The sequence below is a fragment of the Podarcis filfolensis genome, assembly GCF_964270895.1.
Source record: "Podarcis filfolensis genome assembly, chromosome: 2".
Classification (NCBI taxonomy): domain Eukaryota; kingdom Metazoa; phylum Chordata; class Lepidosauria; order Squamata; family Lacertidae; genus Podarcis; species Podarcis filfolensis.
The window spans coordinates 91,911,465-91,983,553 of NC_139605.1; the positions used below are offsets into that span (position 1 = coordinate 91,911,465).

Here is a 72,089-nt window from a genome sequence, read left to right on the forward strand (position 1 = left end):
TAGGGCCTGGGTGGTGGCACAGGGATCAATAGACGGTGAAACATCTGGGGACCCTGTGTGATTGCCACACATGCTTGGAACCTTGTGGGGGTGGGGAGGAGGTTAGGGGAGTGATATGAAGTGGAGAAGCCCACTTCGCCTGCTACTTCTCTGCTCCAAATTGCCCCTCACAAAGTGGATTTTCCTTAAACACTAGGTCGCTGGAGGACTGTTCCATGCATTTACATACAGCATGCAGATAGGCCCAACAGCAAATGGAAAAACAGACCAGAGTATAGCAGTCCAGACAGTAGAGTCCATGCAATTACTGTAATATACCCTGCTTATCAGTTGTTCTCTCCCCTGGAGTTTTTATTGCTAGGCACATTTATATTAAAAATAAACACAAGCCAAGATATCATCCTGGGTTCACCGAGGACCTTATCCCACTTCTCCCCCCTGGAAACAATTCACTGCTTGCAACTGGGACTGAAACATGGAAATATACTGCTTGAAGAATCATGCTCTCACATTGCCTGCACACGGGCCATTTCACCAGCTCTGAATTAACTACTATGCAAGGAACTACATGGAGTAAGGCCTCATATAGCCTGAGGTCCTTGGGCAGAAGGAAAACTTGGAATATTCATAGTTTGGCCAACATGGAGAAGCAAATGTTCCATGTATCAGAGAAGGTTCTTTGGGTAGAGGATGAAACAGGGTACTGGGTAGGACAGAATAATAATAATAATAATAATATATACCCCACCCATCTGGCTGGGCTTCCCCAGCCACTCTGGGCGGCTTCCAAGAAAAGTAATGCATCAAACATTAAACACTTCCCTAAACAAGGCTGCCTTCAGAGGTCTTCTAAAAGTCTGGTAGTTGTTGTTCTCTTTGACATCTGATGGGAGGGCATTCCACAGGGCGGGTGCCACTACCGAGAAGGCCCTCTGCCTGGTTCCCTGTAACTTGGCTTCTCGCAGTGAGGGAACCACCAGAAGGCCCTCGGTGCTGGACCTCAGTGTCCAAGTAGAACGATGGGGGTGGAGACGCTCCTTCAAGTATACTGGACCGAGGCCGTTTAGGGCTTTAAAGGTCAGCACCAACACTTTGAATTGTGCTCGGAAGCGTGCTGGGAGCCAATGTAGCATAGTGGTTGCTTCACATTTTCTGGCCCTGAGCAGAAATCCCAGCTTAGCTAGCGAGGCTGATGGGTTTTGTTCGTTAAGGTGGAATTATTTGGCCTTGGCACACCGGGATCATTTCATTAAATTGTTCTTGAACTGCATGGCCAAATTTAGCGTGGGGCACCTTATTAACTGTTCCATCTCTCGACTTGTCATGAGCGGATGACGGAGTAGATCCGGGAATGTGCGGTGGGTAAGATTGGATCATGGTCTTCAGGTCCGTTGCAGTCCTACGATTCCAACAGCAATGCCCGCCCCCCCTTCCAGGAATGCATTCTGCTGTTCTCTGCTGTTCTCTGGTGGCTGGGAGTGGGGAGGGTCATCATTGCTATCTGCCATTCACTCAAGGCAAGTGAAGAAAGGTGGGAAGCCCAGTTCTGTTGGAACATCATTGCAGCTGCCTATTATTTATGCAAACAGCACTAGTAGTCTGTGTTCACCAGTGACCATGCCATTGGTTTATGCCAGCTTTCCCCAGCTCGGTGCCCTCCAGATGTTGCTGAACTATAATCTCTTACCATTGTTCATACTGGCTAGAGCTGATGGGGTGCTGGGAAAGGATGGCTTGTGTAAGTAAGCCATCCTGGACAGCTGTGCATTTTCTGTGCAAACCAATTCCATCCACTGCTGCCCTTCCCTCCTCTACAGCATTGGTAGTAGCTAATAGGTATGGACCCCGCAGCTGTTGTGGTGAAGGGCAAGAACCAGGATATAAACCATTCCAGTGGGCAGAACGGAGTAAATGATTTCACAAACGCTTTATTAATTATATATGTATTTTCTGGTTGTTAGCTGCTTTCAGGGGATAAAAATGCAATAAAGGGTGGGGGGGCTACATTTTTCCACGCCCTTCACTGTATGTAGATGCTGATAAACTATAAAGCAGAGGCATAAGACCCCGGGGTGTAGCTGAGCAGAGGGACCCATATCCTTTAATCTGGCCCTGATCCAAACCATACCAGAAAAGAAATTATTCAGCTTCTCCGGAAAAAAAAAATATCCAGGGAAATATATATAAAATAACTCCCCGAGGCTGCTTGTTTCCTTGGCCAACTGTTCTTACAAAGTTGCAGCTTAAACCCGTTGATTTCTGTCCTTCCCTGAGGTATCCTCTATCTTCTTTATAGCAGCCTTTTAAACATGTGAAAACTGTTAATCCTTTTTTCCTCCAGGCTTAATGTACCCAGTTTCTTTCTGGTCCACGCTCATTTTTCTTGCATTCAAAACACTTCAACATCTTTGTTGCTCCCCTTTGAATCCTCTCCAATTTGTCCACATCCTCCTTAAAAATCTGGCAAAGGGAGCCGAACATAATACTTCTTCGGCTTAGCCTTAAGTGGTGCCAAGTGGAGCAATGCTATTCCTTCCTCTGTTCTGGATAGAATGCTTCTCCCACCTCCCCCCCCCCCTTTATTTTTTGGCTAATGCAGCTCAAAAGGGCATTTTGGTATTGTGGACGGATGGGAGGAGTGGGGGTAGGGGGAGCACATTATTGCTGATTCATGTTCGGCCTGTGATCTGCTATAACCACACACACACCCATCTGGCTATTTGTGCTTTGTTTTCTGAAATAAGAGATACCACGGCTCAGGCCTGCCCCTCCCTATTGGATTAATGTGGTGCCATTTATTATGACAGGAAGGTTCATTTGTGCCAAACCTTGGGGTCACTTTCCCTCCAGAGTCAGAGGCAGCCTGTCTCTGGTTACCAGCTGCTAGGCTTCCCATGGACATCTGGAGGACCACTGTGAGAAGAGGATCCTGGACTAGATAGGCCACACTGATCCAGCTGGGCTTTTCTTCTGTTCAAAACTCACCCACTCCTTGTTATTACAATGGGAAGTGGTGGGACATGAATTTAGTAAAAAATAAAAATAAAATTATTATTATTATTATTATTATTATTATTAGGCATATTTATATTCTGCACTTCTGTTGTAACATGAGAGCTCAGAGCAGCTGAGTTACAACACAGCACAAAAATGATTCACCGAAATGAGATCGACAAGTAAACCAATTTAATGAGCATTGAGGATTTTTGTTCATGGTACAGGAGTCCAACTCTATGAGAATGGTATTTAGAGTTCACAATGATACCTAACACCTGAAGCATGCGCTTCTTCCTTCAAAGCCTCCTGGAGGTATGATTTTTTTTTAAAAAAACACCTTAACACTTAGCATCCCCAGTTAACAACAGGAAGGTGAGCTGGGAAGGATCCACATCCAAGACTCTGAAATGCTACCAGTCAGTATAGATAATACCGGACATCTTCATGCAGAGTTTTCACCTGTGAGGATCATTTACAAGCTTCAGTGCCCTGGATAGATGATGTTTTGTTCCACCCTGTTCACTTTGACTGGGGTCCACTTAGACCTCAATGCTGTTTCAACAAATCAAAACACACATATGCACACGCCGTACGAAAGAGAAGCAATGGAATGCCATGGAATAATAGACTTCTTTGTTGTAGGAGAACACGCGGAATATGAAGTGGTAGAAGTTGGGCTTTGTATGTTACCTTATTTTATATTCTTTTGAGGTCAATTATAGACGATCAATCCCAGTATGAATTGCTTACTGTTGCCGTGCGCTATTCCCCTTTCATTTAACTGTAACACACGTTATGTGGCTAACACACATTTAAGGAGCCCTGGTTAACACTCCTTAGCTGCAAAGTGGTAAGGGACAATTTGTAGGTGTGCCATTCCCAGTCTTCTGGGCAGGACAGTAGTCTAGCTGAACTAGTGAGTGTAAATGCTGAGCAGCTGAACAATGACCAAGATGGGAGCTGTCCAGCAGTGTGTTAGCTGGGTTATCAAGCACCATTGTTCTCCAAAGCACTTTGAATGTTTTAAAGTCTAAAGCAGGGATGGGAGAACCGGTGGCCTTCAGGTGTTGTTAGACTACAAGTCTCAGCAATCGCAGCCAGCCTGTTTAATGCCCGTGGATTATGGGGGTTGTAGTCTAACAACATCTGGAGAGCCACAGGTTCCCCAGTCCTGCTGTAAAACACCATAGAAACAGTGGCAAAACCATAAAGCCAATGGTATTTCATTCCCAATGTCATGAAGTGAATAAGGCAGCCTTCTCTAACCTAGTGCCCTCCAGGTGTGGTGGGGGAAATGACTATCAGTGGCTACTAACCGCAGTCAGAGGCAGTATGGCTCTGATTGCTATTTGCTGGGAATGACAAACAGTCTTGTTGTGCTAAGGTTCTGCTTGCAGGTTTCCAACAGTCATCAGTATGGCCTCTGAGACAGTAGGATGCTGAACTAGAGAAATCTTGAACCTGATCTAGCAGGGCTGCTTTTATCTTCTAAGGTTGAGTCTCTCGGAAGAATCCATCTAATTCAACTGAACTCCCCCTCTCACAATCAGCTGGCTGCAGTCTCATCTAAACTGCACTTTAAACCAGTTTTCAATAGCCAGACTTTCTTCCAAAGGGACCTTGAGAACAGGACCTTTCGTGGAGATGCTGGAAACTCTGCTAGAAACCTGTAGCTATCTCACAGAGCGGCCATTCCCAGGGTTTCTTGAGGTAACCATTTATGCATTGCCAGAGAAGAGGAGACGCATCACCAAACCAAAGGACACAGATTTACATGAAATTTGCATGAGCTAATTTTATATGTATGTGTGTACAGTTAGAAATAATTACTGTAATGTAAAAAGAATAGAGGTTCAGCGGGCTGGATTCAATTAAAAAGCTGCACTAGTGGAAGGCAACACTAGATAGGCAGCACAATAGGGCTTTACCCCTCCCCTCCATGTTCCCCTACACCCCAAATCAAGTCAGTGAGGTGGGAGAACAACAGAACAGAGTGGTGGGAGAGGAGATGGTTCCATCTAGCTGGCAGAAATTCTTGCAAAGACAAAGCAATTGCATTAGCACTATGCTGGATTCCACTCAATGTATCTAACCAGGTAACCTGTGTGGCTGTTCACTCCTCTGTCCAGAAGTTGCCTTGGTTGGGCAACTTCATAGCCCCTCCTATCCTTTCTTGTGGTTCTTTATCTTTAAGCCAGGCTTAGATCTGTCAGCCTTTCAAACAGTGGGCTGTCCTCTGTACAGTAGGGCAGCTGGCCACTCTAGCAGAAACCCTAGCCATTCATCTGATTTATGTTTGTAACGTACACATGCCTGAACATCTATTGCTCCCTGTGCCACCATGTTCTCCTTCACTCTTGCTTTCATAGGTAAAGTGTCCTAGCTATTAACTGCTCCTGATTTCCATAGGTCATTATATAATCTAGGGCTGGGAAATGCCCCCCCCCCCGATATATCATCCTTGACCGTGAGCCATGCTGGCTGGGTCTGATGAGAGCTGGAGCTCAACATCTGGAGCTACAGAGGCTCCCTGTCCCTGGCATGGTCCCTCCATATATCTCATGGTCGAATATTGTTTTCATAATCTAGAGCCATTTGCCTTCTTCCTCGTACTGTGCTGTATCGTTGTCTTCACTGCAGGCAGCATTGCATCCTTAACTGTCCCAAGGGATTTTCATGAAGGTTTTTATTTCTAAAAGCTAATAAGTTGCAGCCTGATTACCTAAATGTGGAAAATGTTTTGCTGGGCCCAGAAAGGGGTTTCTGAGATGCTCATAGGCTTGAATTGCCCAGGATATGCTTTCAGGCTTGCCTATTTATAGAAACAATCATCATCTTAATGTCTTGGTTTGCTCCCATCTAGAGCTGGTGTCACAGTGCCAGCCTGTGAAAAGGAAACCCATCTTTTTTACCGTCCGCAAGAGACAACCTCTCTGGTCCTTCGTATCTGATACCCCAACTCTGGCTGTAGCCACAAAGCCACCCATTAGTCTTCTAACATTTGCTGTTGCAAGGGTTGCCACCTTTAAGCGAGCCTCTCACAGAAGCTCGGCACATAGAAATATGCCATTTCCATCTCCATTCCAGGAAAAGCTTCGCCTGCTTAATGTTTTGCATACCTAGCTGCTGTTAAAGCCACAGGAGGAGAAAGGTCAGTGGAAGAAGTGGCAACTCTCTCTGTGGCAAGGAAAATAGCGAGCACATTTGTGTGCTTAAATGGCTGGCAAACCAATGAGAAAGCACCCTTTAAAAAAAAAAAGGACATACCGTATTTTTCGCTCTATAAGACACACTTTTTCCCTCCTAAAAAGTAAGGGGAAATGTGTGTGCGTCTTATGGAGCGAATGCAGGCTGCGCAGCTATCCCAGAAGCCAGAACAGCGAGAGGGATCGCTGTGCAGCGCTCCCTCTCGTTCTTCTAGCTTCTGGCTTAGCCAGGCGCAGCCTCTTCAGGGCAGCGGGGAGCCCTCATCCCACTGCCCTGAAGAGGCTGCACAGCTATCCCAGAAGCCAGAACAGCGAGAGGGATCACTGCGCTCCCTCTCGCTGTTCTAGCTTCTGGCTTAGCTGCGCTCTGTCCCTTCCCCCACCTCCCGCAAAAGCCCGCAAGAGCCACGCTCCCTTTAAAGAGCCTGGGATGCATACAGGCTCTGCTCAGTGCTCCCTTCAAAGAATATTTTTTTTCTTGCATTCCCCCTCTAAAAACTAGGTGCGTATTAAGGTTAGGTGCGTCTTATGGAGCGAAAAATATGGTAATTTAAAACTGAGTTTTAAATCCAAGGAACGTTTGGAGCTGGGAATACATTTACTATTATCTTGACCTAAGCTTGGTAGGGAATCCAGCAACCACACAGAAACGCAACCAGCACATGTTTCAATGTCATCCTGGTCATAGTTGGGTTGTTTGCTGATTTCAGCAAGACTTAAGCACCCCAACTGCTGCTGCTGCTGTGCAGGAACTCAGCCTAATGCATCGTCATTTCTAATTGCCTTTTCACTCTGGAAGACAGCTCTCACTGTATTGTGTGACAGATCTCATTTCATTGTTCCGTGTTTAGTCTTGATGTTTGTGCTTTGCAAAGTTGAGCTTGTCTCCCTTCGTTTTGTTGCTGTTTATGTATAATTTAAGGCATTTTTAGTTGTCTTGTAATTGAGTTTCATGTGTCCCAGACTTATGCATCAAGAAGAAAATATCAATATTTAACATCCTCCACTGGTAATGAAGATTTGCATTTACTTCATTTTGGTTCCTGGCATATGAATATTCTGCACCACAGCTCCCTGGGTATTAAATTCATCCCCTGTTATGCAATACAATGTTAATGACAGGCAGGAAGCCAGATCTCTTAAAATGGTTAATGCTATTAACTCTTCTTAGTTGGTAGGGGAGCAAGGGAGAAACACATGCAGTTTATGAACAGGCAGGTATTCAGCTGCTGAATGCCTGAAAAACACAACTCCTTGGGGGCTTAGCTAATTGAGAATGTCCTCCTGCAGAGCTGCAACAGGGGAGGTGGGCCACATGAGTGGCGTTAACAGAGATTCAGGATGATTCCCCAGTTAGATCCCTATACACATGTCTGAATACCCATGCATAGGATTGGACTGACCTCCACCTGTTTTTTTGCTGTCCATGGGAATCATCTTACACTAATACGTGTGTGTGTGTGTGTGTGTGTGTGTGTGTGTGTGTGTAAGGACTGCTTTTATGGTAAATAATAGTTACTGGAAGCAGTCTGCATGTGCAACCACATTCTAATGGATGTGCTGCCCAGGGGAGGAGGGAGGGGAAGTATCACATTTTCCCAGGGTTTTAAAAATATTGTGGCTTGAAAGCTCAGAAAATGCAGAGTCCCTGCAACACAACCACAACCACCAAGTCAGGCATATGGACGGTGCATAGTCAATAGACTGTCAGTGCTCAAACAACTGGTCCATGTGGGAAAGAGCCATTGGTCTGGTGGTGGTGGTGGCTGTTTTCCCACAGAGACAAATAGTTGCAGATTTTATTCCAAAAGCTGGTGGAGAAATATGCATCTTTGTATAAACGCAACACAACAATAGTTCAAAAGAACATCTGGCGGCTGTGAGCAACGCAAGGGAGAAACAGAGCAAGGGAGCCGAGTTGAGGGCTCTTTGTAGCTGAGCTGGCAGGGCACAAAGCAGCGAATAAAGAAATAAACAAGGCCGGCAAGGAAAGGGTGTGCGGGTCACACCTGCAACATACATCTAAAGCATTCCAATAGCACTTTAGCAGCCACACCTTCATGCAAAGAATCCTGGGAACTGAAGTTCGCTAAGGATGCTCAGAGTTCTTGGTTTGCTAACTGTAATTAAGAAATGACAGTTCCTGAGACTCTTTGGGTGAAAGCCATGGCTGTTTAAGTAGTATAAAAAGATAAAGGGACCCCTGACCGTTAGGTCCAGTCATGGCCGACTCTGGGGTTGTGGTGCTCATCTCGCTTTATTGGCCGAGGGAGCCGGCATACAGCTTCCGGGTCATGTGGCCAGCATGACTAAGCCGCTTCTGGCGAACCAGAGCAGCGCACGGAAACGCCGTTTACCTTCCCGCCGGAGCGGTACCTATTTATCTACTTGCACTTTGACATGCTTTTGAACTGCTAGGTTGGCAGGAGCTGGGACCGAGCAATGGGAGCTCACCCCGTAACAAGGATTCGGACCACTGACCTTCTGATCGGCAAGTCCTAGGCTCTGTGGTTTAACCCACAGTGCCACCCGCATCCCTGTTTGAGTTGTATAAGAGTGCTTTAATTGTGTGGAGCTGAGGTGACTGAACTCTCCACCTGTCACCAGCCTGGCAGAAAGTGGGGAAAGCAGGAGAGCCCCCCCCCTCCCCGGGCTATGTTGTGCACAGGGCCCAGCCCTACCTTTATGCAGACATTAGGTGGTGGGTGCTAGGGGTGGAAAGCAGTGTCAAAGTGTTGGAGGAGAGAGATGTCGCACAGCTAGTCGTGTGCCCCCAGAGCTCACCGACTGCTGCCCTCAAGTACGGAAGAGGGCCCTGCCCCTTTGCCAGCACTGAGATAAGGTTCTACTGTCAGTCTGGTCAGCTTCTGCACGTGGGACAGCACCATCTTATCCTATATCTCAGGTAGCAAAAGGATTTGGCCAGCTCTGGCAGTGCAGACTACCCCAGCATACCATGTGCAGTTCTGGGATTGTCAACTGGTCCAAACAGGGGAAAAAATTGTTTATGGCAGGTAGACTTTATAAGGGTCTGAAAAGTGTCCAGTGAACTAGTAAACATTAGACTTATTGACCGCAGAACCATACCTCCAAAACCAAAGTGTACTTTCCCATAGAAAGTAATGCAAAATGGATTAATCTGTTCTAGACTTTTAAGAATAACCCCTAAAACAGCAATTTAACATGAATTTTACTATCTAATGAGACCGTTGATCCATAAAATGAAAGCAATAAACAATGTACTGCAGTCACACAATCAATCAATCAATCAATCAATCAGTAGCTGAACTGGGTTCCACACAGTCACAAAAACAAAACAAAAAAAGCAGCAAAAACAAAAAATGCAAAATAAATAGCAAAAACAGACAGACCTCAGTGTAACACTCAAAACTGAGCATGTTTGGCTTCCAAAAAATGTTTGCAAACTGGAACACTTTCTTACAGGTTTGCAGTGTTTGTTTCCAAGTTGTTTGAGTACCAAGGCATTTGAGAACCAAGGTACCACTGTATTGTTGAAAGCAAAAGTTGTCGACTCTCTTGGACAGCCTATGTCTGCCATTGAAAGGGAATGTGCTGCTCTCTGCCACCATCGATCTCCAGGAAGACACATATGTACTACACAGGCCAGGCTAGGCCTGCCCCACCATATCACCTCGCCTGCTTCTTGATGTCAGCAGATGGTGGCGTTGGCCCGCAGGCGATAGGACTAGGCCCCAATAGGATTCCACATGGTTGTGCAATACCGTGATGCCATCCCACTTGTGAAGTAATTGAACAATTGCCGAGCAAATGCTTCTGGGAAGAATGGGCTCCTTTTGCTGCTCTCTTAGTGGCCTAGCCCTGAGAGAAGCTCACAGATGCAACAGGTTCCATTGCAGACAGAACCCCCTACTGGCCAAACAAGGTCAAAACAACTCCAGCAGATCTTGCTAGTGACACTGTGGGGAATTGGGTCCAGTGAATTGATAGGCTATTTTGGGTTAATTTTTTTTAAAAAAAATGGCAAATTGCAAATTGACAGCCTTTCTTTCACAAGAACAGATAAGGCAAGCAGCAGGATGCCAGTTAGCAGGCAAACTGTCATCACCCACCACCGCCCCAGTTACAGTATTAATACTCGCTGCCTCAAAAGTGTTGAACCGGGCGTCAAAGAGAAGCTTGTGTGTTTGCATAATGATTGATCTGCCAGAGATAGCAAGTTCTTTTTATGAGTTGTTTTGGGGCTGGAGTCCAAAGGACAGGTGGCAGGTGGTTAACTACATCTGCTGGAACATCAAGAAGTTCAAATAAAAGCGCTTCCTAACAGCATTACAAAAGTGAGCAAAGGCAGCTTCACTTTCAACTAAAGGAGGGTCTCACCTGTACATTTGTTCTCATAGTAGGCACCCCACTTTGAGAGTTAAACAAGCTGCTGCACTTCTAAATGCACCAACGAGAACACAACAAAGTATATCTCCTGTCATCGTTGTTTCTCTATATCTATGCCTTTTCATCATCATCATCATCATCAAAATGAGGAAGCAGAGGAGGAGGAAATCTTATAGTGCAGGTTAGGGAACCTGTAGCCTCCCAGGTGGTGTTGTGCTCCAACTCCCATCAGCCCCAGCCAGAATGAGCAGTGATCAGGGGTGATGGGAGTTGTAGTCCGGCAACATCAGGGAGGGCCACAGGTTCCTTACCCTTATAATATGACCTTCAGTGTTCAAAGCATCGTGCATAGATAGCACTGCTAAGCCTAGCAAGAATTATTATCCCATATTTTGGAGGAGGGATAATGGTTTGCCTGAGGCCACCTTGAGCGTTTGTGTCTTGAGGTGGGATGGATGCATTAAGGAAGCAGTGCAGCCAGTGCAAGAGCTGCAGTGGATGGTGGGAGATCTGGTTTTGAAATCCTACCCTGCCGTGGACTTCAGGGATGAACGTGGGCAGATGCCAGTTATGCCTTATGCCTAAGGCTAAAATAGTGGCGTTGGTATCACCATCAGCTGGGATGGGGCAGAGCTGGCAAGATCTGGCAGAGGGTTGGCACTGGAGAGAGCTCAGGTAATGAGCTGGGAGAGGTTTCCGCCCCTTTGTTGTCGGCCATCACAAGTCAGCCTGTCCCCTGCTACTTGGGAGTGAAGTCCCCATGGTAGCAGAGGAGGCAGAGGGATGTCCAATCAGCAGGGCTGGCTGAACCAGAGGTTCAGAAGGACTGACTCAGGTCCCATCACAAGAGAGCGCCTGCAGGAGCACAGACTTGCAAGTACCGTCTTCTCGCTTTGAATGGGAAGCACACAAATGACTCTTCCTTCACTACTCTTTAAAAGTAGAGCAGCAGAGGCATGCCAAGTGTAGGGGCAACACCTTAGCTACTGCCTAGCCATGAATCTTAGAGCTGTGCTTGTAGACTTACGAACCGTATATCTTGTAATAATAATAATTATTATTATTATTATTATTATTATTATTATTATTATTATTATTTCTACCCCGCCCATCTGGCTGGGCTTCCCCAGCCACTCTGGGCGGCTTCCAACAAAATATTAAAATACAATAATGCATCAAACTTTAAAAGCTTCCCTAAACAGGGCTGCCTTCAGATGTCGTCTAAAAGTCTGGTAGTAGTTGTTCTCTTTGACATCTGATGGGAGGGCGTTCCACAGGGCGGGTGCCACTACCGAGAAGGCCCTCTGCCTGGTTCCCTGTAACTTGGCTTCTCGCAGTGAGGGAATTGCTAGAAGGCCCTCGGTGCTGGACCTCAGTGTCCGGGTAGAACGATGAGGGTGGAGGTGCTCCTTCAGATATACTGAACTGAGGCCATTTAGGGCTTTAAAGGTCAGCACCAACACTTTGAATTGTGCTCAGAAACCTTGAACTAATGCTGAGACTTGAGTCCAAATACTGTGTCTGAGGGTGAGAGCCAGGACAGTGTCATATTTGCATGAAAGAACCCTATTCCTACCCTAAGTTGTTGTATGTTTACTCTGCTTTTCCAATTCCATTCTCTCTTTCCTGGTCATATGGGAAATGTGCATGAAATCCCCAAGCCTGATGGGTTGGGAGCAAATGGTGTCTCCCAGTAATGCTGTGTTTCAGCTTGAGAAGCTTAACTGAATTGTCCTGACTGGACACTAAACCATTGGGACACATTTATTGTTTGGAGCTTTTCTGGGAGTCATGGATTTGCTTGCAGGCGTTTTTAAACTTTCCTATAATATGATTCCAGCTGATCTCATATGGCTTGGTGAGGTCAAAATCCTACTCCAGGTGTTTCCATTTCTCCCTGCTTGCAGTACGGTGAGTCTGTGGGGACTCAAGTCCGGGAAATAATAGATTTTGTCTGAGCCAGCCAATGCCTTCATCTCCATTTCCTCCAAGACCGAAGCAGACAAAACAAACTGCTTGGAGGAGGGGTGTGAATACTGCTTTTCTACTGGAAACCTTGGGCAACAGATTGGATTTCTAAATTCCTGGCTTAGTCTGCAACTGCTGGAAAAGGTGTCACACACACACACACACACACAATGGTGGGATTCACCTAATGAATCCCGTCAATGCAAAACCCTCACAAGGGCTTCCACTTGCGCAATGGGGCTTTCCCTTCCTCTCCTTCCCTCCATGCCCCACCCCAGCACTCTCCCAAATTGGCTCGGCAGGGTGGGGGGAACTCTAGAATGGCACATAGGGGGAGGAGAGGGAGGATTGTTCCATCTGGCAAGCCTCAACTCTTGCATCGACGAGACATTCACCATAGCATGATGTTGAATTCCACCCATATATTCTGCTTTATATGAACAAAAACTGCTCTTAAAGGGGCTTATATTTCCTGCATCTGGCAGATTTTTTAAAGGTGTAGTTGGCTCAAGTGTCTGATTGTGAATGGCAGATCAACCAAAGGGGGCGGGAGGTAATATCAGCTGGAACAGATACCTCTGTGCTGCTACTTTTGTGAGAGCCTGGGTCTCTGGTAGTCAGATGGAAAATGTGACTTTGTTCCTTGGTCTGCTCCCAAGTGAAAATATTGCCAGCCAGCCATAGAAAATCCACCTGGACCTGGAACGATGGATGAGGAAAAACAAAGTTGTACTTACCTGTAACTATTGATCACACAGATTCACACACACTGACAAGGCTTGCACTGGTGGCACATACTGGGTTGTAGCCAATGCTAGTCCTACTCACAGTAAACCCATTGAAAGTAATGAACATGACTGACTTAAGCTCATTACTATCAGTGGGTTGGATACAACCCATACTATATGTTTGCGTTGGTGACACAAATCCTAAAACTGGAAAGATACAGAGAATATGAGGGTGACAGGTAAATTCATGAAACATCCCTTGTTTTGGGGACAGGGGAATGATGGCAGTTCAGTGGCAGAATGCATACACATCCAGCAAGGCCGGCCCTAACATTGGGCAGAGTGAGGAAGCTGATTTGGGGTGTCATGAAAGGGTAACAAATGGGTTGCTATTCAATTTATCTGCCTTATATTTTTACCATGAAAGATGGGGGAGAGGCGCTGTGAGATTATTATTTTTGTCCTCGGAGACAGTCCGGCCTTTGGTACTATGCATCTTGACTACTCCATCTCATGCAGCAAAGTGTCTTGGGCTGACCCTGTGCACCTGCAAAAGGTCCCAGATTCAATCCCCAGGTAAGGTTAAGGGAGTTTCTGCCCTCTCCCCTCTGTGATTTCCAGCAACTAACTGGCCTTCAGAAGCATTAGCACCTCTGGCTGTGAAGGCATAGCCATCAAGCCTAGTAGCCATTGATAGCCTTAACCTCTATGAATTTGTCTAATCCAGGCTTCCTCAACCTTGTCCCTTCAGATGTTTTGAGACTACAATCCCCAGCATCCCTGACCACTGGTCCTTCTAGCTAGGGATCATGGGAATTTTAGGCCAAAAACATCTGGAGGGCCAAGGCTGAGGAAACCTGGTGTAATCCTCTTTCAAAGCCACTCAAGTTGGCGGCCATCACTGCTTCCCATGGGAGTGTATGGCATGGTTTATGCACTTTGCGACATATACTTGTACCTTGCTTTCCCACCCAGGAGCTGGAAGGTTTTGCACGTTTTCTTCGCCTCCAGCTTTTTACACTTTTTTTTTTTTGCAACCAGCCCTGTGACGTAGGCTAAATGAAAATATGTAAGCAGCCATTCTTATCAATAGATTGCCGGGAGAGACGGGTGCAGGGGCCTGATCCACATACAGTGTACGGGACCCAGGAAATCCTGTTGGTGTCCCTGTTTGGGATTTAGGGCTTGGGTTTATGCACATTCAAGTGTGGAGCCTTCGGTCTCACTAATGCTAGAGAAATGCCTGCATCTTGAGGGGTGGGGTCACAATCTTCCTGCTCTATTATTTGCTCTGCTCCCTGCTATTTCATTTCTGGATCTAGTGGATTGCAGAAGAGGTATTCCTTCAAAGCCTCCCTTTCTCTTTTATATACAGTGGTACCTCGGGTTAAGAACTTAATTCGTTCTGGAGGTCCGTTCTTAACCTGAAACTGTTTTTAACCTGAGGTAACACGTTAGCTAATGGGGCCTCCCGCTGCCGCCGCACGATTTCTGTTCTCATCCTGGGGCAAAGTTCTTAACCCGAGGTACTACTTCTGGGTTAGCGGAGTCTGTAACCTGAAGCGTCTGTAACCCGAGGTACCACTGTATATATATTTGGACAGGGAGGAGGCCATTGTGCTCTGTTGAGGAATCCTGCCATACTTTGTCTCCTCCTTACCCTTTTCCAGGAAAAAAAGAGCTCTCTCTCTCTCTTCTCACCCCCTCCAGCACTTCACAGAAGGTCCCTAACACAGTTTGCCTCGATCTGGTGCTCTTCATTTCCTTGTGGGCTGAACTAATATCTGCCTGGTTTCAGAGCCACTGTATGTTATCTCTTATGACATTTGCCAGTGTTTTACTAAAAAGGCTAAGACTGAAAGAGCTCCTTGGTGTGCAGCATGATTTTTTTTTGGGGGGGGGGGGAGATGCCACTTTTATTTATTTTTTGATCCTTACGAAAATTCACCAGCATTTTGGTCCTAATTCCTCCTAATAGTCACATTTTTGTCTGCAATTCTTTCTCATATACACTTTCTCTTTTTTTTTCCAAAATAGCTTCCTCTAATATAATGCATAATACACTTCTGTATGTTGTTTTACACTGATATATGCAATTTTATCCATGCTTTGCCCTAGTCTGTGCATTTGTGCATACATTATTTGGCTGGGGAACTGCATCGCAAAATTTGGAAAGCTGCAGATTCGAGAAAGGTGGCTGTGTTTCAGTTCACGTGTTGTTTCAGACTGTGCAAGTTAGGTAGGTTTGCCTTTAAATGTGAATTGCATCAATCCAGCCCCCCCTCCCAATCTCTATGTGGCGGTGGAGAAGGGACTTCATCTCTTTTGGACCACTGAGCTCTGGCTTCCCCAGAGACAAAGGACAGGAATGTTTCTCCCCACTCCCACTCCTTTTGCCTGGTCAGCTCCTGCCAGGCAGACTCGAAAAGAGAGCTCCATTGTCCACCAAGGGCTGATCAGAGAGCAGCTCCACACCCTTTGCAGCAGGAAGCAGTTTCAAAGCATTTGGAGGCTGGAAAATGCCGGGGGAGCTTCTAGCTCAGAGCGCAAGAAAAAGCTCTGGATGAAAAGGACAGAGCTGACAGGTGCTCCTTCCAAACAGAAGGGAAGCTGTCAAATAAATCTGACCTTGGTAGATCCCTTGTTCCTACACGCCACCAAAAAAAGTGCAAAAAAGCAGCCAGGTGTCCCTTTACCCCCCAAAATCTTCTTAATACCTGCAGTAGACTGTGTGGGATACAAGCCAACCTTCCAAGGACGTTGCACTGCTTGTAATGGGGCAAATGGTGAGAATGAAGAAGTTATGTGCCTGTGCCACATACTCACTGATGTGGAATATGTCCTTTCAGTTGCAGATGAGAAACAGGGCAAAGCTGCATTCATTATGATGATGATGATCTGCAGTGAGAAAGCAGCAGAAACTGCTTGGCGTAGAGATTGTTGGTGTAGAGTTCAGTTTGGCATCCTGTGAACCAGGCAAAGGATTCTGTCTGGGCTGTAGCTCATGCTGGCATGTCAAACCCCTCATTGCAACCCATGGTGAACTTGTGGTTGGATCCTGCTTCATCCTTATAGGAGAGAGAAGCTCTAAAACTGTGCCAGAATCCCAAACTGTTTCTTGAGGACAATCCCCTTTTCTCTCCTTAGCCAATGAGAAGACATTTTCAGGCACTGGAAAGGGCGGTTCTTAGGATTACTGGCTGGAATATCATACCAATGTCACACTGACTTTGATCCAAGTGTGACATCGTTTTAAAACCAAATTCGTGGCATGTGCAATCAACCAGACATGTGGCAAACAGGATGGTTACTGGTGAAGAGGAAAAAGATAGGTTGCCGTTTTATATGTTTGTAGAGCTAGCAAATTGTAAAGGTAAAGGGACCCCTGACCCTTAGGTCCAGTCGTGACCGACTCTGGGGTTGCGGCGCTCATCTCGCTTTATTGGCCGAGGGAGCCGGCGTACAGCTTCCAGGTCATGTGGCCAGCATGACTAAGCCACTTCTAGCGAAGCAGAGCAGCGCATGGAAACTCCGTTTACCTTCCCACTGGAGCGGTACTTATTTATCTACTTGCACTTTGATGTGCTTTTGAACTGCTAGGTTGGCAGGAGCAGGGACCGAGCAATGGGAGCTCACCCTGTTGCGGGGATTCGAACCGCCGACCTTCTGATCGGCAAGTCCTAGGCTCTGTGGTTTAACCCACAGAGCCAAAGCTCAGTCAAATTGTACTCACTCCCTAATTCATTATCCTTCTGGCTAGTCTGGGCTGATTTGGTTTATATGAATGAGTTATGCACATTTTGCAAAGCCTACAGAAGGGAAATGCTTCCATTTCTTGGGCTTCCTGTTTTGGAGTGCTACTCCATTGCAAGCACTGAAGGTTACCACAGTAATTGAGTGCTATGGTCATCTGCCCTTTCCTGGGTTTTTATGAGTGTGTTCAGCAGTTCTTATGCACCACCTTCTTTAATCTCTGCTGCACCAAGCCTTAAGAAGCCGTGGCTCTGCAACAGAAGGTGTGTGCTGCTTATTAGCAAAACTGAAGCAGAAGTTGTTCTATTTCCCAGGGAATTCATTCATGTAATGATGATTCATATTTTGGAAGGCACAGGGTACTTCTGCAATTCACCTAAGTGATGCTGAATTAGTGCAAAATCTGCGCTGGCAAGCAGGTATCTCACTGCTTCAGCTCCTGGAAAAAAAATGAACTTTAGGCATGTTAATCATCTAACAGAGAAAGGCATGAACTGATCACAAATGAAATACAATGCCGTTCCTCATCTACAACCCTGACAGAATGCGAGACTGAGTGAGTTTGCTTTTTAATTTGTGGCACATTTCTCCCTCCCTGTGATGGAGTCACAGCCCCTTTCTCTTTTCAATTTGACGTGGCTTTGGCTTTTGACTGCGCAAATATTGCCAAAGCATAAGGAAAAAGCAAAGCCTTTTGGAGGCTTTCTGGGACAGGGACTATGAACACCTTATGGCTAATGGCTAATGTGCAGCCACAAGGTAATGCTGACATATATGGACACAATTCTCTTGTGCAAAAGACACAGAGAGCTAAACTACAAATCTTCTGAGGGTTAATAGTAGGGGGGTTGTGAGGAGGGGTTGTTGGGAACACAGTGGGGGAAGAAAGACTTATACACCCCTTCCCCCAACATGCCGCGACCCCAACCCTGGTGCTCCCCCAACTCTCACCTACCAGCTTAGCTTTGATTGACTTCCCCTTCTACCAAAAAGTTCTTCCCTCAAGCCAGACAATGCAGCCAGTGGCCAGGTTCTGGAGGAAGGCCTGCACCTTGTCTACAACAGCAGTTTGTGTGGTGAGCTCCCGCCCCCACCAATGGAAATAATGACACATGACACAATTATTAAGGTTAATGGGCTAAATAAGGCCACAACTTTATTGGTTACAGGTGATGAGCTGTATTGGCTTAGGCATTGGTCCTAACAGACCATATCCAACTTCAGCCCGTCCGCTTGAAGTCCGGGAAGGGTTAACCACCAGTTGGGGGAGTCCTGCTGATGCACATCAACTAGGAACTCCCCTGGGGTCACCGCTCGGGGGCGTGCCTTAGGCCCTCACCTCCCCAGGCATCAGACAGGGCCATGTCCCCCGGAATCCTTTATCGGACTACCCTTCAATATGTGGGGCGGGTGATGGCGCTACCTCCCCTCTTCCATCTACAGAACAATAGCAATGCCTAACCGCCAATACCCAGAAAGTTGTGACGATTTGCTATGAGGTAGGTGAAAACCAAGTGGCTGGTGCCAATTTGCCAAGTGGAAAAATTCCTACCAGGCCCCTCAATGGCGACCAACCAAGGTCAAAGAACGAAGCCCTGATAGGGCAGGAGGGTGGGAAAAGCAGGAACAGCTGGCAGGCGGCAAAGAGGGAGATCCCCGGCTGCGTCCTGCCTTAAATAGGGCTGGCCACGCCCCCTGAGCCAGCTGATTGGCTGGCCAGGGGGTGATGAGGCCAGGAATCCCCCCAATCGCGCAGCGGCTGGTTCCATTCAGTTGGGACCATGACACGCGCAACCCTACCTCCTCCGTAGGGCGGAAGTGGCTTTGTTTTGTCCAGTCATCCCTGGGGGAAGCAATTGCAGGTGGATTTCGTTTCCTCTGCCCCCTCTTCCAGGATCCCATCCCATCTTGCGTTCCATCACTTAGTCATCCACCTGCAACACCTGGAACCAGCTGTCATACCACAGGGTGAAGCAACCTGCTTCAAGGGGAAGGGGCTGCCGCGGGAGGATAGCTGAGGGCAGGGCTTGGTGGCTGAACAGCGCAGCAAAACTTTTAAAAATGTTGTTCCCGTACCTCTCTCCTTGTTGCTCAGAGGCACCATTTGGGCTCTGCTTCAGGAAGCAAAATGTTCTGGGCTAGTACTGGCTGTTAACTTACAAAGCCGTCGTCTCTTTGTTGTTATCCTTGCATCACCCACCTTCTGCTCTCCTTTCCCTATATGCTTCACGCTTCTCCCGCTCTCCTTCTCCTCCTCACCTTTCTTGCTCCCCACCCCCACGCAAGAACATGCCCACACTGGGTCCCCACCCCACGCCTCCGGATTCCATTATGTTTGACCAGCAGGGCTGAACAGAGAAGCGATGTCCTTGTTCCCATAGATCATAAAGCAGCAGCAAGCTGCAGGGAAACAAAGAGCCTAAAGTCTTCTTAAAAGTTATCTGCTGTACGGAGGGAGTGGTGTTTTGACACTTGGAAGGATGCTAGTGAGAGACAGGATTACTGGGACAGGTTCAGTGGCAGAAGGCCAGGAGCCATCTGAACGTCTCTTTAAAAGGCAGGTGCCAGATACGTCTATAAAATAATAACTAATAACCTATAAACAGTGACATCACTGTCCACCTCAGTGCTGTGGAGGTGATTTAGAGACACTTTGCCAGCTTGAAATGAGAACAGCTGCTCTCTGCTGGAAAGAGAAGGAAATCTTCTCATTAGCATTAAATTTAAATGAACCATTCCTCATTTGCATATTTCTGCGGTGCTCTATTTCTGTAAAAGGGTAACTTGGGAGTGACAATTCAGATCAAGGTTCAGTAATCGGGTTCTCCTTGACTGCATTTCTTAAAAGCATAAAGCAATGCTTTCTGGGTTTTTTACTCATCTCACAAAAAGGATGGAAATCTTTACTTGCCCTTTGTAATCTCCATCCTGCCTCAGTGCCTAGCCCTGCAGAAGCCCCTCCTTCCCATTGACCCATGGCCCAGGGGAATGACCACTCCCCGCTTAAAACGGGGGGCGCCCTTTGCGTGGACGCGTGCAGCCCCTAGATCTGGAGCGGCTCCAACAGCATAGGCTTGGCTTTGCCTTCCCTCAGGTGGGATACCTGGAGGTCTCAGCCTACCTCAGTCAGTTGTCCAATCCCACCTGGGGGAAGCGTTGCCAAGGAGACCAGGCCAGGTAGGGGAGGGATTACCTGCCCACACAATAGAGGGAGGATCTTACCTGGGAATCCTCACTTGGCTCCAGAGCTTCTCCCACCCTACCCACCCTCAGTTAATGTCTTATTTTGCAGGTTAACTTTTCTTCACAGGTTTTGCAGGTTAACTTTTCTTCACAGGTATGCGGGCGCTGCTACGTTAAGGTCGCTGTTAAAGGGCCGGAAAGGAATTTCCCTGCATTGGCAGGTTTCGCCTTTCCCGTAGCAAAACGTTACAACTTTGGCGGTATCAGGCCTTGGGCGGAATCCTTTTGTCCATCTTCCTCTTTGCGGCGGCGATACCAGGGTTCCCCATTAAAGGGGTTTTCTGAAGGGAGGCTTTGACCGTACGCCGAAAGGTCGTTATTGCTCTCCCCTGCGGCGGCGGCGTTACGGGGACGGCTATCTCTGCTTGAACATATGTTCTCCAGAGCCGGCCCACCCCCCCCACACACACACTGGATAACCCTGATGCTCCCTAGGTCCCCGGCTGGGGACTGGGGAGGGAGAACACCCAATGCCTAAGCCAAGGTCTACCCACATTTGAAATTTAATAAAGTTGTGGCCAATTTAATCCCATAGCACGTTGTCTTGAGTCGTTATTCCACATGACGGGGGGACCGCGCAGGATCTGGGGACTCCGCCTGTCCACGCAATGCTGTACCACCACAACTACTGGTACCCAGAGCTTACTATCTGAACCTAACCAGGCAAATCCATCCTTGGATGGCCATGGTCTCACCTTCTGTGGTTCTCCTGTTTCCCTAGTGCAACCAGTCAGAGTTGCACACATGATGTTTTAGATATATAACTAAGGTTTTTGAAATATGCAACTACAAATGCAAAGTATGTTTGAGACAAATGCATGCTCAGAAGCATGCTGTTATATTAAGGGAGTCAAAAGTAGATGCAGCCTCTTGTTATGTATATACTGTATGTATATACAGTGGCACTCCCAGTTTGCTGCCATATGATGCCTTATGCATCTTCACACTATCTCTCTCTCTCACACACCCCACACCTGTCTTTGACACTACAGACCAGGGGTCAGCAAACTTTTTCAGCAGGGGCCTGGTCCACTGTCCCTCATACCTTGTGAGGAGCCGGACTATATTTTGAAGGGAAAAAATGAACAAATTCCTATGCCCCACAAATAACCCAGAGATGCATTTTAAATAAAATGACACATTCTACTCATGTAAAAACACCAGGCAGACCCCACAAATAACCCAGATGCATTTTAAATAAAATGACACATTCTACTCATGTAAAAACACGCTGATTCCCAGACCGTCCACGGGCCGGATTGAGAAGGCGATTGAGCCGAATCTGGCCCCCGGCCTTAGTTTGCCTACCCATGCTACAGACTGTCAGCTCTACTGTACACTTGGAAGACCACTTCAGTTCATACGTTACTTGTATTTGTATTTATGAATACAAGCGTGAAGTGTGAACGTTTGCAAACACGTGAGAAATGTAGCTAGGGAATCGTGACTGGCTGTGCATCTTGCTTGAGGTTGTATTACACCACAAGCTGCTACACACAATACCCCATCTTTCAGCATAGACCTATAAATGTAAAATATGACTGTGATGACAAAAAAAACCCTCACTCCACACCTGCTTACCTGTGTTTCATATTGTTGACAGGCTGCCATTTTTGCTCATTATGCAAATCTTGGTGGCAAACCTGGATTTTCTGCCCTGCAGTGTGCAGTGTGGCCTAGGACAAGGCAGAGATGACTGTGGCTGCATGTGCCATGTCCATGACTGCTCTTGGGAAATGTTGCTGGTGGTTCATGTCGCAATTGGATCTCTAGTTGTAGCTTTCAGACACAGTAATGACCAGAGAACTAGATATTTGAAGAAGAGGTGTACAAATTCTCAGCCATCTGGTTATTATTGAGACGATGAGTTAATGGCCACCTGGCAGTGGCTTTACGTCAGTCAAACAACCAACTGGTACCGTGTGTGTGTGTGTGTGTGTGTGTGTGTGTGTGTGTGTGTGTCCATGCATACTCCAATTTCTAGGGTACTTGGGCACCTCCCAGTTTGGCTCTCTATGTGACTTGCCTGATCTGGAGAAATAAATTAAATGCAGGGAATGAAAATCAAGAGACCACACTTAATGGTTGCTGTGGACATTTGAGAGTGCTCTTGGAACTTGGACAACTGTTTCCCTGTGTAAAGCTTTGTGCTATGTCTTGTGCAGGTGTCTGGCTGGCCGTGGGGAGATGAATATAAACAAAGCTTGAATGAGTCTGGATTCTCCCCCTACCCCCCCCCCCCACCCTACCCCCAAAAACTTAGACCAACACTTTCTCTGGTACAGAAATGGTCTTAAATCTAAATTAGGCCAGAGAGAGTCATGCCGAAAGAGGGCCAATGCCTGAAACACAGCTGACATAACGAGATTTAAATCTTAGCCTCGGGGCAAATGTGGGGGTGAGAGACTGGGTGGGGGGGGGGAGCTGAGAGAGAGAGACACCTAGGGAACGAAATGAAGCCCAGTCTGCAGAATGAGCTGCAATGCAAACCTAGACGAGCAAACCTGCTTGCTGAAAGCTCAGTAAATGCCACAAAACGGAAAGCAGTTCTTTCCAATGTGCCAACCTAGAGGGAGAGGGATTTCCTGTGCCTATGGCTGCTATCTTAAAAAGCAGAGACATCACCTTGCCGACAAAGGTCCATATAGTTAAAGCCATGGTTTTCCCAGTCGTGATGTATGGAAGTGAGAGCTGGACCATCAAGAAGGCTGATCACCGAAGAATTGATGCTTTTGAATTATGGTGCTGGAGGAGACTCTTGAGAGTCCCATGGACTGCAAGAAGATCAAACCGATCCATTCTGAAGGAAATCAGCCCTGAGTGCCCACTGGAAGGACAGATCCTGAAGCTGAGGCTCCAATACTTTGGCCACCTCATGAGAAGAGAAGACTCCCTGGAAAAGACCCTGATGTTGGGAAAGATGGAGGGCACAAGGAGAAGGGGAGACAGAGGACGAGATGGTTGGACAGTGTTCTCGAAGCTACCAGCATGAGCTTGACCAAACTGCAGGAGGCAGTGGAAGACAGGAGTGCCTGGCGTGCTCTGGTCCATGGGGTCATGAAGAGTCGTACACAACTAAACGACTGAACAACAACAACAACAACATGGCTGCTATCAACTAAGAATTTCAGTAGAGCTCTTTTCTTAAAAACATACACACACAAACACAATTTCTTTTTCCTCTGCTGCATCTGAACCATTCTTCCCTGCCTCTTCTGAAGGTGATACAAAGAGCTGTTAAGCAGAAACTCCTACATCCCCATGGACTGAATCAAATCCCCATGGGGGGACAAACCTTTCTTCCGAGCCAGCGTGGTGTAGTGGTTAAGAGTGGTAGATTTGTAATCTGGGGAACCGGGTTTGTGTCTCCGTTCCTCCACATGCAGCTGCTGGGTGACCTTGGGCCAGTCACACTTCTCTGAAGTCTCTCAGCCTCACTCACCTCACAGAGTGTTTGTTGTGGGGGAGGAAGGGAAAGGAGAATGTTAGCCGCTTTGAGACTCCTTCAGGTAGTGATAAAGCGGGATATCAAATCCAAACTCTTCTTCTTCTCTTCTTCCGACCCAGGAGTTACTGCTGCTTCCATACACACCTGAGATGGAGGTGTGGCTGATCTTTGGCTACTGGGAAGAAGTGAAGCCTTGGTCCCATAACCAAAATCCAAGGAAAGCCGGCAGCCATTGTGAGAGAGTGGAAGCGGCATCATGCTACTTCCACCTGCCTCGGAAGCAAGACTCACATGCTGCCTAGTTAAAAAACAAAAAAAAAAAGGACAGCAGCTTTCATATGCGCTGGACACAGACAGAATCAAACCTGGAGCGGGCCAGTCTTGCCAGGCAAATGGAAAGTGCTTTTCCATGCCAGAAGAAGCTTAAAACAATAAGCACCTTGACATAAAAGGGTGCAATATGGCAAAACTTTGCTTTGGAGTGACCTTTGCCAATACGCCAAGCTGATGTTAGCAGCTTTGCACTTGGGCCCATGGGGCCAATTGCCAGGGTTAGTCCCCAAAGGGTCTGCTTTGCTGGCTGCCCTCAAACATCTTGGCACAAACAGGTGCCTCGTTGCTAAGATATGGAGCTCAGATAACACCTGGGTTCAGTTCTCCATTCTGCTGCAGCTTTCCTGCATGATCTCCTCTGTCCAGCCATTTAGGGAACAGCCACACATAGATAGATGATAGATAGATAGATAGATAGATAGATAGATAGATAGATAGATAGATGATAGATGATAGATAGATAGATAGATAGATAGATAGATGATAGATAGATAGATAGATAGATAGATAGATAGATAGATGATAGATAGATAGATCAAGATCTCCATCCCACCTTCCAGGACACAAAGGGCACTATTCAATGAATGAGTCAAACTAGCAGAAGCCCATGCAAGGGGCTTCATGCAGTGTGGAATTTAAGGTGGTTCCCTCGCACAGGGTGCCAAGCTCGGGGAGGGGACGCAAAATTGAGAAGATCCATTTGGGGTTGCTAAATGTTGGCTTTGCACAGAGCGCCACATTACGAAAGTTTACCCAAGTCTGCCCCTGCTTCCTGGGCGGTAGCAGTAGGACAGGACAGCATGAAAACACAGTTACAGCAAGAATAAAGTCTATTTTGCTCAGGGAATAGTGAATCTGTGGCCCTCCTGACGTTGTTGGCTCCTATCATTCCTGACCATTGGCTAAAAACATCTGGAGGGGGCACAGTTCCCCCATCCTTGAATGGCTGGATGTTCTTTTCAGCTGCCAGAACCAGGAGTCGGTTTCCCATCATTCTTCTAATATGGTTATCTCAGCTGCAACCTGTGAACTGATGTTAACATGCTCGGTATTATTTTTAATGATATTTTGTTTCAAAAGACCATTAATTATCAAGATTTCCCAGAAGATGCATTAACAGAAACTCATTCTGCATCAAGAATTCACTTGGCCAGTGTGGAAAATGAAGTCTGATTGCTGAGATGATGATGCCTGGGTAAAGATGGAAAGCACACCACAGAGCTGGGAAAAGTTAAGAAGCACTTTTGTATGTTGTTCCCAATTGGATCGCAGGGGGTCTGTGGCAGCATTCACATAACAAAAACTACCATAGACATATCAAAAATTTTCAAAAGTAGTGGGTCCATGGTTTGACTTTTGGAATATAGGGGGTCCGTAGTACTACGCTAATTGGGAACCACTATCCTAAAACACAGGGTTGGGATTCGTTTTGTGGAAAGGTCCAAGTTCTGATTCAGCAAAGCTTTGACATTCAGAGCAGGGTTAGCAACATGTACATTAAAGGTATTGTTGTTGCTGTTAAAATGGCAGTAGTTAGTAGTAGCAGGGATAAGTTGTGACTCAGCTTCACAGCTGCAAATAAAACGTTCTAAATGTGTTGTAAGGTGTAATATACAAATGTGACACTAGATGGCGATGGCAAGCTATGCAAAATTCAATGTATTTTTTAAAACTTTTTTTTTAAAAAAATTCACACCGTTTTTAATACCTTAGTTGGCAGAGCATCTGCTATGCACACAAAAGATCCCAGGTTTAGTCCCCAGCATCTCCAGATAGGGCTGGGGGGAGAGCCCTTTATGAACCCCTGGAGAGTTGCTGCCAGTCAGTGTCGACAATACTGAGCTAGATGGACACAATGGTTTGACCGGATGAGCATACGGGCATAGGGCTGTCTTATATTACTAATTAATAATAGCACAACCTCATTAAAAGCCAACAATTAAAAACCTTACTTTTCAGAATTTCTCATGCATCTTAATCCACTTGACTGAACATTATGTTAACTCTGTAGAAGGTTTTCTCAAAGGGTGCGGGTGGCTGACTCCACCGCCGCTGCCGCCATGACCGGACTCGCTATAATTTAGCAACATAGACATCCTGCAGCATAACAGGCTGGGGTAAAAATATAGGAACAGGTGGCTGTTAGGGGGTCTGAGTAGATTCCTGCCTACATAAGCAGAGCACTCAATAGGATGTGGTGGCGAGTACCAATTGGAAGCAGTCAAGACTCATGCAATAAATAAAGAAATAAATCATGAGCCCCAGTTTCTGTATAAAGAACACTCCTGCTTATCCAGGTGTGCTTTATACTCGTCCTCCTGCTGCTAATGCACATTAAAATTACAAAGGGAATTCTCTTGCATAGCAAACTGAAGTCTTCCATATACAGTGGTACCTCGGGTTATAAACACCTCGGGTTACAAACACTTCGGCTTACAGACTCGGCTAACCCGGAAGTAGTACCTCGGGTTAAGAACTTTACCTCAGGATGAGAACAGAAATTGTGTGCTGGCAGCACGGCAGCAGCGGGAGGCCCCATTAGCTAAAGTGGTACCTCAGGTTAAGAACAGTTTCAGGTTAAGAACGGCCCTCCGGAACGAATTAAGTTCTTAACCAGAGGTACCACTGTACAAAAGATACACTGCATACTTCAAATGGTTTAATGGTGTGTGTGTCCCGTCCCCCGGTCAACGCAGGAAACTATAATTCTGTAAGGAGGCTAGTGATCCCTAATGGAGATTTCTCTCCAAACTCCAAATTCTCTCTTGGGATTCTTTTGGGGATAGAGAAATTGTGCCTCCCCACCCGCTAGGTGATGTTGAACTCCATCTCTCATAATCCTTGACATTTAGCCACGCTGGCTGGGGTCGATGACAACACCCAGCCTGTCACTATTTTGCAGGTGGGATTCTATTGCATAGTGGCACATTCAAGTTGTTCGTTTAAAGTGGATCTGAGCTCTTGCGTAAAAAAACCCCAGAACAGAACTTCTCTTTAGGGATAGTTAATTCTGAAATTCCGAAGGACCTTAAAAAAAAAATTATGTACAGTATGCTACAACCGCAGCCAGAATGGTATTTGCCCAGAGGTGGAAAGAGGATGCTGTTCCAGCCAAGGAAGAATGGCTGATTAAAATTTATGGATTACGCCAAAATGGCAAAATTAACGGGTGTGGTAAGAAACCACAAAATTTATTAAAGAGCGGGGGACATTTGTTGAATATTTGAAAAATCATGGGATGCAAGTAAGTGCATTAGTAGGGCTAACTTAAATCAAGCAGTTAAAAGTATTATTAAGATTAATTGTAGAATAATTTAAAAAATGGAGTAAAGTGGAAAATGCAGTGTTAAAAATTTAAATAAGATAAGAAACCACAAAAAAGGGGAGGAGGGAAGTCTAATGTGCATTTGTGTTGGAAGTATGTGGTTGTAAGGTGTGTGTCTGTAAATTTTTGAAAACTGAAAGCTCAAAAAAGGAGGGCTTGTGATGGAAAAATGCACCGGGAACTGTAGAGTTACAGTTGCTTAGTGTGATGTTGTAACACCTCCCAGAAACAAATTTGAATGAATGTTCAATGAGCAGCTGATGTCATATAACCTCACAGTACAAACAAACCAGAATGAATGTCCACAAAACAGGTTGTCTGAAAGGAACCTATATCAATGGGAAAAGCTTAGCCTGGATTTGAGGGTGAGGGAAGATTAGTTTCCCCATTTGGTTGTGGGAGTTGGCTATGAATCAACAAGAAGGAGATGAAAATATTGAAAAGAGCTAAGTATAAGAGACTTGTGAGTTACTGCGGGCTTCTCTTTTGTTAACATCTGGATTAGGATATATCCCTGTGAAAATAAGTAAAAGGGTGTTGCTTCCATATTGGTCAAAAAGAATGCAAGGCCCTGGTCGCCGAATGCGAGTCTGCAAGATTTCAAAGCTTTGCAGAGTTATTTGCACACAATTTCCGACAGATGGTTCAAAGAAAGTTTTCCTCTTATGTACTCCGTGCCTTCAAATAAAAATATGGCATTTTCTAAACATATAGAAAACATTTCTCCTTGCAAAAAATAATATATAAATCAAACGCTGTAGTTCCGTCTATTAAAATAAAGAGGTTAACAAAGTTCTATGAAGTAGTCATATGGATTTGCAGCTTTTTTTATCTAAAGAAAATGCGATGAATTTAACAATAGATCCGCAAAAGGATACCTACAGAAGTGGTTTTTCCCTCTTAGCATTTCATTAAGGGAGTTTTGCACACCGATTTTTAAATAGGTACTTGCTGTTCAGATCTTCATGCGGCAAGGCACTTATTGCAGCCCCTCTCAGCAAGATCTTAATCACGTAATTAGAAACATATGACTAGCCCCATTGAAATGTATGGGATTACTCCCTTGTCTGATGTTGAAGTGATGTTAAACATAAGTTGATGTGTTAAACATGGTAAAGTGCTTTATTGACTATGGCTAGACAGGCACATGGTTACAATTTAGCATATTATTTTAGCTACAGTATTCCCCTCCCCACTAGGATCTATACGTTTAAGAGTGAATTGCCCTTACCCAGCAATTTGGTTTGGGTGTATTGGTCCAATGTGCATATGAAGCAGCTCCCCTTTCGGGATTGAAAGAGGCCTCCTGCTCCATTTATTTTCAGACCTGGAGTGAGCAGGTCTTATTCAAATGACAGTATTCTGCACAGAGCTTGGACACTCCACTGAATGTCCATTAGGGTTCTGGGCGGGTATTCTAAAGGCCTGGTTCAAACATGCTTGACGATGGCAGTAGGAAGTGGCAACTTACAGGTGAGAATGAGTCGTCACAGTTCAAACACAGCAGGCGGAGCTTTCACATCACCATACAGCATTTCAAGTGCAATATTTCTCAGTGGATTCGGGGAGGAGAAGGGGAAGGACATTCCAGTGCACAAGCAGAAATCCTCACACTGATGGAATGCTCATGTAGTGCTATGTTGGGTATCACCCATTATTCACAGCCCATTTGTTCTAGTACAGAGTCCTGCAGCCTCAGATCATTATCATCACTCCTGCCCCACTTGCTCCTTCCTAAGATTAGCGTCTTCCTCCTAACCGCTACGGTTTCCTTCCAATCTGCGAGTCTTCTGCTAGGAGGGCAGTGGCGTAGCGTGGGGGTGCAGGGGGGGCCAGCCGCACCGGGCGCAACATCTGGGGGGGGGGCGCGCTCGCACTCGCAGCTCTCTGCCCGAGTGCTAAAATCCACGGGTTAGGGGGCGCAAATTACTTGCCTTGCCCCGGGTGCTGACAACCCACGCTACGCCACTGTAGGAGGGAACGCTGTCATTCACAGCAAGCTTGTCTAGCCCAGCGATGCATTTGCTAGACCCTTTCCTTGCCAGTCAGGGACATGGGTGGCGCTGTGGGTTAAACCACAGAGCCTAGGACTTGCCGATCAGAAGGTCGGCAGTTCGAATCCCCGCAACAGGATGAGCTACCGTTGCTCGGTCACTGCTCCTGCCAACCTAGCAGTTCGAAAGCACGTCAAAGTGCAAGTAGATAAATAGGTACCGCTCTGGCGGGAAGGTAAACGGCGTTTCTGTGCGCTGCTCTGGTTCGCCAGAAGCGGCTTAGTTATGCTGTCCACATGACTCGGAAGCTGTCTGCGGACAAATGCCGGCTCCCTTGGCCAATAAAGCAAGATGAGCGCCGCAACCCCAGAGTCGGCCACGACTGTACCTAATGGTCAGGGGTCCCTTTACCTTTACCTTCCTTGCCAGTCAGCCACCAACCATGTATCCAAGGCCCTCAGGCCCTGTCCTTTTGCCTTCCTCTGGGCCACTCTTCCCCGTCTTCCTCCTGATTTGAACACCAGACATGCATATGATGTCTGATGCTAATTCCCCCTCAAAGAGTTAAATGATAACTCATCAGAGGCAGCTACAGTTGCAAATGGAAACAAAATATATGTGAAAGGAAGAGGAGCAGGTTTGCTCAAGTGTGTTGCAGGTAGAAATACTGTTTGTAATGAAGTGAGAGCAGTAGTTGCTTGAATAAACAAATAAGAAAGTTTTGAGAATTTACATGCTAGATTAAAATAGATTAATTCATTGAGAAGGGGATTGTAAGAAAAACACTGGGGCCTAATTTGAATAGTAGAGTGCCTGATCTGGTGGGCAATCTTCTCCTTTATTTCCACACTGTGGCTGCAAACCAAATCACCTGTCAGGAGAGCTATGAGATTCAGGTGAGGGTCATATGCTTTGTCAATCCCAGCAGGTATATAACAGGAAGACCGGCCTACCCAGACCTTATTTTAAGAATAACATTAGAACTTCATTTCCCAAAAAATAATGCTCATTCCACAAAATGTTTACAAAGTTCAGCTACTGCAAAAGTTTTATGCATTTTTTAAAATCACCATGGTATTTAACCATCTTATGTCCTTTAGAGGAGAATTTGTGAATTGCAGAATTTTAAATACCTGTCATCATCCTTGGCTTCACTCAGTTTTGTTTATAACACTGTTCCATTTTATTCTAGTCGTGAGGGTGGGGGGTGGGGAGGGGCCTCACAAGTGGAGTAGCCTAGGGCCTCTCTTCATCTAAATCCGGCCCTGATCAGGGCAGGAGATCATATTCAAAGTAAGCTCAGCAAAGTTCACGGTTGAAGGGAAGGAGTTTTCAGTGGCTCCGTTTTCTAGCAGGGCCATGAAATGCAGCAGATATCAGGGCTGGGGAAAAGCTCAGCCACCAACCGTTCCCCAGAGAGAATTCATTTTTAACTAAGCTGCTGTGTGTGCACCTGAACCAGTGTCTCATTTTTCTCTTGTCTTTTTCCTTTGTCAGGCAGGGCTTGAAGATTCAATTACGGAGGGAACTGGCCGGCCTGGCGTAGATGGTGCTTTGCTTCCCCACAGACTTTACAGGCTTGCTGTAAGAATTTGTGTCGCATGCGAACCAGATTGCATTTTTAAACTAAGATGATAGGTGTATAGGGAAAGACCATGGGAATTAAAAACTACAGCGGCAAAGCAAAACACGAAAGTCAGGAAGCAAAAACAGCAGGTGATGTTGTCTTAAAAGGCATTAAGATGCAGAACCTGCAATTTGGAAAGAAAAATAACGTGCAGTATTATAGCTGAATGCGCCTTTGGCCCCTTCTTTCCTGGGGACTCTGTTTGTGCCCCTGCGCTGGTGTGGGATGAGTGAGCTGAGCTCTAAACCTTCATGTCTATCTACTTAGAATATATACAAGACCAGCTCTGCCAAAACTGCAAGATGCTGCTTATAATGAATGGCACTTAGAGATATTATGCCTTCCAGGTGAAGCACAAACAGATGCTTCTGAGCAGCCTTCACAACTTCTGGCCTACTGAGCCAAACACAGACTACCAGACTTCTCCAAATTTGCAGTGGCTGCACTCCAAGAAGCTGCTTCCAACAGCAGTGTTCTTCTGCTCAGCCCAATCTTGCATTTGGAAGCATGCATCTCTCCCTTTCACAGATTCAAAAGATTTCTTGTGGTGCGGTGCCTTAGTTAAGTGTTAAACGCACTAGAGGTTAATGGCTTATTGTTTTGTCAGGAAGCAAGGGGGAAACCCATAGTTTGCGAAACTGAAAGAATCTCTCCTTTCAATGGCTTGTTTTAAATTTTGGTTTCCGGTAAATGCAACTTGACTTTTGTAGGCAGTGTAAAGGTAAAGGTAAAGGGACCCCTGACCATTAGGTCCAGTCGTGACCAACTCTGGGGTTGCGGCGCTCATCTCACTTTATTGGCCAAGGGAGCCGGTGTACAGCTTCCGGGTCATGCGGCCGGCATGACTAAGCCACTTCTGGCGAACCAGAGCGAACCGCCGACCTTCTGATTGGCAAGTCCTAGACTCTATGGTTTAACCCACAGCACCACCCGCGTCCCAAGTAGTTTTTAGGCAGTGAGTAGCACCCAAAGGCTTTACAGTGTCAAATAGATATTGACCGGAGTGAAAGATTTTTCTGTTGGAATAAATCTAATGATTCCAACTGGATCCACAGCCAGGGAGGGCGGGATATAAATAAACGTTTATTAGTTTATTATTATTAAGAGTACATACGCATCAATTTTTCTGGCATTTTCCTCTCCCAAGAGGCTAACTTGTTTTCCCTTCAAAGCCCAGAACTCATTTGACAGTGCAATCCTATACACAGATTTGTAGAGTTGGAAGGGACCATGAGGGTTGAACCCCAAGTGCTTGAGGGTCCTCCACTTCAACTTGTGTTGCTCATAAGGCTCCCACTTTTCCTCTGACAAGCCCCAGATTTCTCCAAGGCACCCCATTTCAGCTCAGAATTCAATATTCCTGCACACCCCAATATAAAAGTTCTGAAACTTGTTGATTAGTTGCCCAGATGGTGGCTTCACCTTTGTGTTTCATCACTACGTACACACTTCCTAGCTTTTTTCCTCTGTATGGCCCTGGAACCAGGCATTTAGGAAACACTTCTGCACCAGTCGTCAAAGGCCTATATCCCTGATAATACCTCAGTACATGAGGGTGTTTATTGTTCAAACAGATGTGACAGAAGACAATCGTGTTTCCTGGTTCTTGGCTTGCCTAGGTTTATTACCCAAAGCAATGAACGCATGTAGAACCATTGTACCAAGAACAGATTTCCATGTGGTAAAGTAATGGATGTTCAGCAAAATTGTGCCGTTACAGAAGTTTGCTTTTAAGTAAGCAAACATAGAGCACAAATGCTCCGTTTCACGTTGCAAGTGGAGAGGACTGTCCCATTCTAGTTTTAAATACAATGTGCCTCATTCTTCCATTGATTTTCCAAGAGGGATAATTAGCATGCTGTTCTGGGAGAATGTGCTAATAAGTTATTAGTCATGTGCTGCTTAAATACTTGGCTCTGGCAAATGTAAATGCCCCGCAGCCCAATACTGCTAAGCTTCCATTGCGCCAGCATATTTAATTGGATTTAATAGTGTAAAACTTCAGGACATTCTAGAACCCCTTTGTGTCAGAGTAATTGCATTCTGGAGAAGCCTGGGGTTCCTCTGAAGTGTATATCCTGGGCCCCTCCATGGGAAGATAGTTGGTGGCAAACAAGCTTCTCTGAAATACATTTCGGCCACCACAGCAGCAGCCACCACCCGCTACAATGCCCCAGCCATCAAGGAGTGCTGGATGTGCTTCTACACTACATGCTGAGATCACGTGGACCAAAAGCAGGTCCCACCAGACTTTGCAGGTGCTCCCCGTGGGATGAATCTATATCCCCTAGAACACTTCCCAGAATCAGATGTCAGAGAAACGCACTGAAAACGGACTATCAAATGGATTTCCTCCCATCTGCCCATTCAATCCCCAACACAGCACAGACTCGTGCTTTTTTGCTTTAGTCCTCCACAACAAAAGTTGTTGTTTTTAAAGATGCATTGCACACTTTATATCTAAACAGATATGTAAATTGCTTTGCATTTAAATATCCATTGATGTAGAATTGCTGCTGCCCCGACAGATGCCTGAGGCAGCCTCAATGCACCAGGACTGTCAACCCTAACCATGGTTACTCAGAAGTCAGCGGCACTGAATTCAATGGGATTTAATCTTGGGCAGGGGAGGGTTAGGGTTGTAGCTTTAATCCACTTTTTACTGTGAACTATAAAATCAAGTGGAATGCAGCGTTGATTGTTTTCCTTTTCCAAGGGGCAGCCCATCCCTTCTCACCACCTGAAGTGAAACAGGAATTGCCACCTCCTGGCCCACCATGCTGTGTCCCACTTGCACTGCCGCTACAGGTGCCCTAGCTCTTACCAAACTTAGTGGGAGCCAGGGCATTCCTCAAACTATTGCTGCTCTCTCTGCTTCTCTGCCCGGGGGTGGGGAAGGCAAGTGGCAATGGGGTGAGCTAGAACACCTTCCTTTCTGTGGCAAAATTGGTGGGATGGGTGGAGCATTGCCTCTTACACTTCTGCCGCCTGAGGCAGGTCCTTCACCCCACATCATGGGTGGGCCGGCTCTGTCTTTTCCCATGGAAAGAAGTGATCTCTTTTGTTACCTGTGGACTTCAGCAGTCAAAGTGAAGAGGCACATATGGATTGGCACCCGTCCCCTAAATCTTCATTTTGAAGTATTGCCCTACTAGCCAAGTCCCAACATTTGAAACAAATTACCTAGAGAGTTTTGGGATGCGGGTGGCACTGTGGGTTAAACCACAGAGCCTAGGACTTCCGATCAGAAGGTCGGCGGTTCGTATCCCCGTGACGGGGTGAGCTCCCGTTGCTCGGTCCCTGCTCCTGCCAACCTAGCAGTTCAAAAGCACGTCAAAGTGAAAGTAGATAAATAGGTACCACTCCGACGGGAAGGTAAACGGCATTTCCGTGTGCTGCTTTGGTTCGCCAGAAGCGGCTTAGTCATGCTGGCCACATGACCCGGAAGCTGTACGCTGGCTCCCTCGGCCAATAAAGCAAGATGAGCGCTGCAACCCCAGAGTCAGTTACGACTGGACCTAATGGTCAGGGGTCCCTTTACCTTACCTAGAGAGTTTATGTTTCAGCAGAAACACCCACACACCACCATTTTCTGAGTAACATTTGCATGCATAAAATGTTGCAATAAAGAAAGGACTTACATTATGGTTAAAGAGCATTATTACTGACTGAAGGATTAATTCATACATAAAGAGCAAAATGTCAAGAGGGTGCTAAACCATCCCTCCCTGATGCCTGGGTGAGGGAAAGCAGACAAGATGACAGGTGATGGACTGTGAAATCAAGCTAACCAGTTAGGCTGCGATTCTGACTCCGCTCACCTCATTGAATTCCATGGGGCTTACTTCTGAGTAGACATGGCTAGAATTGCAAGCATGCGGAGCTTTGTAATGGACCATTAAGGTGCTTCAAGACTCTTTGTTGCTTTTGCTGCATGCAAGGAACACCAAGGGAAAGTAATTGATTTTTAAATATATGTTGATGATATTTTGTGCGCCACAAGATACATTTCCTTAAAACATGCATTTCCATACAAGTAGAGGATGAAAAGGAAGACTTGTGCAAAAGAAACCAATTTCAGCAGAACAGAAAACATCAGATTAATGTGCAAATGGACGTTGGCATGATCTTTGAAATGTCCGTACATTAAGGTTACCAGATTTTTTTCAATGAATCCGGGGACACTTTTCAACTTCAATGGATTTTGTGTGGGGACTGATTTGTAAATCTGGGGACTGTCCCCGGGAAACTGGGACGTCTGGTAACCTTACCTTACATCCCTACACAGAAGCTCCATGACTGACACTTGGGGGGGGGCAGGAGGTTCTCAGCATGCAAATCAATGGGCAAACAGAGGGCTCCTAGAAGCAAGACCCATTGCCTTAGTGTCTTAGTGCTGCCACTCCACCGTGTAGTCCGCTACTGCTTCAGACCAAATCACCAACTTAGAATCATAGGTTTGTAGAGTTGAAAGGGACCCTAGGGGTCATCCAATCTAACCTCCTGCAATGCAGGAATATGCAGCTGTCCCATACGGGGATTGAACCTGCAACCCTGGCGTTATCAGCACCTAACCAACAGAGCCATGCAGGCCTTCCTAAACAGCCATGTTTTCAACCAAAGCTAAACAACAAAGAAGCCATGTGGCAGGCTTTCTCAACCTCGGCCCTCCAGATGTCTTTGGCCTACAACTCCCATGATCCCTAGCTAGCAGGACCAGTGGTCAGGGGTGATGGGAATTGTAGTCTCAAAACATCTGGAGGGCCAAGGTTGAGGAAGCCTGCCATATGGGTTCCTAGTGATGGGAGGAGAAGGAGGATGAATGCTCACCCCGAATGGGAAATCTAATCAGAGGTAATATTATGGCAGTTTGTAAGAAAGACTGCTATAGGTTCGGGTGTTTTGGGGGTCCAAGCAACAAGGAGGCAGGCAATGTCATTTTAACTTGTCTTTAGCTGCCAAATTTCCAGCAAAGGACTTCCTATTCTTTTCTTTTTTTTAAAGAAAAAAACCCTCTCTGCTTCTTATTTGGCAGGTCATCTTCTCCAGCTGTGTTAGTGCTGCTGCAATATTCCAACAGCCTGCTGTAGGGTGTGGGGTGCTGGCTGTCTACTGCAAGAGGAAAGAGGTGAGCGTCTGGACAGTATGCCTGCCAAAAATCCTTTTTATCAAGAGAACATCTTTTATTTCAGAGCATCCCTGCCCATGGAATTTCAGCAGTTGTATTCTGGAACAGGGAAGATGCAGCTCTGCTGAATGGACACCACAGCTTCAAAAGCACTCTTTTGTTTTGCAGGGTTTTATCTGATGAATCTCGTGGTAGGAGAATCTGGTGCTGTTTGATTGTTCCTTCTCGCAGAATAGTTGCCGGTCAGAAATTGGCAGCCTGAAGCGTACCGGAAGGCAAACAAGGGAATGAGGTGTTGTGCACATCCACAAGCCATTCAGCATTATGCAAGAAGCCTATTGCACTGCAAATTTCCATGAGAAATTGTGTGGCTACGTAGCCATGATATCAGCATTATTTTGCATTAAAAATATACAGTGGTACCTCGGGTTACAGACGCTTCAGGTTACAGACTCCGCTAACCCAGAAATAGTACCTTGGGTTAAGAACTTTGCTTCAGGATGAGAACAGAAATTGTGTGGTGGCGGCGCGGTGGCAGCGGGAGGCCCCATTAGCTAAAGTGGTACATCAGGTTAAGAACAGTTTCAGGTTAAGAACGGACCTCCAGAACGAATTAAGTTCTTAACCTGAGGTACCACTGTTTAGGTTTTAGGCCAGGTGATGGCCATGGCTTCTCCCAACAAATCTTGGGGGGTTGTAATTCAGTTGATGGTGCTGAGAGTTCTGTTAGAGATCTCTAATTATTAGTATTTAATGAATTTCAAGTGAAAGCTGCATTTTAAGTTTGCATATTTGCCTGAGATGTGGGAATTAGGTTGGTTTGCAATGAGCAGTGAACAAATTTCCCCCCATCCCTACCTGCTTAGTACAAACAAATTAGTACTACAATCCCTAATGCAATTATCAGCACAAGGTAAGGACTTGCATGACTGGGTGGGTTAGCAAAGTCCAATGTAGCACTTTCCAGTACTCTCGAGCACACCATAATGGCTAACCTAAATTTGTAAAAGCCAGAGCAATTACTCTTCCTGTGGAATTTGCTGTCAGGTCCGTTGGAGATGCTGTTAAGAATGTAGCCGGTTGCTTACCTGTCATCAAGCAGCGTCTTAATAATGTAGTTGAATTTGAATAAGCAGTTATATATGAATCCTGCTCCTACCTTCCGAGTGTGACACTGTAGATGAAATTGAATCTCCACTTCAGTTTTTAAGCCCGGGAATGAGCAAGCATCTTATCTGAATATAATTTGTAGGCTAGCAGCTGAAGCAGCTGCTTACACGGGATTTAGTCTGTGCTTCTTAGAACTGATCGAAAATATTATCCTGCCTTATTAAAATCACTCTGCAGCTTTTCCAGTCATGTGTCAACAGGAAAACAAAAACAAAGACCAGAATGCATCTTTTTCCAAGCTGTGGTTTGAAAATGAGTAGTTTGCAGAGGTTCACTTTTGCCATTTCAAATAAGAAAGGCTTTTGTATAGTTCACAGAACATTTACAATGATACAATACAAATATATATATATATGCAAATTTTGGGCATATTTGACCGTATATATATATATATTTACAATTTTTAAGTATTTGTGAAAACATATTTCACAGCATTTGTGCATTTTTTAACTGATAAACACTGCACAAACTTTAGAGAACTACATTACTTTGCTGATTGCTGTGCTACATTCAGCGCAGTGGTTTCATGAGCTGATTTGGTCCTCATCAAATGCAGACTGAACAAATCCTCAAGCATCCCAAGCTGTAAATCAGCAACACCTTTTTAACCAATTAGAAGGCTTTTAATTGATTCACCCAACCAATTAATTGACTAAGCGCCACAGCCCTACTTATTTTGTTATGATTCACTGCTTCACAGATTATAATATGTTGATTAACCATGGCTCTCAAAACTATGATAATTCATTGATAAGTCTTCCATCACTTGTCTCCTTTGCTACAGGGTAAAAGTGTTCACTTCCCAGTTCAACAATCTCCTGCTTCTGTTCTTGGGGAAGCAGAGGCATAGTAGCAGCTGGTTTTCCACTTCAGAGGCAGGTTCTCTGCCCGTCCTCACCAATTCCACTGCAATGCAATGACTTGTACCAGAACAATCACAAAAGCTACGTCTATTTCTTCACATGCACGTAGCTAATCTTGCAGAAGGCACTCCCTCAAATCACAGTGTTTTTTCCTAGCCTATGTTTGCTCTCAGATGTCCAACAAGGTCTAGCAGAGCTGAACTTCTGCTGGTGATGTGGTGGTGGCTCTCAACTTGGATGGCTTTAAAATGGGATTAGACAAATTCAAGGCAATCGATAGCTACTACTTGTCTTGATGGCTATATGTGAACTCCAGGACCAGAAGCAACATGCCTCTGAATAGTAGGGATCATGAGTGGAAGAGCGCTGTTGCATTCATATCCTGCTTCTGGGTCTCCCAGAAGTATCTGGATGGCCCCTGTGAGAAGGGAATGCTGGACTCTGATGGGTTTTTGGTCTGTTCCATCAGGACTCTTCTTGTGTTTTTAACTTTTCTGCCAGCTACAGGGCTGTTCTATATTGCCCTGTTCCTGTTGGGGATCTCTTCATAGTTACCAGCGCTATTGTTCTCCATATTCCTGTCCAGAGACTTTAATGCAAAGCTAACATAAAGAGAGCAGAGGAGAGCTACTGAGCATTTACATGGGCTAAGGGACTCCATTTCTGTTGCCTCCCTTCTTCTGGAGGATTTGTACAGCTGCCCGGAAACTGGGGTCTTCCAGCCATCTGTGGCCCACAGGGTCATCTCCATCAGCCAGCCCCCACAAAAGTGATACCACACATCCCATTTTCCCATGTGGCTCTCCTCCGCTGTTGCTCATGTGCAGTGGAACCCAAAGGACTGCAAGGGAGATGATCTACCCGCTTCCGATATTCCAGTGGCAACAGTGATCTCAATTTCCTCATTACGGAGCATGAAGTTTCTCTGTCTTCAGGCCTCCTTGTCCTTGTACCATCTGGGTCATCCTCTGCTCGGTATCATTTCCATTTCCACACTATCCTTACAATATAATTAGGGGGCCAGAATAGTGTGTGTGACTGACAAATGTGACCTCATTAGATTCTTCGGCAGTATCAAAATATTATGCACTCATTTACATCTCAAATCCCCCAATTCCTTTGCATTTAATCCTTGTGGCCGCTTCGTCCTTTGCTGCGGTTGTCAGGGTTCGATTCTCATTCCCCTTTCACTCAGATCTGGCAGGGAGCACAGCAGAACTCCAGAGTTTCATGCATCATTTTTTTTTAAAAAAACCTGCAAAATAACCCCAGATACATGCATAGCTCAAAAGTTTCATTTTTTAATCAGCTAGACGCACTCCTAAATGTTTTTTTTTAAAAAAAATGAGGAATATGCATTCTTTTACATAGGTCCCCATGTCAATTTAGCACTGAAGTAACGCCCAACTTTGGGTTGCTGACTGATAATGAAAATGTCCCTGAATGTTGCATGGTCCCCTGTGCTGATCACAGACACCACAAACTATATGGTCATATTAACATCAGGACGGCTCTCTGTGGTCTCTTTCCTCTACATAGCGATTACAACATCTGGGAATTCAAATCTGATTCAAGAGTAAGGCTGGATTTTGAGTTTAGGGTGGGGATAAATGAGAACCGAGACCCATAAGGATAAGGCACTTACAAATCTTAAATTATAATTAAGGTTGCCAGCAACCACACCCGGACATTGGCTGATAGGGAGAACTGTAGAGTCTCTGAATTCCAAAAGGGGCTTCATAAATTGGACCAAAACAGCAAAACATACGAGGCTGAATTTGTTTAATTTTAAGATATTTAATTTGCGAAATACATTAACATCTCTGTGCATTTGCACTTATTTGACAGAAAAACAGAAAGAGATTTACAGTGGTACCTTGGTTTCTGAATAGCTTGGCTCCTGAACAAATCGGCTCCTGAACGTTGCAAACCTGTTGCGGTTTGCAAACATTTTTTGGAAGCCAAACATTCGTTTCGGCTGTCGGCATTGTTTCTGGGGCCGATCAGAAGCTGTGTCTTGGTTTGTGAACGTTTTGGAAGTCGAACGGACTTCCAGAACAGATTGAGTTTGGGAACCAAGGTACCACTTTACTTCCAACTGAGCAACTGGATAATGGCTGCCTGTACGTTTTTCCTGATTTCTCCATATTTGAATGAGCTTGAATGAGCTTCTTTTTAAAAGAAGAAATCTGAACATTCAAAACAGGGACCTGGAATATGTCTGAGGGGTAGAAGATTACAAATTTTCCTATTTTTGTGGGTCTTAGAACTTTCGCAGTTGGTTCATGTTTGATTTATATCTAATTCTTGAAGAGCTTCTGCATTAGAAATGTATCCTGTATCCAACATTCCAAGCTACAAGGCCATAGGACAGTCTCCAGGTGACTGTAGTATGCTCTGGTTTCTGCCTTCATCCAGGAACCTTTCCTTAAAATAAAATAAAAAGAAGTCTGGTGACAACTGCAAAACCTTATGTCTTGGGTTTTAGTGCTCCCCACTACTCCAAACTCAATTTGGGAAGTGGCACATAAAATTTTGGGTATTGAGGTCATGGAGTAATTAACTCACCATCTCTGGGTACTGAAATGTCAGATCAGTCCAGAGTCTTGCTGTTTGGCATGACTTTATTCAGTATGACAGTTCACACAATCAAAGACCATCGTTCTTGCCCAATACTAAAAATTATGGAGTAAGATTTTGTCATTTTTTGTGTCCACTGGAATCTGTTTGGAAGGGGACAAAATGTGCTATAGTCTGTTGGGTATATACTGTACATGCATAATATTTGCTGCCTCGCAAGTGGAATTTCTTGTAAGTCAGTCCTTTTGTGTTTTTCCTTTTATTTGTTTCTTTTGTACTTTTGAATGTGACTGTAATGAATAGTTGCAAAATAAATTTAAAGAATGAGCATTTTAAAAACCTTCTTTCTTTTGTCTTCCCATCATAGAATCCATTGGGGCTCATTTCAGGAAAATGCAGGTTTGTGCCTATCCCCGCAACTACAGTCAGAAAGAATTAAGAAGCGGCAAGTTTCACCTTCTTGAAATGAGGCAGGGGCTGAAGCAGAAAAAGGAGTTGAGAGTGGTTTCAACTAAGAGGTGATATATATCCTGTTCACATGTTTTCGATTCAGATAAACACTTTTGAAGTGCAGTATATTCACTTGGGAAAACGTTGACCTCCTCAAAATTGTTTGCAGTGTTTTAGTGCAGCGAGATGCCTGCACAGATTCCCAGCTAATTGCAATGTGGGGGAAAGCAGCAGGGAATTCACACTTAGATAAGCTCAGGAATGAAGCACAAGCCTTGGCCACAGTGCAAATAAAATAACAAAAGATTTTCCATATCACAGTAATCATCATTGGCATTTTCCTCTTGTTCCACTCACAAACTCCTGATTAGATGAGGCCCTTGTAGAAGGTGTGCATACCTTGAGTGCACAGCAACTGTCTCTTATTGTGGTGATTATTGTCTCTTATTGTGGCACACAGGTATTGCGTACCTGATTTGCTTTAGATATGTTCCTCAAATCACTGCTGACCCATATAGATGGTTAGGATGGGCATTGTCTGGTCATCAGTTTTGTTTATGTCTGAAATCATGGACCATCTCCAGTCTTCAGCTATTCTTCACACACCAACATAATCAAGGATAGTGCTTGATTCTCCTCCCTGGAGGAAAGGTAGCTTAGCATCTTTTATCTAATTTGCATCAGCAACATGGAGAAGCTTTAGGGAAGATGAGTTCTCTGCTTTGTCCTGCATGTAGCAACACACCCACACCAAAATATGTCCCCATTGTGAGGTTCTGTGTTTGTTCAACCCCGATTGCTGCCGTGTCAGTGTTCTCCTGGGAAGGCAGCTGTCATGAAAAGAGATGCGTCTATCCTCTAATCTTCTTACATATCGTATATCTAGGATAAGGGTCTCAACTATTATGCTCAAAGAAGCAAGAAATGATGTGGAGTGAAATGCTCATGTCATCCCAAGTTAACACTTCTCCTTGATCCTGTAAGACATTCGCTTTCTCCTGTCTTCCTCCTTCTTTTGGTAGAGAAGTAGCTTTTGTGGTTGCACAAGACCTGTGCCCAGAGTATTAGTTGAGGCCACCTTGCCCTGCTCTCTGAATTCTAAGCAATTGAATTCTGGGATCTCAGGCAAAAATCTTCATTTTACATCACTTACAACAGAGAACATTTCGAATGGAGATGCTGAAAATTGAATCTGGGATGTGCTCCAACACTGGGCATGCCTCTCATGGTGTTCAGACTGGTACAAACTGAGTATTTGGTGTTTGATTGGGCAATGTAATTTCACTATGTTTGTTTTAGAGTGTTTCCATGCTAGTGTTTTAGAGATGATCTACATGTGTTGTTCTTTATTTAAAAAAACACATGCGTGATCAAGTGCTTACTTGCAGCAAAAGCTGCTTGCATGATGGAAGAAAGCTTTCAGTGTAAGTAGGGAGGGCACTGCTGTTTTTAATGTGGTCAGGCATTAAAACCTATGTGCATTTTGAAGTAATACAACCCTATGTAGACTGTACCACATGTGCAACTTCTTGCAAATTATCACATGGGCATATAGACCAGCTCTTCTCATCTGGAATGCATCAATCTACAGAGGTGGTTTAATGAACTCTAGAAATGTGTGTGTGTGTGTGTGTGTGTGTGTGTGTTTAAAATTGAATGTACATGCTAGTCAACCTAAGTTTTCCATTCAGTTTACAGACATGAGAAACGCAAAAACTGGTTTAAGGGCCATCTCTAAAAATGACACCTGAGAGTGACAGCCAAGCTGGTAAGATGAGACTTCTAACAGGACCAGTCTATATTGATGAGCAGCATGCACTAGACTTTCAAGCACTCTCAACAATGCTTGATGGCAAATTATATCATCCCTTGCCCACATTATTCTGCTGGAAAATTCCCCTGTTCCCAGAAAGAAATGCAATTTGACAGAAATGTACGAATTAAAAGGAACAAAATGTAATTAAAATGGCGATAGCACATAATCTGGTAACCCACTTTAGAGGCTCAGAGCTTCATCTGTGTGGGGTTTTTTTAAAAAAATGTTTTATTTAAATGGATTTGAAACAAACAAAATGACACACAAAGGTTCCCATCTATATTATCACTTTGCAAAGCAAGCCAGATCAAAAGTTGTCCGCTGCGTCCATCTGCTTTGTGCACAATGAGAAATGCTTGATCTAAGATGGCACTCAGCTTATGCAAATGGTTTTTTTCCCCAAACCTTACTACAGAATTTCATTATTAATAAAGACACCTAAACTAGAACTGGCAGGATTAAAAGGAGAGAAAAAAATCCTGCAGAAATAGTGAAGATTGAGTTGAACATTTCCGTGAGCATTAACCATATACATAAGAAATACAGGTATGTGTTTGTATGAAGGAAGAATCAGCATTGCAACCCTATAGAATCTCTGGAATTCATTTCTAGCCTTGCTATTCATCTCTCCATCTCCTTTATATATACCTTGTCCTTTGAAATTGATCCCCCCCCCAATGCATTCAACAAAAGTACCTACTTTTGTCTGGATACAGGGACACCATTCTGGGGTGGTCTAACCACCTATATATTTTTTAGACCACATGTGATTCTTGTTCAGGAAGATTTATTTCTCAGACCAGCTCACTGACTTCTTCACACCAAGTGACTATTTTTATAAAGCAATTAAATGAGCCCTGTATAACTATTTGTGCCAAAATTGAAAATCCTTTTCCTTCAAAAATAAAGGATGTGGCTGTGGCTGTTTAACCTGTGTAGATGGCACTGCTAGAGTTAGTATGAGACGGAAAATGAAATCACAACAAATGCTCCTGGAATGCATTGCACTTTTTTGCCATTTCCCCCTAACACAGCCCAACGAGGCTGTTCTTTTTTTAAACCCTTGCTGTGGATCTCTCCAGCTTGCCAGAGTCTGTGCACACACCTGAAATCTCTTGATCGCATCCCCATCCTCTTGAAACGATACCCATTGGTGGATCATGTCCAAGGTTAGCAAACATGTTCCTCAAGCATTCTAATCCAGCCTCCTCTTAAAGTTAGGGTGGCCAGTTGTCCTGCTTTGCAGAGGACAATCTTCTATCTGAAGAGCTGCCAAAGGACAGATCTCTCTTCTACTGGCTCAAGTCTGGATTGTAAATAAATAACTTTGATGGGGAAAGGATGCTGCTCATCAACACTTCACTGCATTTGGACAGCAGACTAAGTGGACACACAACTCACCTATTCTTGGTCTTCTCCAATATGATCCACAATCTTCTTCAATGTGGTGAGATATATTGCATTTCTGTTTATAGTGTATGTGCCTCTATACCAGGGGTCAGCAAACCTTTTCAGCAGGGGGCCGGTCCACTGTCCCTCAGACCTTGTGGGGGGCCAGACTATATTTTGAAGAAGAAGAAAAGAACGAATTCCTATGCCCCACAAATAACCCACAGATGCATTTTAAATAAAAGCACACATTCTACTCATGTAAAAACACTCAATTCTTGGACCGTCCACAGGCTGGATTTAGAAGGTGATTGGGCCAGATCCGGCCCCTGAGCCATAGTTTGCCTACCCATGCTCTATACAGTGGTACCTCTGGTTGCAAATGGGATCCTTTCCGGAGGCCCGTTCACAACATGAAAAGAACGCAACCCGAAGCGGCACATCTGCGCATGTGCGGGTTGCAATTTGTCGCTTCTGTGCAAGCGGCGAAACCCAGAAGTACCCCTTTCTGGTACTTCCAGGTTGCCGCGGGACATAACCTGAAAGAACATAACATGAAGCGGACATAACATGAGGTATGACTGTACACTTAATGAGCACCTTTTAATGCAAATATCTGTTTTGGTAATGTATTTCCTCCTTTTCCATGATGCACAAATGGCCACTTTATTTACAGGGCTGTCCCTTTGCCTTGTGAGGAACAGAACTGGAAGCGGGAACATCCACCATGCAGGGATGCTGGCACTTAGCTGGCTTCCAAGCATGTGTGTAGCTATGGGTTGTGGGGACGGAGAGGTGGTAGAGAGGACACTGCAGTGCAAGAGTTGTAGAGGGAGCATGAGATTGGATCTGCTGGTGTCTTCGCAATGTGCCAACCACCCTGCCGCCTCCCCCTCCCTATAAGCCACAGCTATGCCCTTTCTGGGAGGCTAGGTGAGTGCTGCCACCCCGCCCCACCGGATGCTCCTGCCTGAGAGAATGCGAACACTTTAAGACGGCAACCCTATGTGCAACTTCCTGGGAATAAGCCCCATTGAAAAAGCACTGGTAGGATTGCCCTGGTGTAGCGTTCTTAAGAAAGTAGCCTTAGTTGTGTCATGTGACAAACAATTTAAATAAGGGAAAGTTGGCAAGTCACTCCATAAATTTTGTCAAGCAGCATATGACAAAAATAAACACACGAGAAAAACCCTCCTAATCTGATATCCTATAAATACCACAAAACACTTGCAAAAAAACAAAAAACCCGTTTAACCATTCAGTCTGCATCAGAGTATTGCTGACTCCAAACAAAAGGATGCTTTTAAAAAATCTAAACTGTCCTTTAAAAATCTAGACCGGGGTTGTCACAGTCATGGTGAGATTTTGAAGTGAAGAAAAATGCTTGAATTCTCCACCATATACAAACCACAGAGTTGGAGTGTTCTCTGTTTAAAAACTAAACAAGCAAAGCAATTTAAAAATGAAACAAATAAAAACCAGAATCTTGACAAATAAATAAAAGCAACTTAAATGAAAGCAAAACAAAAACAGCTGTGTGGATGTGCTTATATAAAGTTAAATATAAATAATAATACAGAAAATTAAAACAGAATAAAAACAGTGATGTTAATAGAGCTCTGTGAATACATGGTTCACAGTAGCTCACTAAGGTAGGCCACTTGCCACCAGTTCCAATTCATGCCCTGAAGTTTCTGATAATGCAACACTTCCGTCTGTGGTGTTTGATCTAGGATGGCTCATTCACTCATGAAAGCCACCACTTAGACCCTAGAGTCACCAAGTGATGAAAACACAGGCATGAAACACTCAAACCAATATACATGTACCGTATTTTTCGCTCTATAAGACGCACTTTTTCCCTCCTAAAAAGTAAGGGGAAATGTGTGTGTGTCTTATGGAGCGAATGCAGGCTGCGCAGCTATCCCAGAAGCCAGAACAGCGAGAGGGATTGCTGCGCAGTGCTCCCTCTCGCTGTTTTAGCTTCTGGCTTAGTCGCACAAAGCCTCTTCAGGGCAGGGGGAGCCTTCATCCCACTGCCCTGAAGAGGCTTCGTGCGGCTATCCCAGAAGCCAGAACAGCGATCCCTCTTGCTGTTCTGGCTTCTGGGATTCAGAATATTTTTTTTCTTGTTTTCCTCCTCCAAAAATTAGGTGCATCTTATGGTCTGGTGTGTCTTATAGAGCGGAAAATACGGTATTTATGGAAATGGAGGCATCCAAATCTTGGCCATGTTTTCATCTAACCAGCCTGAATTTCTGGCTTTTAGGGTAGGATTGAAATTAAAATTGAATTTGTCAACCTCTCCCCTTTAGCCTGAATTACAAATCCACTCCTGCCCAGTTCCCGAGAATTAGAATTAAAAGCTAACCAAACTGCACTTGGGCTTTTTAAACACACTCACACTGTTTTCGATAATCTGGTAGTTAAATGAGAAGACTCGATAATTCCAGTTAGCTAGCTAACTCGACGCTTGAATTTTCAAACTTTGGATTTCCAGGCCTACTAAACTGCAGTGAGTGGCATACTTAATTGACTTTTAATATATTTACAGCTGTCAAAGCCTCTCTGATCCCCCTCCCCCACCCTTCATTTGACATTTGGACTGAAACCACCAAGACAGCTTTCTTACTTCCAGAAATCCCAGCTGAAGAGAGGCAAAGCAGAGCTGCAAGAAGAACCTTCTGTCCATCCTCACATTTCCTTCCACTGTGTCCCTGTTCTGGAAGCCAAGGGGATCTTGGATCCAAAGCCTGCGCTGCTGTGGACAAGTTGGAAACAGAATGTTACATTCATTGGCCCAGCTCCATGGCAAACGAAGATGGATTCCGAATTTCTGACAAAAATGGAAGTGGCCAAAGTGAAAGTTGAATCATGAGGCGGAACACACAGTCTGCTCCTAAGCTTCAGCTTCGTCGAGAAGGGCCAGTGATGCATTCAAGAGGTAAAGATGCAGCTCTCACACACACACCCTGTGGCATAAACACATTAGAAACAAGGGAGAGGCAACAGCACAGAGAGTTTATACTGTTTATATCCATGTACTATCTGGGATGCGGGTGGCACTGTGGGTTAGACCACAGAGCCTAGGACTTGCCGATCAGAAGGTCGGGGGTTCGAATCCCTGCGACGGGGTGAGCTCCCGTTGCTTGGTCCCAGCTCCTGCCCACCTAGCAGTTTGAAAGCACGTCAAAGTGCAAGTAGATAAATAGGTACCGCTCCAGCGGGAAGGTAAACGGCGTTTCCGTGCACTGCTTTGGTTCGCCAGAAGCAGCTTAGTCATGCTGGCCACATGACCCAGAAGCTGTACGCCGGCTCCCTCAGCCAGTAAAGCAAGATGAGCGCTGCAACCCCAGAGTCTGTTGCGACTAGACCTAATGGTCAGGGGTCCCTTTACTTTTACCTTACTATCTGGAAGCCTTGAAATCAGCAATGTGGAACTAGTGGTCCTCCAGATATTCTTGGACCCCGGTTCCTGTCAGCCCCAGCCAGCATAGCCAATGGCTAGGGATGATGTGAGTTTAGCCACATCTGGAGATGTGGGGTCCACACTGGAAGGTGAGCCATGGGCTCCCCATCCCTGTGATTGAGCTATTTCCAACACACTTGCCCAACAAACTATTTTGGAGGGTTGTTGAGAACCTTCAGTGGATAAAGGGGTGTTTAGATTGGGCATGGCCAACTGGTAGCCCCATGAGCCACATCTTTGTCACCCACAGTGTAAATCTAGGATGCAGTTTGAGACATCTTCTGTACTTGACTTGGCGGAGTACACTCATTCTCATCAAATTAGCTTGAGTTGGCAAACTTCCTTTGAATTTCTGTGGCCCAGTTTATGATGTCTTGTAAGTACTTCAAAAATTCACTGTGACTACATGATAGACCCCAGCAAACCAATTCATATTCTCTGACGGGACTGCCCTGCAGCTATTTAGAGAGGGGTTAACGCTATAGGGAATCACAGAAATCTGACCATGTCGGTCTTGTGAAGCCTAGAATTTTGTGATGTCCCAGGGTACATTTGCACAACTAAAATCGCCCACACTTTGGTCTGACACTTTCTTGACGTGTGTATACATCAAGATCTGGAATAACCCCTCGTCTCCATCTAACACATAGCACATCTGATGTTCCCAGTTAAAGTATTGACGTTACACAAGGCCAGAGCCTGCAGGCCACTTTAGGATGGTCTGGATGCGGTCAGGGCTGAATTAAAGTGATATATCAACAAGCCTTGTCTTTTGTTGACAATTTTACTCTGTACAGCCTGAGAAACATACGCCCTGGTTAATGTCTTGCACCAGTTCCCTGTATAGTAGCAACTTCTCAAGACTGCTCCTCTGCAGGCTCTTGATCTTGACATCTCCTCTTCTTGGCTCCCCAGCATCCCTTAAACTTCATTTCCTCACCAGCTCTCCCTGAACGCCTGTTGTTAAATCCCTTCTCTGTTCTGCTGATAGTGCTAATTCCACACTTCTTTTGCTCTGCCTCTCGCCTGTCTACCCAGACATCAGAAACCCACCAGCCAGATGACCTGCTTATTGCTTGCTGCTTGATTCTTATATCCCCAGGCTGTTTCCTCTCTTATCGAGTCTCTTTCCTTGAGCCATGTGCCTATCTTTTTTCGTTTGTTCCTCTCAAGTGGCATTCCCTCCTTGGGCTCACATCTTTGCTTAGTTCAGCTGTTTCCTTATCCTGCCCTTATCCTGTCATCTTCGGAGGCTGAGCCAGAGGAGGGAGCTCAGAGCGCTGAAAGCTATGGCGTGTTTGGGGAGGGGGGCGGAAGGCATTTCTGAGCAATGCACACCAGGGTGCTCCATCTCCCCATACACTTGCCCTTTCCTCCAACCCATAACCTCTGTATTACTAATGACGGAACAGGCATCTTGGCAATTTATTACATTTGTAAACACACACCCCCAGCACTTCATACTAGGAAGCTCAGGGGGCACACAAGGACCACCTGATCCATTATTACCTTGCCCAATCACTGAGATTTGAGGGTGAGAGCACGCTTTCCCATGGCTCAGACAGACAGTCATAAGGACCAGAAGCTGGGCATTCAGTGTTGTGGGCCCAAGCCTGTGGAACTACCTCCCAGCTGAGATTAGAGAGACTGAACTCCAGGCAAACACAGCAAAGACTTTCTTATTCCAGCAGGCATTCTGAGGTAGCTCGGGTTTATGATCAATTGTTACTGTTTTCCGTCCGTTTGGTTTATTTTTTGGTTTATTCCGTCCGTTTAGTTTATTTTTATGTGTGCCACTAATAAATACTAGTGGGACGCAAATGGCACTGTGGGTTAAACCACAGAGCCTAGGACTTGCTGATCAGAAGGTCAGTGGTTCGAATCCCCGCAACAGGGTGAGCTCCCGTTGCTCAGTCCCTGCTCCTGCCCACCTAGCAGTTCAAAAGCATGTCAGAGTGCAAGTAGATAAATAGGTACCACTCCGGTGGGAAGGTAAATGGTGTTTCCGTGCGCTGCTCTGGTTCACCAGAAGCGGCTTAGTCATGCTGGTAACGTGACCCGGAAGCTGTACGCCGGCTCCCTCAGCCAGTAAAGCAAGATGAGCACCGCAACCCCAGAGTCGGCCACGACTGGACCTAATGATCAGGGGTCCCTTTACCTTTACCTTAAGCAATATATAAACAGATGAAATGGTTCTTCTCCACCTTTAATCCTCACAACGAACTTGTGAAGCGGGTTAGGCTCAGAGTGTGTGACTGGCCCAAAGCCACCCAGTTAGCTCCAAGTGGAGATTTGAACTCGGATCTTCCTGGTCCTGGTCTAAGGTTCAAGGCATTGCCCTGCTCTGGCAGTATGTGTGACTGGCATGTGTTTTGAACTGGAAGTGTGTACGTGTGGCACGCTCGGGAATGCCTCTGAGAGAGAGACAGGTGGGGAAGAGAATTACTGAGGTACCAATTAGTCTGGGGATTTCACACAACATTCACTCTTCTGGGTTGTACCACCTCCAGCTGATCCTGTGATTCCCCAGCCTGTTCCTCTTGGACTAGCAGAGGCTATCAGCATGGGACTTTGTGGCTTGTTTGGACCTGAAGTAGTCAGGTCTATTTTTCGGTCTACTCTCAAGTGCTTCTGTGTTTCCTGGCCTAGCAGGCTAGAGGCAAAACCATCCCAAGGTGGTTGAGGAGGAGAAGGTGGGGGCTACATATGAACTGCTATACTGCCTAACTCATACCGTGGACTTGACTTGTAGCATGTTCGCCAGAAACCTTGACCACCAGACCATCCTCCTCCTCCTCTGCCACAGAGATGCACGAACCGCTTCCAAGACCAGCTGTGGTTATTTGTCTCCCGCTATCTGTGCAGCGACAATACAGCAGTACAATGCCTCTGGGCATGTACAGAGCACGCCGTTCTCACCATAGAGAAGCAACAAGTAGTCTTGGATTTGTGCGTTTGGTCTCCAGGTAGTTTCCGTCTAGAAAATGGCTTTGACCTGTCTCCTTGCGCCTAGAGAAGGGAGGGCGAAACTCCCATAGATTTGCCCTGGATTTGGAGCGGATCCTACCCTGGTGCCCCTCCTTAGTTCCCTGCCAGGATGCGCCCCTTTGCCTCCTTGGTCAGCGGCACCTTGTTCAGAATGATGCCCTCCTGCTCCTCCTCCGGCCATGTCCAGTCCCCGCCACCCCCTGGAGCAGGAGGGAGGCACGAGGGACTGCGCTAGTGCAGCAGCGCTCACAGCTCTCTCCCGATCGGCTGTTCTTGGCCGTCCTTCTGGCTTTCTCTTCTGCCGAGTTGCTCCTGCTCTCTTCGCCCGCATTTGTTCCATCGCCTCTCGCTCATTCCCCTCTTTTCTTTGCGCTCCCTCAAATCCTCCAGCAAGCCTTCGAAAGCTCGGCTGCCCTCGTTTATGCGCCGAGCTGGGGCTCTCCTGTGCCGCCGCCGCCACCCCACAATCTGGGGCAAGGGAAATGACCCCGATCTGCACCATTCAAAGGGAAGCCCCAGCCCTCCTCGAAGAGATCTGGCGGTGGTGGAAGCGGGCTCGGTGCCTGGGCAGCTCGGGGGCCAATCCGAGAGGGGCTCTGCCCCACCCGCGCGCCCCATTGGCTCTCCACGCCCCATGAAGGCGCTTGAAGCAGCCGGGAGGGGAGGGTACCCAGCGGCGCTCCGCTAACTGTGGCTGCTTCCAGCTGTGGTTCTCGCCCGGGCTGTATCTTTTTTCTTATGGCTGCCTCCCGCGGCCAATGAGGAGGGTCTGAAGGGGGCTCGGGATTGGCTGGCGCCGCGGCTCCGGGGCGGAGCTCCGGCTTGAAGTTGGAGTGAGGGATCCAGCTGTGAGGTGCTCGGAGCGCCCAGCTTTTTCGCTCGCTTCTCCCGTCCGGCGGAGGCAGCGGCGAGGAGCAGCATCCCTCCTCACCGTCCTTCCTGCGGCTCCGGCTCCGCGCGCGTTGCATCTGCCCTTCCCCCCCACCCCACCTCGCCCCAAACCTCGTGTCACCCCTCCCCACCCTCTCCAGTAGCCCCCGCAGGGCGGGAGGAGCCCAACCTACAGGAGAGGCCCCCATCCTCTCTGGATCCCTTCCAAACCCTTAGGATACCCCGCGCAGTCCCCGGCACGACGAGGATGCTGAGGCTGGAGGGGTAGGAGCGGAGTCTCCCCATTCAGCCGGACCTGAAAGAGGCGCCCCCCGCAGCAATCTCCGCCGTCTTCTCTTTCCCGCTCGCCCGGCAATGCGCCCCGGAGTTGGAGCGCGGAGGAGCTGGGTGGATCATCGGGGTACCGGCTCCCACCCTCCTCGCCGCTAACCGGGGACTCCCTCCTTTCCCCAGCCCTCCTTGCCCGGATCTTGGGGGAGAAAGAAGGCGCCAAAAGTGACGAGAAGCTCCTGTGCCGGCTGCGGTCTGGATCCCGATGGAGAGAGCGGGGTTTACGCAGCCGCCCCAGCGGGAGGGGAGGAGGCTCCCTCGCCGCTTCTGAAGCCCCTTCCTTTCCCGAGCCAGCCCCGCTGCCACCCCACACCGCGAAGCTTCCCATGGCCAGCGATTCTTCCCCACCAGCCCCATGGCCGGCTTATCATCCTAACGCCTAAGGAGCTCCTGCCCTCTCCTCTCCCGCTTCCTGCCTCTCTTCTCCCGGGGCGCATCTTCTTTCCTTCGGTCAGCTCGTCGGACCCGGGTCTGGTGGCCGGAGAATGGACGAGGATGGACCGCGAGCAGCCGAGGAGCAGGACCCGGAGGAGGACAGCACCTCCAAGACCTTCGTCCGCCTTAACGATCTCTCGGGAGATGGAGGTCGCTCGGTCCCCGGGGACAAGGAGAAGGACCCGGGCAGCGGGGACTCGGACGGCGAAGCGCTCCCTTACCCGGCCCTCGCGCCGATCGTCTTCTTCTATTTGAGCCAGCACAGCCGACCCAGGAGCTGGTGCCTCAGGATCGTGTGCAACCCATATCCTTTTTCCACCCCCACCCCACCCCACCCCCCAAGGTGACAGGGGCAGGTGGCCGCCGCCGGCGCGGCCAAGGTAAGCCCGGGCAGCCGCCCTCCCTTCCGCAGCTTGAAGGTAAGCGAAGTTTTCTGTCCTCGCTCGTCCCAGCAGCCCAAGAAGTTGCGTCTTCCCGGGGGGGAGTGGGGGGTTGCTGCCGCCGCCGCCATAAAGACCTCTGGACCACCAGCCTGCAAGCTAGTCCATTTGTTGCAAAAAGCTTTGGGGGGGGGGAGGGTAGACAAAATGCAACGCAAATAATTGAGAGAGGAGAAAGCTGTTTATTCCCAGAGGAGGCAGCCTGTCGCATGCAAGGCGCCTTACCTTTAAAAAAAAAAAAAGGAAAAAAAATTATGATGATTTCCAAACTTTTGAAGCTTTTTCTACAGGGCAGGAAAGAAGTGGTGTGTGGTGTTTTCTTATGTGCGTGTGTGTTGGTGGAGATCTCCCCGTCTCTGTGTCTCTCTGCTACGTCTGTCTCCAATTCATGACTTGGAAGTTTTTCCAGAATCTGTTGAAGGGGTTTCTCAATGTTTCCTGCCCTACTAGGCAGGGATTTCTCTGGGGCTGAAGTCATAACATGGAATTCCAGAAAAGTACTAGAAAATGGAAACAATATGTAACTCTCAATGGAGAGAAGAACTATGGGAAGGAAACAAGAGCAGGTCTCTCGCGCGCTCTCCCTCCGAGACGGATTTGCTCTGATTCCCTCTTGCCTCTTCTCTCTCTCTCTCTCTCTCTCTCTCTCTCTCTCTCTCTCTCTTCCCTCCGCCCCCCCCCCCCGCAAGCTTTCCTTCTCATCTTTTAGCTGAGGAGATGAGAGCCGGAATAAAACTTAACATGGATAATCCTGGATTGCTCTGCTACAAAAACACAACATCTAAAAAAGGTCTACTGTATCTTCTCCCCAGGAGGAAAGCTGGGCGGACAGTTGCTACCACAGCATGATCAACTCGGAGGGTACAGTTGCAAGAGAAGTTTGAAGGGTGGGGGACTTAATCTTCAGGAACCTGCCCCTCTTTCCGTTCTTTCTGTGCATTTCCGATCCAAAGAACTATGATTTCAAAGGACAGCACACACACAAGTGCCCCCACCCACGAGAAACAAACCTTAGGGAAGTCACTGGGCATGTATGAATGTAATCCATCTATTTATTTATACACGCAATCTACCTCCCACCCTCACCTCAGACCCAGACATAACAATGTGTCCTGAGCTTCTGGCCTCACATTTACTAAGCAAAAGTTAGCATTTCCCAGACGCTTCCCCCCCCCCCACTCCCCAACTCGCACCCTCCCACCTTCTCTCTTGAATTGTGGATGGATGCAGAGGAGATATAAATAAATAAAGCTTTTAATAATTTCCCTCGCCTTCAAGAACTAGGCAATTTTAGCGGGGAGATATGAAGAATGTTTCTTTTTAAAAAGTCTCTGTGAGAGAGAGAATTAGACTGTAAAGGGAGTTCAAGGAAGCCAGCGACTGCTCCATCTACTGCAGTGACAAGAGAATGTGGGGTTCTCTCCCCCCCCCTTTTAAAATATAATTATAGCATTTGCATGACAGAGAGAGAGTGTCTTTCTGGCAAACACATACACAAAGCTGCCCTAGCAGAAGCTCCTTTCACACCCATCCTATTTATTATATGATTTAGTTACAGTTTAAAGCATGCACGAAATAATTTATGGCAGGCTTTTAAACAGGGAATGCAGCCTGAGATCTGGCATTGGATCTGATGTACACAAAAAGGGGTTGGGGGGAACAAACCACAAATGGGAAGGAAGGGGAAAGCTGCATATGATGGGTTGCTACCCCCACCCCCAGAATCTGACCGAGATGTAAACTTAAGTGGTTTAGGCACAATCCAAGGGGAAGTTCTGCTGTGTGTGGCACTGACATGAAGAAGGGTAATCTTGCCTACTTCCCATTCATTCCAGAAGGGAGACTTTTCAGTGGATGGTGGCCCATGGTGGCAACCGCCTCACTGCACCTTGCTTGCCGGTTCAAATACAACACTGAACCAGCAGTGGGAGCAAAGTCCTGAATCTGATTCAGAAATCAGGAAGCTTGACAATACCATAGCTGGTCCGTTCTGTTATTGGATAAAAGTAGTGAGGATCCTTCCACGGGAATGGCCTGTGGGATTTCCCCCCTCTATCCCCTTCCCCACTGACTTCTGTTTGTACACTTACGGATTACACAAGGCCAGTCTATACAGATGAATGACCTGGAGGGTCGGGAATCCTACAGGGAATGCCAGGAATTTTGCCCCAAAAGGAAAACGAGTCTCATCCAAGCTACAAACTGAAATCAGTTTGAAACAGCTTTAATTATCATGATTTCTCCGAAAGAACCTGGAAAGCTGATTACATAATTTTATTAGAGATCCTTAATCCCACCGTAGTACAGTTCTCGGGGTTCATTGGTAGGAAGCCAACCGGCAGGCAGGCAGGTATACTGATATTTAAGCACAGCAGCAGTGGCATCTAAGCCATATTGTGTTGTGCATTGGTGGAAGCCATAAGAGTTAAGCAACTTTGGAATATGGGATGCGTTTGTCATGTAGGCAGATCAGGTGCAACTGGTCAGGTGTGTGTGTGTGCATGCGCGCGCAGAGCCACTGGGACTGAGCAGCATTTGAGAAGCAGCTACCCTGAAACATTTCTGTCAGCAAGCCCTACTGGACTTAGTCATGTGTACATACATTGAGAGTAGAGGCCTCATGAACCTTGAGAGACTGGGTGGTGTGTTCGCCCCATCCCCTGCCCCAGCCAATTTGGACAGACCTGGGCTTAGTGAAGACGCAATGAAGCCAAAGTAAAAAACCCTTTTGCAGTCTTTGTATGTGCTTAACTGTAGTTGGGGGGGGGGAGTGCTTCCCCCATAAACGGAATTCTTGATTAGAAGGAATGTCTTTTGATCGCTCTCAGACTTTGTGAATGTCTCTGCTCTAGACATTTTCTTCACATTAGATGTGAAGTTCAAATATGTAGTTACCTGAGCATCTGAACGAAAGAACCTTAGAACCACCTGCGGGGGGGGGACCCCAATATCCTTTGGGACAAAACAAACAAGATGGGAAGTTAAGGAAGGCCATGTTGGGCCAGCCTAGTGGTCTCTCTAAGCTCAATAATTGGGTGTCCAGAAAGTTAATAAATGAGACAAAACAATGATATTCACCAGTCCTTGCTGGTCCCCAGAATCCATCACATATGAATATGGGGATGGGTTGTGTTTCTAGTTATTGTGATGACTTTAGTTCTAACATTCAAGGCGCCAGACATCAGAATGAGTCTGGGGTGGTTTAACCACCTTTTGAAAGACACTGGAAGACCTAATTGCCCCACTGATAATTAGTAGCAATTAAAAGAGATGCCTTGCATTTCCCCTCACCAAAAAAAAAGGATATTTTGTTGTAGTTTTCTAAGACTATCACAATACTTGCAGCATTGAATTCTCAAAGTTTAATATGCATTTGTTGAAGGACTTACCTCTGCTACCTACCTCTTTCATTGATCCCAGCTCTTCTTCTCTATTCACATGTTGTAATCCTTATTTTGTTCCTCTGAATTCTGTCTCCCTCCTATGCTGAACAGTTAGAGTTGACAGTAAATAACCAGGCTGCTCTCTTTTTAGGCAGTTATTTATGAGTAATGATCTCTTCCCCCAAATCCTCTTTTTTTATTTATTTCATGACTTCAGACAGTATCTCAGAAATATGCCGGGCATTTCTGTATCACATATGCTTTATTTCTTCTCATGGTAATTTCAGCAGCAGGAACGGTTAAATCCCAAATCTCATGGTCTTGTGCAGGTCTGGAATCTTGAGGTTTGGATCTTGGAGATCATGGTACATATCCCAGTATAGTGGTACCTCGGGTTACATATGCTTCAGGTTACAGACTCCGCTAACCCAGAAATAGTACCTCGGGTTGAGAACTTTGCTTCAGGATGAGAACAGAAATTGTGCTCTGGCGGTGTGGCAGCAGCAGGAGGCCCCATTAGCTAAAGTGGTGCTTCAGGTTAAGAACAGTTTCAGGTTAAGAACAGACCTCTGGAACGAATTATGTACTTAACCCAAGGTACCACTGTACAGCTGTGGATTAAATTACATGTGCTTGGGGGCTCAGTCAGTGTGCTTTGTCTGTTAGGTGGGTATAATAATAACCTTCTTCATGAGTTCTTGTGAAGCTGGATGAATCAAGGAATGATGAAATAGCTCAGTTGGTAGAGCACGATGCTTTGAATCTCAGGGTCGTGGGTTCAAGCCCCACGTTGGGCAAAAAGTTTCCTGCATTGCAGGGGGTTGGACCAGATTACTGCACAGCCACTTGAAACCTCCAGATAACAAGGAAATAGATGGGGGAAACTGCAGCTAAGACAGTGATGCAGTGAAGACAAGGATGTGGTCCATAGTAATGCCAGTTTTCAGACTTGGCAGCCCAGTCCCTAAGAACTAAAAGTTCACCAGACTGATTTCAGTGGAACATACACCCAAATAAAGCTGTGGTCCCATAGCCTGCTTAATTGATTAGGGTCAGGCCAGAACATGTTCACGATTGCACCCTCTTAAATCTGTTTTCAAACTTGCTTAGTATACCGTACCACCTTCAGTTGGTTCTCCTCCCCTCCTGCACCTTATTTGCTCAGTTCAGGATAGATGCTTTTTGTAACCAGAAAGCACATTTAGAAACAAGTCAACAAACCAAAACAGGTTACATTTTTGTCCTTGGGAAATGCATGTTATTTAAAAAGTCTCCCACTGGGCACCTGCGGGCACCGGTTCAAAGAGAGGCAGGCACTAATCATGGGCTGGAAAGCCAAAAAAATTCCACTAGGTGCTTGTTTCTCAGTAATGAACAAGAGAGCAAAGCGAAGAAGGGAACCGCAAGACCACGCTGGGTTAGCAGGAGATGTGCAGTGGTGACGCCTTATCTGTAGCGAAGCAAAAGTTGTTTGTGGCGCGTCACCGATGAAAAGAAAAATGAGTTTTAATGTGTGGGTTTTCTTGCCCTGTAGTGAGCAAGAGAACTGTTCTTTTCTCCTCAGAGTATCGATCAGGACTTGCTGAAAGATTTAAATAAACCTCATGAAACCAGCTGGCATTGCCCCTTCCTTTCGGAAGTATTTGACTCCTTTCCCTTTTAATTAATGATTGCTGCTGGGAGTTGGAAAAGTGCCTGTTTATGGTTTTTCCTCCCTCTCCTCATTAGTGTACTTGTTTTAAAAAAAAGTGACTTAGTGCAACAGCAATATTTTAGGTTCATGTCAAATAAATAATTTCATCCAGCTTGGATCAGAACAGTCCCAAGTCTTCCAGTGCTACCAGCTGTTCAGAAGAAAGGGAAGGGACCATGTTTTAGAGGACATCTGATTGATATTCCCACCGATTCTCATTAGCAGCTGCGCAAAAACTAGCTTTAAGGGGTGGTGGGGTAACACTCTAAGCAGAATAGGTAGGGGAAGCATTTTCTCAGACTGTTTTCTCTTTCGCTAAAAGAAAAATACAAAAAAATGTTTTAAAAACTAGAAGGTTGTGGGCAGGGGTGGAGAAGGAGAGAAACAAGTTTTGTTTGCCTTTTAGGATGAACCTAACTTCTTCACGGGGACACAGGTGGCACTGTGGGTTAAACCACTGAGCCTAGGACTTGCCGATCAGAAGGTCGGTGGTTCGAATCCCTGTGACGGGGTGAGCTCCCATTGCTCGGTCCCAGCTCCTGTCAACCTAGCAGTTTGAAAGCATGTCAAAGTGCAAGTAGATAAATAGGAACCGCTCCGGCGGGAAGGTAAACGGCGTTTCTGTGTGCTGCTCTGGTTCGCCAGAAGCGGCTTAGTCATGCTGACCACATGACCCAGAAGCTGTCTGCGGACAAACCCCGGCTCCCTCGGCCCACAGAGCGAGATGAGCGCTGCAACCCCAGAGTCGGTCACGACTGGACCTAATGGTCAGGGGTCCCTTTACCTTTAACCTTTACCTTTAACTTCTTCACAGGGATGCGAGTGGCGCTGTGGGTTAAACCACAGAGCCTAGGACTTGCCGATCAGAAGGTCGGTGGTTCGAATCCCCGCGACGGGGTGAGCTCCCGTTGCTCGGTCCCTGCTCCTGCTAACCTAGCAGTTCGAAAGCACGTCAAAGTGCAAGTAGATAAAGAGGGACCGCTCCGGCGGGAAGATAAACGGCGTTTCCGTGTGCTGCTCTGGTTCGCCAGAAGTGGCTTAGTCATGCTGGCCACATGACCCAGAAGCTCCCTTGGTCAATAAAGCGAGATGAGCGCCGCAACCCCAGAGTCGGTCACGACTGGACCTAATGGTCAGGGGTCCTTTACCTAACTTCTTCACGTGAACTAATGCAGAAACTGAAATGCCACCATCCTCCTTAGCATCAAATACCAATAAGGCACTGCAAAACCATTGAAACAGCAGGCTCACCCTGAAAAAAGTTTAAACAACTCAATAGGATTGTTGGCGTGAATAAGTGTCCAAGAGATCCCTAACAGTTCATCGCAAGGATGCCTGCCAAATCTCTCTGCTGGGAGGGTTTCTCACAGTATGGGACAAGTGATACTAAATGCCCAACTTCCAATTGAAGCCAGTTGGGCTTCTGAAACATGGGGCACAACAAATAGCCTTCCTCCAGGTGATCTCAGTGACTGAGTTGGGATATAAAGGCTTGGAGTTCAGACCTGGGTTTGAGAGATCCCCTTGACCTGCATGTATAGAGGCAAGGAGAAGGCAGTACAACCATGTTCCTTCTGCTCCATCTCTCAGCAGCTTTTGCTACCATTGACCATGGGATTCTCCTGGACTGTTTCTGCAGGATAGAGAGTGGTGGTACTGTGGCTCCATCCCTACCTGTAAGGCTGTGTCCAGAGAGTAGCATTTGGTGCATGTTCCTCAGCCCCCTATGATATGGGGTGGCACAAGGCACTGTTTTGTCCCACATACTTTCCAACATCTACAGGAAGCCATTGAGAATGGTCATTAGGAGGCTTGGAGCAAGGTGTCCTCAGTATGCTGATGATACCCAACTCTGTTTCTCCATTACAACTGCGTCAAGAGAGGCTGTGCAAGCTCTGGACCAGTGCTTGGGTACAGTGCTGGACTGGGTGATGGTCAATACACTGAACTTGAATCCTTGAAAGATGGAGGCCTTATGGGTGGGTAGTTCTTGTATCCAGAAGAGAGGTCAACTATCTGAAGGAGCAGGAGTGCAGTTCGGGGTACTCCTTGATCCATTTATGTCACTAGAGTCCCACGTGACCTCTGTAGCAAAGTGTTGTTTTTTAAAATCAGGTCCAGCTGTGGCCGCTCCTGGGGCGTGACAACCCGACCACAGTGCATTGGCAACTTCAAGGTTTGATTGTAAAGTGTTTTATATGGGGCTGCCCTGGTATCTGGTTCAAAAGCTTCAACCAGTGTAGAAGGCAGCAGCCAGTCCGCTCACAGGAGCAGATGACTGGGTACTGTACATGTTACTTCACTGCTGGGAAAGTTTCACTGCTGGGAAAGTTGCCAATTTGCTGCCAGTTCAGGTTCAAGGTACGTGTGTTAATCCACAAAGCGCTAAGCAACTTGGGACCAAAGTACATTAGGGACTGCCTGATTGTTTGTGCATCTTCTTTATCCAAGAGGTCCACTGATGGAGCATGTCTGGTGGTTCCCCACACTCTGAAATTTGGTTGGTCCCCACTGTGGGACCCCACTTTAGAGTGGCAGGATCTGCCCTGTGGAACTCCCTACCAATAGAGCATCAGCGGAAACCCCTCCCTCCAGTCATCTTTTGAAAACTTTTTAAAATTAGGCGGCCCATTACAAAATGATTTCCCCTCTTTTAACCAGTCAGTATTTACAGATACATTAATGCTTTTAATTATGTTTGCATGGATTTTTTTGTTGTTGTTGCCATTTCATCCTTATTTGTTGTACTCTGCCCTGCTATATTTTAACGGAAGTGCAGATTATAAAGTCGTAAATAAAATTAATACAATTTTAGGTAAAATGCACATGCAAACACATACAAAATTTCCTGCAGGCTTAAAAACAAACAAACCAGAAACTGATATGGATACGTGGGAGAACTGAATTTAAGATTGGAAATTGAAACTTTCCGTTCAGTTGGTTAGAGCATGGTGCCGATAACACCAAAATTGCAGGTTTGATCTCCATAAGGGGCAGCTGCATATTCCTGCTTTGCAGGGGGCTGAACTATTAGTAGTAGTGTGCTCGCTTCGGCAGCACATATACCAAAAATTGAACTATTAGTAGTAGTAATAGTAGTCCCTCTCTCCCATCTGACTAGGTCTCCCCAGCCACTTTGGGCAGCTTCCAGCATACACACAAACATAATAAAACACCAGACATTAAAAACTCTGCAGGGCTGCCTTCAGATGTCTTCTAAAGGCTGTATAGTTACTTATCTCCTTGATGGGAGGGCATTCCACAGGGTGGGCATATAAACCTTTGGAAGTCGTCTTTGTGTAATTTGTAAATAAAATTAAGCTCCACTGCTCTCCCACAAAGGTATATTTGTGCCTTGTTCCTCTTGTCAACCTTGATGATCCTCAGGGTTCTTTCCAATTCTGTGATCCTAAGAGAGCTTATGATTCTAAGGGGTGGCACTGTGGTCTAAACCACTGAGCCTAGGGCTTGCTCATCGGAAGGTTGGTGGTTCGAAAGCACGTCAAAGTGCAAGTAGATAAATAGGTGCCACCCCGGTAGGAGGGTAAATGGCGTTTCTGTGCGGTGCTCTGGTTTCGTCAGAAGCGGCTTTGTCATGCTGGCCACATGACCTGGAAAAACTGTCTGTGGACAAATGTTGGCTTCCTCGGCCAGTAAAGCGAGATGAGAGCCACAACCCCAGAGTCGTCCGTGACTGGACTTAACTGTCAGGGGTCCTTTACCTTTACCTTTTACTGCTTGGTTCAAGACATCTTGCTTCCCCTAAGAACCTGTACCATGTGATCAAAGAGGTAATACGCAGAGTCACAAATCCTATTGGACCCAGTTCTTAAAACATAGACAGCCCTGCAAAGGACTCTGGAAGCCCACATCTATAGGGAAGTTTTTAATGTTTGATGTTTTGCTGTGTTTCTATATCCTGTTTGAAGCCACCCAGAGTGGCTGGGGCAACCCAGTCAGATGGGAGGCATACAAATAAAAATTATTATTATTATTATTATTATTATTATTATTATTATTAGCATCAGCATCAGCATCAGTATCAGCATCTCAATCTCAGACTGCAGTCTGCTTTAGTGGTTCTGTGAACATGGTTGACACACGGTCTGCTTATGCTGTTATTCACAGCCTGGGATATAATTTAAGCCCTGATGGGAAGATAACTACTTTGCAAAGTTCAGAATGTTGGGTCCTTGGGATTTTGTGTAATGGCATCTGTTTCCTTCCTATTTACCTTTCCCCTCCTTCCCTCCCACTCCTGTTGCCCTTTATTAATTCAATTAATTTACTTGCTGTATTTGTCAGACAAGGACAGATTGCGGAAACATGCAGTTTCCCAATTTGGCAGGGTCTACTTACCAGTGTGGGCTTTGTCATATGGCAATATAAATGATAAACTTTGCCATTTGCTTGGGGTGCCTGAGTGTTCTGCCAGTCCTGGTCCAGTGCCCTTGGCTTCCTCCCTGTGTCCCCAAGGTAAGGAGAGGCTTTGAAATAAACCAAACTTCTTGGCTGGAGCAACCTAAGATTGCCCACATTGGTGATGGAACAGTCTTCCAAAAGGTCTCTGCAAAGCTGTTTGCTATTTGGGTTGCCCTTGATACTGTGAGTGATGAGGGTACCAGGGGAAGGGAAGAACATAATAGATTGGTTTTGATGCAACATACTTAATATTTGGCTGCCTAGAATAAAATAACCATCAGGGACAAGAAGAATAACCTTATGGCAGCCCTTCCTGGTGGAATCTCTTGGAAGTCAAAACATCTCCTCATTTGAATTGCTGTGCTGTGTGACCTAGAAAATAAGAATGGGAATCTTTGTCTACAATTTCACATTTTACTAGAGATAAAGGCTGATATATGAAGATTTACATACCCAATCTTGGCTCGTAGGATCCTATAGGGGTGGGTGGATCTGTCTGTCTTTGTTTCTCTCAGTTTCTCTCAGAGAGCCAGTGTGGTGTAGTGGTTAAGAGCAGTAGACTCGTAATCTGGTGAACCAGGTTCGCTTCCCTGCTCCTCCACATGCAGCTGCTGGGTGACCTTGGGCTAGTCACACTTCTCTGAAGTCTCTCAGCCCCACTCACCTCAGAGAGTGTTTGTTGTGAAGGAGGAAGGGAAAGGAGATTGTTAGCTGCTTTGAGACTCCTTCAGGTAGTGATAAAGCGGGATATCAAATCCAAACTCTTCTTCTTTTCTTATTTTTCCAATCTTAAGTTCAATTCACCACATTTCCACATCAGTTTGTGCGTGGGATTTTGGTTTTTTTAAAGAGTCCTCATGGAAATGCATCAACGTTTTACTGCAAATTTCTCCGCATATGCACATTTTTGTGAAGCACCCCCCTCCCAATCCAACACATTTTTATATGTTATTTCACAATTATATGCACATGTTGCCTAGTATTTGTATTTTCCTACGCATTGCTTGGCTGGAGGAAGGCACTGCAAAGTTTGGAGAAATGCAAGGTTTCGAAAGAGGGCTGTGCTTTGGTTCACATATTATTTCTGAATGTGCAAATTAGGTGAAGTGCAAACGGAATTGAATCCTTCCCCTGTCCCAAGTGTCACTATCAGTGAGGTGCAGGTCAGGAAAATCTAGTTTGAAAGTGAAGTCCCAGTTCTGTGGTTGCATTTCAATTGAGGGCCACAATTCTAATTCATTTGGGTTGAACCATTTAGTTAAGGTAAAAGTAGGACTATTGTACCCCAAACATGATGCTGAGAGATGGCTGTGTGATAATGTTTTTTGAAGCTTACCTTGCATTTGCTTTGCCTCTCCTTCCCAACACCTACCTGCACACAAACCACAATGCCAGTCAGGTGGTGAATCATCTTGTAACAAGGGGAAACTATTTGAGAGGCACTTGTGGTTCTTACGGGTAATTGTAATCTCCAGTAATTTCAATAATGGGTTGTTCAGTATTTTCCATTTTTCTTGCTGCTTGATGAATGATGCAGTCACTGTTGCAAAGCTAAGGATATATATATATATATATATATATATATATATATATATATGTAAATTTGGAGTCGTAGTGGTTGCAGAGAAAAGGCTGAAAGCATGATGGCAGTGTATGCTAAATGCTCAAAAATCAGAAGTGAAAAAGTGACTTCCTGTGGGCAGGGGGTGTCCTTACCCACCCCTTAAGGGAACGATGAATATAACACTGATTTATAGCCCTCCAGGGAGCTTTTAATACTATGAGATCTGGGAATTGCCAATGCATTTTCTAAATAAAAAGATATGCACTTGTTGACAGACATCTAACAGTGTATGGATAGGACCTCAGGATTGCATGTGAATTTCTGGTTTGAAAATCAGTGTGATGTTAGCATCTTGGCACTGAAATTATAAGATCCTAAGTTTCTAACAACTGCACTAGTTATAGATTGCGTGACAGCTACCCAAGTCTCCTACAGATAATCAACTAGTTGCACTATAAGTCCACAAGGCATTTTCATGACCCTGCTGTAGCTTTGTGCAGCATAACCATTATGTGAAAAGAGCACACTAGTTCTTCTGAATTGCTGACCATTCAAAGTTGTTCTTTCAAGTTGCCTGGATGCTTGTGTATTGTGCTGCATAATAGTTTCTATTGACAGTCTTTAGTAAATAGAGATGTTTCTCCACAGATGATACGAGGCATTCTGGTGCTTGAGGCAAAAAACCCCCCCAAAAAAAACAAAATGGTGCCCTTCCCACCATGATGGGAAGAAAATGAAATATTAAAATAAATTTGCCGTCCCTCAGTGATACCTCAACACCTCACCCAGTCTATTGGTAGAGATTCAGCCTTGTATTGTTAAGAAAGTGTTACGAGTTAAAGTGCTAACTATCCGTAACTCTTGCCAAAGCCATTACAAACAAATGGCATTAGCACCTTGCAGGACTGAGGCCTTTGGCTAAACTTGGAAAGAGATAGCGCTCTGGCGTCCAATTGTGCAACAGCCAGATTTAGAACGGTGGAGCCCAGCCAGTTTTGTTTTTAATGTTTAAGTTTAAATTGCTTTGAAAAAGCAGAATGGGAATTCTGGACTCGTTCCCTACAGCTGAAATATCATAGCTGACCTTGCATGGGTCAAGCAGCCGAGGTGTAAAACATTGACTTCCTCAACTCTATCCCAGTGGCTGACCCGACACTTGGGCTTCCCTTTTATCATAAGACGTTGTCTGCTTCTGTAGGTTGACGCACGAGGGACTGATACTCAGTAATACAAGTACGTGCCAGAGCACACTGTGGAAGAAGATAACAGCCACTGGCTTGCTTATGTCCCTAGCTTGTTTTCTGAGTAAGCAACAGTACTTCTAGCACTAGAGCTGTGATTATTTATTCTGCTGAAATCCGTAGGGAAATTCATTGCTGTGGATTCCCATAGCGACACCTGATGATCTGACTTTGAGCAAACTTTTCAGTGTTCGCAGAGCGCAATCTCATCTCAAAGGCTACATTCCCCAAATATCACAGCAATCTCAAATCATTCTTGGAAGATTCCATCCGTACAATTTTCTTCCTGTGGCCCAAATGCCTGTAAACCAGAGCACCCCACAAATGCATCTGTTTCTCCAAGCCCTGGCAAGTGTTGCATTTCTAATTAAGAGTGCTGAAGCCCAGCACAAGCTCGTTCCCTTGGTTCGATGCATGATGAGCAAATACAAAAACGAGCTCGTATGAAAATGCATGGTTTCTTGCAGATCATGATGCTAGGCTGGAAGAGTACAGTCATCCTGCCACACAAATAGCCTTAAGACTGTGTTGTGCTGAGGTGCATTGTGGTGCCCCATAGCCTCCTTGCGTTAGCACAGATGTAAATAACTTCATGTTCAAATAGCTGAACACTCCAGTGGCAGGTTTCTCAAAATGTCAGATTCAAATTCCCAAAGACAGAAGAGTTTCCTGCCAGGTAAAAATAAATGCCTTTCAGCAGCATAGAATAGTAGCTTGGACATCTCACACAGCGGGTAAAACGTCACAGGTGATAACTAACCATGTAGGGATAATCTAAATGGGGGCGGAGGGAAGCAGTGATTGATAGATGTCATCTTAGCTTTGGCAAAACAAAAACACCTTTAAAATTCCAGCTTCCGGAATATTCAACATTAGGGAATATTTAGTATTAGCAACACAATTTTTATAAACTCTGAACAACCGCCTCCCCCCCAAAGGAAGGTTACATCTTTGTCATAAATAGCACCTTTAGATTTTTTAAGTTGTATAATACTATATGTGATATGTACTGCTTTTTGAAAATAAAAAACACTTAATTACAAAAAAAAAAACTTGGAAGAAAACCTTAGGAGTTGAAGAACTACTGAGAACCAGATTAACAAATGAAGAGTTATGAAACCTGATGACATAAAAAATTGATATAGCTCTAGCTAGTGATGGCATTGCAGAAATCATCCATGCCTCTTTTGTAAAAGCTCCATACTATTCACACGCCTGTAAAAGCCAAGCTGAGCAGGCATCTGCTGCTTAGGAATAGCACTGCTTCTTGTGGTGTCCTTTGGCCATTGCATGGAAAGCACAAGCTATTGTTCCTAGAATGGTATAACTTTTGCCTACTACAAGACAGGGAGATTGGTATTTCATACCTAGAAAGCAGTGTGGCATAGTTGGCTAGACTTGGACAGCAAGATTCAGAAAACCCATGTTTATAATACTCAGACATGAAAATTACTGAATGACCTTGGGCCAAGTGTAATAAATACATTAATACAAGCTAGGCTTCCTTCCCTTTTATTGACAAAAGGCTCCCTCCTGGTTTTAAGAAGTACACGCCAGACAGAATTCCAACAGCTAAAGCACCCCTCTCTCTATTCATGTTCTGTCCCCCAAAATAAAACATTTTAAACAAAAATCCCATAGTTTTCTTAGTGCCTCCTTCCTATCAGCCCTAATTTTATCAAGCCTTTGTCAGCTACTTGGAAGGAAATCGACCTGGAGTTTAAAGCCACACTCCTCAGCTGAATGCAACTTCTGGAGGCAACCTCTTCACTTTTCATCAGCCCCAATTAACATCCATCTTAGTTTTCACCCTGAATGTATATGAACAGTGCACTTGTATAGCACCTGCTTAATGCTAAGGTGGTGCTTCACAGAGGACCCTCTTTATTTTGAAGAGCAGTCAGATGACAGTCCTCTCTTCGAAAGTGCCCTTCATTTGAGTGCTGTCCAGCCTAGTTCTGGAATACAGATAAAGAACCATAAGATGGCAGAGCAGGAGTCTTGAAGTTGCCCATCAGCAGATATTGGCAGTTGATCAGGAGACTAGGCTGGCCCACGACTCGCCTGATGCTTCCCCACTATGGTGAGAATCAAAGATTTTCTTTGAACTCAGAGCAGCTGCACCAATAGCAAATCTAGGAGCTGTGGAATCTGTATGTAAGTCTAATGTGGCATTGCAGAAATCAGTGATGTTGCTCCACGTGCAAGTTGGGAATTTGGATGACAAATACAGTGGTACCTCGGGTTACAAATGCTTCGGGTTACAAACTCCGCTAACCCGGAAGTAATACTTCAGGTTAAGAACTTTGCCCCAGGATGAGAACGAAAATTGTGCGGCGGCAGCAGGAGGCCCCATTAGCAAAAGCGCGCCTCAGGTTTAGAACGGTTTTGGGTTAAGAATAGACCTCTGGAACGAATTAAGTTCATAACCCGAGGTATCACTGTATGCTGTATAGATAGTTCTTGTGCGGTTAGACAGCAACAGTGACCAGACTGGTATTTTTGCTTCAAATGCAGGGAGAGGGACAAATATTGAGTAAAAAGATTGATTTAATTAATGAGGTGGCAGAGAAGATTAAATGTTCTTGCTGAACATTTGATGAAGAGTGGGGAAAAATAAATATTGCCTTCCCTCCCCACTGAGTCATCTCCCCCAAACACGACAAGAGGCTGTGAGCTCCCTGAGGCATAGAAACCCGGGCCAGAATTCTGGGCACTGTAGTTTAAGTGTTGTTGGCAATTGTAGCTCTGTGAGGGGTAAACTACACTGCCCAGAATTTTTTGTGGAAGATAATGTGCTTAGAATGTGATTTAAAAGTAAAGTGCGTATGCAGCCCTATTTTTTTTCCTTATTTGACTCTGCATAAGTGCTGTGTTTGATGATAGTGCAATAATAGTTATAGAAATGGGGAGACAAAAATCACCACTTACTTATTCAGCCATCAATAGACAGTAATTATTGGCTTCCATTGAATTCAGACATGGTGTAAACTAAATCTAAATGTCACTTATACACCGGTGTGTGTATATCCCTCCATTTATAGACATTTGTGTTCAATGATTACCTCATTTACCTGACAGGAGAGGAAGAGAGCTCTGCCTTGTTTGTCATTTGTGCCTATGTGTAAATTTTTCAAGGACAGAGATGTTCATTAATTCCCCCTTCTGGGCTGTTGTGTGTCACATCTGGAAGTTTGTGTAGGAGTTTATCCAAGCACTGCAGCACAGTTACAGCTTTTTCTCATTTAAAAATCATAGGCTGGCATTTCGAATTGAGGGCTGGGGAGAGAAGGGGAGGTGGGGAGAGTTATCTGCCAAATGTGAGGCTGGAGGAGAATTGTAAATGATTTCCAGAAGTGTTCTCTCTCTCTCTCTCTCTCTCTCTCTCTCTCTCTCTCTCTCTCTCTCTGTGTGTGTGTGTGTATCTGAAAACTGCACATATGAATGTCTGAATGAAATCAAATCTTTTGTCACCTTTGTGTATTTTTCTGTGTAGCTTCACTTTTTATTAGTGGGTGCCAAGATGCAGAGACACAGGGGAAAGTTGGTGAAGCTCTGGGAGGTTCATTTGGAGAGTGAGACTCCTGGAAGAAGAGGAGGGACTTGTGCCGTCGTAAGGATACTCCAACTCTGTGACTGTCAAATTGGGTTCTTGCCTCTTGCAGGAAATCCGGAACAAGGATTCCTACAAGATGTGTGACTGAAGACAGTCTCCGAGGCCTGTTTTTAATTTGTTAAGGGAGAAAGGAATTTCTGAAGTTGTTACTTCAGAGTAGGTTTGCCACCTCTCAGGATGGGGGTGGGTGCGTGGGTAGGAACAGCTGGCATTCACTTGTGCATGCTAATACTTTTAAATATTTGTAGTTTTAAAAAAGAACTCAACCGCAGCACTGGGCAGTGAAGGAGCGGGGTGAAAATAGGTGTACTTGTGTGTGTTTTTTATTATAAATGAACAACACGGTTGCATTACAAACAAGTCAGACTGGTTGAAAAGTTGCCAGCTTGTAAGCTTTCCCCAGATGCCAAACCACTTATTATTGTCATCACTGCTTAAAGGAATGTTACCACATAGAATGAGCCTCAGTGTAGCAGTCTGAAGTGGGCCTCATTTTACAGTCTGGCTCAGGAAGCTTGATTTAAAGGAGTCTGGAGAAGGCCCCAATTCAAAGCAATCTACAATAGACTCCTAATTTGCTGTTTTGGAGTGGAATCTGCTTTAAAGCGCTCTGAGCTTTATTCTCAGGCGTTTGTCTGTCTGTCTGTTTGTTAGACATGTCTTATTTGATGTGATATTACACCCACCCCCATCATATGGCAGATGAATGTTTGTATTCATGGGTTATATGTCACAGTGTCCTTCCATTCATTCAGCCCAGGGCTCAAGTCTTAGAGGTGGTGGTGGAAGGAACAGAACAGAACACTTTCCTGGAGCCCAGAAATTCATTTTGTGTGTGTGTGTGTGTGTGTGTGTGCGTGTGTGCGTGCGCGCGCTGTGGGAGTGTTTTTATTTATATAATGGTCTATTTCTAAAAATGTTTGCAGCTGTGTTGATCCATTAGAAGAAGAAATATCAAAACACCAGCAAGATTAATACCTGTATTGGGACCAAAAGTTACAAATAGTCGGCAAGCTTTGTAGGGTGGATGTTGCGTTAGATAAAAATAGACAACAGTACTGCGAAGTGAAAATAGCAGAAGTGTTTGTGATGCATGCATGTTTGGGGGGAATGTTAAAAAACAAAACAAAAAAACCCTTCATTGTGGGCAAGGGGAAAATTTTTGAAAATGTAATTTTGGAATTAAAGTTAAACTCATGACATTGTATGTATAGGAAAGTTTGTGTGTGTGTGTGTGTGGTTGTGTGGTTATGTGTGCTGTACCTTTATCTTGCCCTTTCCCCTGTCAGAAAAATGTTTGGGATCTTGTGGAGGCTTCTGTGAGCGGAAAGCAGGGAGGTAATTTCAGCTGACTCCCATCCCCATCATCAACCTCAAAATCTGGAGGGACCCTCTGTAAGAGCACGGGAGGCTGTGTGACAAACAGAGGAATAATGTACCTCCCTCCCCATATTTTTATGAAAGCCTCTGCAGGAACAAAGAGCCTCCTGTTAACCAAAGGACAACATTAGATATTACACAGCTCCATGTTGTAAAACACTGTGATTTTCTAAATAGAAAAAAAAAAGATTACAGATATATTTAAATAGTAAAAAGTGATCTTAATTGTCTTTTGTGTATGCATAATACAACACAGTATATTTTTTTGGGGGGGTGTTATGCATGTTTGGCTCCTAGAGGCTACAATTTTTAGAATTTCAAAACTCACTATGTAGTGGAAAAGTTGTCAAGTCAAGAAAGCTGATATTCCTCTACCAGCAAGAAAGATAAGTGTTGGGCGAATGTGTTTCCAAAATGACAAACTTAATTCACTCCACGAGGAGATGTGGTAATGGCCACTGGCTTGGTTGACTTTAAAAAGCGATAAAACCAATTCCCTGAGGATATGACTATCATTCCGTCTATTAGCAATGTTGGGGGATTAGTGCCAACCTCCGTATAGCTAAAAACGGCACAGTCACGAACAAAATAGCACTATCAGTCAGCTTTGTGGAATCCTAACATCTACAAAAAGAGGCAAAAGAGAGAGAGAACCCTCTCCCAAAACAATCCAATGAAGGCTGAGCATGGTCAGTGACCACAAAATGAAAAACATTAGTTCCAGCTTTTTGAAGTTGCTCATACTGAGAAATTAGATCTGAGGAAAGCTGCGCATTTTTAAGGCCCCAAAGCTGGGGCGAAGTGGCATGGGGAAATTTGTAGAGGAGACACAGCAGAGGAGGGGTGCTTAACCCTTCCATGAGCCGCCACTCTCCCCTGCAACTCTCTTCCCCAGCTAGAATTCTCAAGTCCCATGTTTGTGATGGAAAGACCACAGGCTTAGAAGCCTAAAGCAGAGTACAGTGGTGGAGGATGTGGCCTCCTGCTTCTCCCCCCGCCCCCCGCCGTAAAATATCCTCTTCCCGGCTGCTATTTTGCCCCAGAAGAGGTGGCCAGGTTTTCCAGCTGCGCAATGGTGGCCAAACACATACAAATTCTGGCCCAGTTTATTGATTTACAAAAGTGTTAGCCTGTATCTTAATAAAACATTCCCTAGGCAAGGGAAAACAAAATCATTAAAGCAATGAAAGCCCCTGGCAGCTAAGCCCAAACTACTGATTGTGCCCTTGCTTTGGGTGAGTGTGTTTTCTAGGTTCTTATTTTTGTGTGACTTTTATAACTGCTTCCTGCACAATTCCCTGTTTATGGAGGAGTTGCTTTGGCCAACTTGACACAACTGCTCTGCTTTGCAGAGACCGCTTCTGTTGTGTGATGCCTTGGACGCACCACCGCAGTTTCTGCAAGGAAGAATCTTTATCAAGCCATTCATCCCAGAGCAATTTGCACTATGCAAAGAGAGAGTGTGCCACTCCTACAAACGATATAATTACAGGCTGCAGCTTCCCCTGCATAGAGAGAACTTTGATGGTGGCATTTGGCTTGCCGTCAAGGAAGATAAGAATCCCAACACACTGCAATACACTACAATACACCATTTGCCATCCCTGCAACTTATTGTGGTCCTTGTTTGTATCACATACAATAGCACTTGGAGGCTTCAATCAAGATCAGGCTCGCATTGTCCAAAGGTGCTGTTGAAACAGGCGTTCTGGGTGGAGGCCGGGAAATTATTTAAAAACTTTGTTCCTTGGTGTTCTGTAATGGGCCTTGTCTGCATTCACCTCAGCCCTTTCTATATATTCAGTGAAAAAAGGCTGGAGGCAAAAATGTGGAATTTTGCCCGGGAGAGCA

At 45.6% G+C, this 72,089-nt stretch overlaps 1 protein-coding gene and 1 long non-coding RNA gene across 6 annotated transcripts in view; one reads left to right on the forward strand and one right to left on the reverse strand.

The window, feature by feature from the left end:
• Window positions 1-13,072: 13,072 nt before the first annotated feature.
• Window positions 13,073-47,139, reverse strand: LOC310755472. 2 transcript variants are annotated; one of them, XR_014544384.1, is made up of 4 exons: window positions 47,019-47,139; window positions 44,399-44,556; window positions 24,941-25,074; window positions 13,073-13,238 (listed from the first exon to the last, which is right to left on the reverse strand). It is a non-coding gene; the product is annotated as an uncharacterized lncRNA (long non-coding RNA). The 2 variants fall into 2 exon arrangements; XR_014544385.1 differs by lacking the exons at window positions 13,073-13,238; window positions 24,941-25,074 and adding an exon at window positions 39,476-40,578.
• A 4,405-nt stretch (window positions 47,140-51,544) lies between these two features.
• The window catches only part of CACNA1G (calcium voltage-gated channel subunit alpha1 G), a 323,416-nt gene continuing 302,871 nt past the window's right edge, over window positions 51,545-72,089 (forward strand). For 2 of the 4 annotated variants that reach the window (XM_083597998.1, XM_083597999.1), the window contains exon 1: window positions 51,571-52,803. In XM_083597998.1, coding sequence (XP_083454124.1) covers window positions 52,550-52,803 — 254 coding nt within the window. In that variant the 5' untranslated portion in view covers window positions 51,571-52,549. Of the gene's footprint in view, window positions 52,804-72,089 lie in introns of all 4 variants that reach the window. The other 2 variants (XM_083598000.1, XM_083598001.1) reach the window with 2 other exon arrangements.